Here is a 63,944-nt window from a genome sequence, read left to right as displayed (position 1 = left end):
TTTTTATTTCCTCGAATAACTGCATTTTCCTGAATTTTTGCGATGAGCATGATAGTTTTTAGCTGTGTCGCAAATGGCGGATGTGACGCCATTTTGCCGCGATGAGATTTATATCAATGGCGAACGACATCGTTTGAATCCATGACGTTCAGTGGCTTAACAAGGGCCATGGGCTTAACTATGAGGGGGTGTGGGTGATATATCACCCCCGCCCAAAGTCTCAGAGAAATTTAAAAAAATTTAAAACTATTGACTAGTTTTGACACATAATAATAGGGTGGTTTCCTATTATTTTTTTATTGCCTTAATCGAAAGATTATTACTCCTAGAGTACGTATTTCGCGCTTTTAGATTTTTAAATGACAACATCTATTTTTCGCGATTAAATGGAAAGTGAAAAATTTCAAGCGCGCGAAAACGCGACGGCTAAGTAGGAATGATGGGAAAAGCCCGTGTGACGTATTTCTGATTCCCGCTGCCGCCCTGTGAGGTGACCTAGAGGCGAGGCTTGAGAGCTGGTACGACGCAGGCTGCTAGCAGGTAGCGCTTGGCTTAAATATGGATTATTATGGATTATTGGCTCAGTGGATTTGGATGGATGAGAAATCCAAAAAATGGTGCCGGCTATTGTTTGTAGGGGATCTTTCAAATAGGCTTGCTCGCAAATTCCCCAAAAATAAATTCAATGTCTCTTTTTATAACCCCCACACTCTTGGTAAAGTTTTGTGCCGCAACAAAGACAAAATAGATTCAATCAATCAATCTGGCATTTACAAGGTTAATTGTGAGTCATGCAACATGTGTTACATAGGCCAAACAGGCAGAAGTTTCATTACCAGAATGAAAGAACATAGAAGGTGCTGGAAAAATGGAGATGAAACGTCACTTCTCGCTAAACACCTTCTTCAGACCTTACATTATTGTAATTTTAAACCTGAAATTCTACATTTAGAAAGTAAGGGTACAAGACTGGATGTTTTTGAGCAATTCGAAATTGTACAAAGTGATTTGAATACGCTTATGAATGAGCAAGTGTTTTTCACCCACTCCCCTCTCCTAAAGATACCCTTCACCAAAACAAATGGTGAAATTCTTTCCTCACCCACGCCCACGCCAGTGACCCCTACATCCACGGGGTGTTTCCCGTCCGCCCATCCTCTCTACGCATTTGACCATTTTCTATTGCTGGCAATCTCCTCCCTTGTACCCCCGCTAACTTTCACTCCTTCTCAGCTAACCCAAAGGGACTCCTCACCCCGCCTTTTTTTCCTGCGTCGCTACTTACTCCTCTCACTTTCAAAAGACACGCGGCCTCTTTTTACCCTAAGCCCCCCCTTTTTTTTTTTTTTCACTCTCCTCAACACCCCCTCCTCCTGTTTTGCTATGGTCTTCCGCACGTGTCGTCATTTTACAGTTATGACCAGAACCCTCCCTCCAACGTGGGTTCTCCACATCCCGTAGTTGTATCTTTCCCCATTGTCTATACTCTGTACACCCGTTCCCACCCCCCTTCCCCCCCATCCTCAAAGATGTCAAATCCTCTCCTTCTCCAATACTCTCCTCTCTGAAGGGTATAAAAGGGATCTTCACATGTGTTCAAGCGTCTTGTACCAGATGATGGCTCAGTGAGCCGAAACGCGTTGTACGCATTAAAATTCTTGTGGAAAAGTGCTACGACCTTTCATTTACTTAAATAAACACTACTGGTAATGGGATATTATTTTCCAAAAGATAAAGATTAAAAACATTCCCAATAAATTTAAAAAACACTTCTGACCTCATCCACCCATTGTCACTGCGCCCTAACCCCCATTTTTTAGGAACCTTTTGGACTATTTTATTAGGGATCCTCTGTAGAAGGTAGATGATCATCGGAGGACACGTATTTCCTGAGGATGAAAAGGTACTTATGTCGGTCAGCTTTACCTTCACGTGACGGTGGGGGTAACTTCATATACATTTTTTGATCGAGAGGGGCAAGCACTAACTTCTTTTCAGGGCATGACATGAAATTAGTGTAGTCGCCAATTAACACGCTATTCAGATCAGAGAGGATATCAAGCTTGTTTTGTTCTTTAAGAATATCCTCCACAGGTTTAAACCAGCCTCTGATATATATAGGATATCGCTCACGCATGCACTTGCATCAGTTACTCCTTCAAATGAACGGTAAGAAATTTCAGGGTATCTGCGTAAAAAGCCATGGTACCACTTATTCTAGGGAGTATTGCCCTTAAAAGGATTTCCGCGATTATTTTGCTCGAATTCTTTGACATTATCACTAATCAATTGTTTTGCTTGGAATTCTTTGAAATTATTAATTTAACTATATCCAATTATTGGCACCCATTTTTCTAGTTATTGGCACCCATGCCAAGTACTGGTTGAACTCATTTCTATGAGCCAAAATATAAAATACGCATTTATACATCTACATCTACATAATACCCCGCAAGCCGCCTAAAAGGCGTGTGGCAGGGGGTGTTAGGACACCAGCCGTTTACAGCTATTAAAAAAAAAGAAGAAGTGCTCTAACGAGGTTGGGACAAGCGTTTATTAAAGTCCTTTATTGTTCGGGGGAAAAACGAATTCTTATATCTATCCGTTCGGCTAAAAATCTCTCTTAATTTATCGCTTCTGTCGGACCTGGAAATATAGTGTGGCTCTAAGATTATGTTCTCTGTGTCGCTCTTAAATATATCCATTCTCAATTGCTCAAGCAATCTAAGCCTAGCGCGCAGCCTCCGAGTCTCCAACGGCTCCCAGCCTTATTCGCTTAACATCTGGGTAACACTGTCTGTACGCCCGTAGCGGTTTTTGACGAAACGCGCAGCCTTCCTTTGTATCTTATTCAGCTCGCGGATTAAGTCTTTCTGCACTGGATCCCATACACTCGCTGCATATTCAAGGTGCGGTCGGACGAGAGCGAAATAGCACCTTTCTTTTACTTTCTCATCCGAAAATCTTCCCACTATACGCTTGACGAATCCTAATTTCTTCAGGGCTATGCCGCAAATATTCTTTATATGAGTACCCCACGTGAGGTTCGAGGTTATCGTAACTCCCAGGTACTTCACTTCGTCTGTTGCCTTTATGTTAATGCCATCCACTGCATAAACATTGTTAGTGTTGGACGAATTCCGCAAAAAATGTACCGCCATGCATTTGCTCAGATTAAGTTCGAGTCCCCACTCTTGACTCCACAATTGAACGTTGTTTAAGTCCGATGATAGATTTCCATAGTCAGAGTGATCACTAATTTCGCGGTAGATGACAGCGTCGTCAGCAAATAAACGTATTTTACTGCTAATGCGGGAGCAGAGATCGTTAATGTATATAATGAACAACAGGGGGCCGATTACGCTTCCTTGTGGAACACCTGATGTAACTTTTACAACATCAGAGCTAATTCCGTCAAGAACTACTTTTTGTTTACGATCTCTGAGGAAGTCGCGTATCCAGTTTACAACTGTTTCGTTTAATCCGCATGACTGTAATTTGTATAAAAGTTTGTTGTGAGGTACAGTGTCGAAAGCTTTCTTAAAATCTAGAAATAGTGCGTCAACTTGTCTTTTCGATTCACCAGATTTTATAACGTCGTGAAAAAAGAGCGCGAGCTGTGTTTCGCAGGATCTATTTTTTCGGAATCCGTGCTGACAGTCATGGAGGAAGTTACGTCTGTCCAAGAAAGTCATGATATTACTAACAACGATATGTTCAAGTATCTTGCCTATAATTGATGTTAGGGAAATTGGACGGTAGTTGCCTGGGTCATTTCTGTTTCCCTTTTTGAAAATGGGTGTAACACTTGCAATTTTCCAGTCGGGCGGTAACTTCCCTTCGGAGAGTGACTTCTTGAATATGATCTCTAAGTAAGGCGCGATCTGTGGAGCTAACTCTTTGAGGACACGCGCGGGTATTCCCTCCGGACCCGGAGATTTACTATTCTTAATCGATTGTAGTTGTTTAGTTATCCCATCACGTTTTATAGATATTTCTTCCATCAAATCCTCAGTATATGGGATGTCTACATTGAATTGAGTATCGTCAGTAGTGTATACACTTTCGAAGTGGGCATTTAAAGTGTTAGCTTTGTCAATATTTTCGGTGACAAGTTTACCATCTTTATCAAATAACGAATCTACGGTTGAATGTTTTCCCTGAAGCTCTTTCGCGTACGACCAAAAGGATTTCGGATTTTCTTCGAGTAATTCACCAAGTACTTTTTTCTTAAATTTTCGCATTGCAGTTCGCATTGATTTCTTGGTTATTGAGCGTTGAGCAGCGTAACTTTCTTTAGCTTCAAGTTCCTTCGATTTATTACGAGACGTGATGGACTTTCTGTACAAGTTGTATAGTTTTCTCTGTTTCCTAAGTTCTCTTCTGACATCGTTGTTGTACCAGCGAGGTTCCTTATTATCACATTTCAGTTTTTGCGGAATATGTTCGTTGATTCCTTGGCGCAGAATTTCTAAGAAACGTGTCCATATTTCATCTGTGCTTTGGTCCTTTGATGTAACAACGAATTTTTTGTAGGAGTCATTAAGCATCTCGCCAAATTTAGTGAAGTTACATTTATCGAATAGGTAAATATTGCGTTTTGGTTTTACGGCTGACACCACATCAACTTTTAACGTTGCAAATATTACTCTGTGGTCGCTTATCCCGTCAATAATATCGACTTGTTTTATCAACTTAGGATCGCTTACTGCTAAAAGGTCTAATAGCTTGTTTCCTCTCGTAGGTTTGTCAACTACTTGGGCGAGAGAGTGATTTGCAAGTATGTTGAGTAATACCTCGCTGATTTCTTTATTCCTTGAATTCGGTTTTACAGTGTAAGTATCCCAGTTTATGGACGGAAGATTAAAATCTCCCCCGATTACTATTACACCTTTACTGTCTCTCTTAGTAAATGCGGATATTTGATTTTCTAGAAGGTACATAATATCGACTTCGGAGTTCTATAGCTATACTAGCAGTACAATGCATTTGGCGAACAAAATAAATATATAACTGTAGTTGATGAAATTTCCAATACTTGGCACCCAGTGCCAATCACTGGAATTTAACAATATTTACATACCAGTGATTGGCACCCCATAAAAATCAATTTTAATTACGATAACAGGCTCTAAGTAAAAAATAACCTCATTGAGATATTACTATCATTACAAATATCTAAGTTTCATACTATTTAATGGGTTGAAATTGATAAAAAACGCATCCAAATGAAGTAACATTCTTAATTTTCCGCTAAGAAAACCTCCAATTTCTCCAAAGAAAATGCAGCACTTGGTTATATGGTCCACAGTCACTTCTCAAATGGTGTAAGGTGGACGGAACCGCTGACACATATTAAGTAAACTTCTTTGCTTCAAAATACAGAGGCATCAAAAATGCAATGCATCTCTGTCTCTTAATATCACACAGTTAATTACAGAGTGCCAACAACTGGGGGGGTGCCAACAATAGGGAACTTGCATATATTTCAGATATAATCAATAGCCCCAAAATTATATAAAAATATATGTTTGCATACCTCGGTGAAAGTTTTTTATTATTTTATGACGTGGTTTGCGATATTTAATGCATCAAAGTTCACGAGAATTTTCAAATTCAAGTGAGAAGCGAAAACGCCCGATGATTGGCTGGTAGAAAAGTGACGTCATAGTTCAGTACGAGGAGGCACGGCCATTGTAGAGGTTGCATACTTGAATACATGCGACGGCGTGGTTATGATTCATTTATTGAGGTGCAGACGTATCGGAGTTGTCCATTGTGACTTCAGGGCTATTATTTGATCTATTTCTCCTCCATTGAAAGCGATAAATTGCGTAAATATGAAGGAATATGGTTATTCTTAGGCTGATCCTAGCAAGCTTCCTGTTATTGATTTCATCATGATAGCAGGGTATTTTAGTAGACTTCGTCGGCGCCGAAAGTCGATGCCGAGAAATGGAAAGGTAGCTGATGTGCATCTGAAATGTTTCATAGTTCATAACAAAGTGAGACTTGCGTGTATTATTGGCGAAAGCGTATACTCATGTGAAATGTGTATTCTTTTGGCAGTCCGGTCGAGAGTATTATGGTGAACTTATTTTTCAGCTCGAAGCAGTCAGTGATGCTTTCAACTTAAAAATACCTTGCCTGGGGGGCGACAGGAAGCTCTGAGGAAGCCAGACGATTAATGTTTCAATTTAGTAGCGATAATATAGACGAACTTCCAACACAATCTACCATCTTGTGACTCAAAAACCCCGAAGCCACTTCCTATTCTGCAGAAAGAATCGGTCAATCGCACTTCGATCAATGTAATAAACACAACGTCTTCGGGTGTTAATAAGTTACTTTTGTAATGAAATCCTTCCTAAAGTAGCATTAAAATGTGAATGTTTTCCAAACAGAGTTGATTTAATACATTTTGGGAGCTTTTCTCTCGATATATCTGAAACCTACTCTAAAGGCGAGCTCATCGTCATTGCGATCGGTTGTCAATTAAAAATTCCGTATCGGAAATCCCAGAGGGATGACCTTCGACGATAACCATGATCACCTGCACTCTCACTATCACTGGAACCCGTGGTGAAAATATCATCCCGATCCAATTTCTATTTGGTTTTAACTGGGGAAATAAGAGCAACATAGAACTGCACATTCTTTGGGCAACTTCGGGTTTGACTTTCCCTCAAATACCCCATTTCCCCTGTGGTGCACATCAGTCCTATCTTTATACGATGGCCTGACAACCTTTAAATGGATCCTTGGTTTATCCTGACAACCAACTAAATGGAAATTGCTGATCCACACGTCTTCCTCTATCTCCACAGTTTCCAAATCAAGGGCCGCGGAACATTCCTCTTGTGACTCAACTTTTTCTGAAAAGCAAGCAATGGCGTAGAATAAAATCAAAGAATGCTGCGATTCATTTTTTGTGACCACCTCTGGATTCCATTCTTTTTCCATCTACAACTTCCTTTATCTTTCGGGGTAAACTATGGGACAAGATAATTTTTAAATATATTCATTAATTTATAACAAAATATAAGTTCTAAAAATACCCAAAAGCCATTTTATTAATCCGCACTGATGAGTGTAAATTAATGTGGAAGATGAATGCTGTAGACGTAGTAGTTTTCCTTAGCTTGAGTTGCAAAGTTTATGAAGTTGACAAAACGGCTAATTTTTCGGTGCGCGGAGTCATTCATTGCACTGGCCGTGTCTACATTTTTCAATTTTTTTGTGATAAAATAAATCAGAATTTAGGATAATATTTCCTTTAAAATGACGTATAGTTCATTATTATAGCATGCAGTGAAGCCAGGATATAAATTTGCAAAGTACAGCGGCACATCATTTTGACGCCGACAGTAGAAGAAAACGCTGTCTTCTTGGCTGGCACTCGAATGCATGAGGATCAACGTTGCTCTATATTTTCACATTTCCTCCCTTGATTTTTAACATCATGGAATTTTCTATGTCCTTCCGTAACTGAAATTGAACAAGTGCCATAAATAATTTGAGTCCATCCTAACCATCGAGAAACACCTATCTCGATTTTTGTTGAGAAGTTGTGTTTTTATTCTACGGCGGCCGAATTATCAAAAAATCTCAGTTTCAAGTTATTCAGTCGATGAAATATGGAAACATTATTTATATTAAAGTTATCTTCGCTCACATAGCACACGGGTTTATCATTCCGTTTATTATACTCTTATTTTTCCGTAACGCTCATCCCGACCGACGGCATGCATCGAGGCTTTTCTTCTAATTTCCTCCGTGGGAATGGAGACGAAAATTTTTTCTGGGGTGTTATTGCACAGAGGAACAATGCACCTTTTGTAATTTTTCCTTATTTCAGCCATGTTCTCCTTTAAACGCAACGCGGCTCTTCCAAACCTGCAGTACTGGGCTTGGATCTTGGACTCCTACTGAACTATGACGTCACGCCTAAAGATTAGTGGGGGCGGTATTTTTTAGCCCGCGAAACTCGGGTGACTTTTGGGAGTCATTTTCTAGTGTATAAACTGAATTTTTAGCGGAAAAAAGTATATTGCGGTACTAAGTGTTTACTGTAGTATATCAGCATACTGTTTATAAAAAGTATGCAATTTCCCTATAGGGCATTCTACCCTATGTATCCACAAACCACTGGTTATCCTTAGCAGGCCTTTCCTGTGAAGATTGCCGGTTTTTTGTGGAACAACCCCAACAACACACATTTGGATATACATATGTATATATATTGTATTTTCATGGGTCACATACATATATATTTTTGTTATGTATTACATCTGTAGTACATATGTATTATTGAATGTATTTCCTTTGTATTCATACATATGTAAAAGTGGCACTTGTTACACGATAAATACATTTGTATTTTTTGTGTATTTTGAAATTTGGATACTTATGTAAATGTGGTCAAAAATACACAAAAATACAAATGTATTTATCGTGTAACACGTACCACTTTTACATATGTATGAATACAGAGGAAATACATATGTAAATGTGGTCGAAAATACACAAAATATACATTATGTATATTTCCTGTAATACTTGGGAGGTAGATTTTCGTGGCGTCTTGCGAAACGTTCATAAACATTTTTTTCCAGAAATAATATGTTCACAGCAAACGCCAGATTTCCCTATTTTAATGATCATTCATCCATTCGAATTTATACCCAGAAAGCTTAAAAATAAATCATATACTGGTCGATGTGAGCAAGGGTAGTAAATATGGCGGCTATTTATGTTAATTTGTAAATGCACGCGAAATACAGACGTATTACATATGTAAAATTCAGTTCCTATCCGCGAAATATACACATGGAAAAATGGTTCACAATACATGAAAAATACAAAACATAGTACATGCACAGATCAAAAGTAAAAGCGAAGTTTGATTTTTTAAACAATATTTTAATGTAACTGTTTAGACAAAAAATTAAATTCTCAATTCCGCGGCTCACTGTCGCTAGGGAAGTGAGTGGGAGTGATACAGTTATAATCTCGTTGACAGTAAACCTCGGCCTCGGCATTTCGTTCGAGACTACGAGAATGTGCTGTAGAAGGAACTCCGGCATCTACGCTAATAAACAACCCACACAGCACATCTTTGCCAGAGGACGTCCGCTGCGCGTCCGTCGCGTCCTCTCAGTGTCCGCGGATTTTCAGGACAGCCAGAGGACATCCGCCGGCTGTCCTGGCCATCCGTCCGCACACTGTCCTATCTCGGATGTCCAGTGGACGTCCAGCTAGTGTCCCATTATGCAGGGTTTGGGAGTTTTGGTTTCCTCTTAAAACACTCACCTTCTCAAGGAGGAACTCCGAGAGAAAGTCTCGAGATCCTCCTCCGAGTAGGGAGTATAGGAGAAGGGAGAAAGAAAAAAACTCTCTCGTTTCTGAAGCCAGAATACTTCCTCCCGATCGAGGAAGAGGAAATTTTTCGTGGAGGAAGAGATATTTTGAGGATTATTTTAGGTAACCAAATGTAATCCTCTTGTTGGAGTGTGGACTCTGGGAGGAAATTATAAACTATTTAACGAAAAAAAAATTTGACATTTTTACCGCTTCTATAGTTTAAGAACAACAAATGTACGCTATTTTTAAGTTTTATATTGTTTATAACAATTAATTAAGTTTAAACAAAGTTAGCAACAATTTAAGTAACATTTACGAGCGTTAAAAATTTCTACATGCCTTACGGGTTAAACAACAACAATTGAACGAACTTATGACTCTCTACATTATTTATAACAATTTTTAAAGTTTAAACAAATTTAGCAACAATTTTAGCAACTTTCAAAAAATTAAAAATTTCCGCATGTTGTACGATTGAGAAGCGTTGGATGAACAATAAACCCGTACTCTTTCATGATTATAAAAATTACTTAAATTTAAACAAATTTAGCAACTTTTACAAAAATTAACAACAGGAATAATGGAATTTATCGATTTTTACTGAAATTTTATATTATGTGCCAATGTCCTGCGGACGTCGCGTAGCCGTCTCGGGGACATTCCATTCCTACAGGTTAAATGAACTCTTTCAACTTATTGATTAATTAATATTTACTCTCTAGGGATTAAAAAATCTCAGAGGCGATTGATTGGAAAGTATTTTAATGAAACATATAACGCTTTAAATTTATTTTAATTTTTAATGGTAAGAATTCTCCTAAAATTATCACGGCATCGATGGCCTCATTCCCAGATTAGACATTGTAATTGTCCAATTTAAGGATAGGCAATAGAAGGTAAGTACTGCCGTACCTTTACTTTATATTGAAATTCTAGTTTTTTTGGTGGCGAACGAATTTTGAATCTACCGCTACTCCGCGATACAGGAAGGTTCCCATGGTTCTCCACATTCCTCCGTTCCTCCTTTCCAACAGAGGAACCGGAACGGAATACTGGAGACAGCATGGTGGTTTGGCGGTTACAAAGACGCAGCTGAATTCCAAGTAAGTTTGATGTGACATCTAAATAATTTTTCTTGGCGTTCACTGGCGGCAGTATAGTGTTTCCGCATGCTCCTTATATTTCTTATAACTCAGCCTGTAACATCTCGAGGAAAAATATGGCTCTGCTTGGAACAACATGACCGTCTGGGTAAAACCGTTACTTGGCAACTAAAGGTAGCGTCTTTTTCCGTTGTTCATGGTGAAATTTTCGCTTTTGTTCCTTGTTTACATGATATAATGTAAAGTGGAAGTTCTTGTACTATAGTCTCTGTACGCGAGAACGTATAGGAAATAATGTAAGTGCTAGCGTATAAAATAGAACCTGTTGTTTTGATAACGTAGGCTACGGCTGAATTTGTTTTGAAGTCCAAACGGTCCTTTTGGTTCCGTTCCTAAATCAAATCAAGTAGGGTTCTTGGCAATAAATATAACTAGGAATTGTATTTACGTGTAACCGGGGGATTTTGCAACACGCATGTATGATTAATAGGTTTCACGTAAATTATTAATTCCTTTAAATCGGACTACACCGTGTGATTTCTTTCGATATGTATATTCACGCACGCATCGAAAAAGAACATTAATGTTATGATAGGATAACCACCAATGTTTAGCCTTTTTACAAAAAGTTTTTATACTCTTTATCTGTTTGATGGAACTAGGTTAATAATTAAAAATTTTAGGTCCTAAATAAATAAATGATCTATTATGTCAGTAAAGATAAGGCTTAGGGATTAAAAAATTACAATGCCGACGTAACTTTATTGCGTTTAATATATTTTTTCTGCCAAACTTTGCTAACCTACTAAACTATAAACTAATTTAACTACAAACTAAGTAACTGTGCTATTAGTCATCCATGCATTTAATTTAGTGGAAACTATAGGACGACTGTAAAGGCCTGTTTACACGGTACATTAACACGTACGAGTTAATGTACGTTTGCGTGAATGATTTTTGTGGACCGGAACGGAACATGTACGAATGCATGAACCAAATTAGAACAGGTTCTATTTTCTGTGCATGCATTCGCACAAGTTGGGTGGTTACACGGTGCATTTTGGCGTTCATTCTCGCGTTCATACATTTAGACATTAACCCGTACGGGTTAATGCACCGTGTAAACAGGCCTTAAGAACTCGGGATGAATCTAAACAAGGTCTAATTGTAAGTGATATATTATGTAAACAAACCTTACGGCTATGTTGCATGGTTCATTTATTTGCTCAAACTGCTGCATGAAATCTTATACCCAGAAAATAGAACTTGTGCATCTTTTCGTACAGCCATCGGTACACATTTTGGTGTAGAGTATCGTGAACCTGATATATTTACCTGGAGGCATTTACTGACTACTTATAGCTTTCATGTAGTGGAGTTGAATAAAAATAGCTTATCTGTATTTTTATTTAGTTCCTATCTCTATTTATAAGTTTGTATGTCTCTCTTCTTATAATTGTCTGTATACTTATTTGTCTTCATTCTTTACAGATGTTGCACTGAACCAGGACGATACAGCCACCAATTCTAGTGTGGAAGTTACAGTGAAGAGCTGGCTGGAACATGCTAAAGCAAGGCATGAGAGAGAGGTGTAAGTATTCGTTTGATTATTATATAGGTTTGGGCAAGGAGGAATGATTTTGGTCTGGATACTTTTTTGGCAAGTTGCTCCTGTTAAGGGAGCTCATATAAAGTAAATTTAAATAATTATTAAACATCTTGTAATACAAGGTTCACCCTTCCATGCTAAAGGTAGAGAAAATAGTATTGTTATGTATTATTTTCAGCTGCAGATTCCACTACCAAGTAATTCAAACATTTGAAAAAAAATTTTGTTCTGCATATGGGAGGTATAATTACCAAAAACATGGTTGAAAAGGATCTCATGCTCTATAAAAGTTCGATGTATAACACCTGTAGAACTTAAGAATGGGATAACTTATTCAACAGGGATGGTAGTTGCACAGTACTACAGAAGCTACTATTTTCTAGTAGCTCTAGCTAACTAAGATGTTTTGAAGTAGGTGTTATTGTAGGAGCTATAGAAATTTCAGTAGCTCACAGCAGGCCGTAGCTGCTATTCCCCTGTTATGTCTCTGTCGAAATGTGAATATTGCCAGTGAGCTAGGTTGTCACTTTTGCCTCGATACCAGACTACATTAGAAGATCTATTTTAATTATTAAGATTGGAAGAATTCGGAGATTCGGAGAAGATCGGAATGGCCTTAACTACAGCAAGTTTTTCAAAGTTTCTATTTTTTTAAGTTGCATCTCGGCCAATGCAGCTAAGTGGTTTGTGTGCCAAATCAGTGTGGCTGTTTTCACACTAATCCCAAGAGATCTAGTCCACTTAAACTTCCTCCTTTAAATTTTCTAGTTTCCTTTACTCCTATATCATATTCAGCTCTTCTGCATTAGTCTTCCTTAGCTCCAGCTTTTGTAACACTTTTCTTTACCTCCACAATTCACTCTAGTGTAGTCATAATCTTCAAGCAGAGACCAATTGTTCAGAAATATTATCCTCCATTTGAATGCTTTTTCCAATATCTTTTTCGAGACCTCTACTTAGCTGTCTGGCAAGGATGGATCAAAGAATTTTTTGCTAGATGGTGCACCAGGGTCTAACAGGCAAACAGTCTTCTCATATTTGGGATTAAAATCTAGTGCAACAATTGTTCTATGAAAAATGTTCTTAATCATAATATATACATTACTAACATATTAATATTTTTACTCAAAATCTTTTCTTATTTAAGAACAAGAAAAAGTCAAAGAAAAGTTTGTAAAATGTATTCAGCCTATAATGGACAGGTATTCTAATTTTGAAACCTTAAGAATGTTAAACACGTGACTAATAAGACTGTAGCGTCCTGTCTTATGTAATCTGCTTGTTACGTACAAGATACAATTTCTTGCTACAATGAAATGTTTATATACTTCATTATTACAGGAGCAGTGCAGGAGAGCATGACTGCTGAAAAAGATGTGGTGGTTGCCATCCAAAACTGGCTAAGGCACGCCAAGGAGCGGTTGCAGGGGAAGAAGAAAATTAAATAATATGTATGTAGTTTCTTGCATTGTATTATTTTAAGAAGCCAAATAAATATTGTGCATGGAATTGATGCCTTATTTATTTAAATTCTTGTCTGGACCTATTATTTATTTGTATCGAACAAAATGCAATCCTAACCTAAACGTGTCCTGAAGGTGTCCGGAGCGGACACTTTCAGGTCGTCCGTAGGCCACCTTTTTTACTGACATGCGGACTTGCAGCGGACATACTTTGGCATGAATTCGCACGTCCGTAGGATGTCCATAGGCCACTTGGCGGACAATCACCGGATGTCCGAAAGGTGTCCGTGTGCTGTGTGGGAAAAGGAAATCCGTTATTAACTAGCTACTGATGTATAGTTAATTTTATATTTGTTTGTATTATTATACTTATTGGAAGAATTGACATAGTGTTTTAATCCTCGATAACCGGTGCGTGTGGATGGTGTGCTCAACCCGAAGCTATGTTTTGCTGGAAATGTGCTTCAATCCCACACGTTATTGCGATTCGTGCAAGCCAGCTCCAGCAGTTTCCTGTCACTGGATTATTAAGGTAAGGTATGATTTATCTTTTATTGTATTGTACGCCTGCATAGACTACATTAATTATGTTATTTGAGTATATTTGGATACAACTATTGGCGCAATGTGGTCAACACATTGCGCCAATAGAGGTAATTATTTTGTTTATGTTTGGCTATTGTTTTCCTTTTTTGTTGAGTTATGTATCGAGGAGACTGGTGTCCATTGAAGTTATATGGTAAAACATAGTAATGTCAATCTTGTACGTATAAATTAATAGATTATGCGTCGTATAGTAATTCCGTGCTACGCGGCTGAAGTTAAATTTTTTCTTCTCTTAATTAAGAGCAGAAAAAATTGTTTCAGGAATGTTTTCGTTCACGTGTAAGTTGTTTTATCGCTGTTTATTACCACAACCTACTGTATTGTAGTTCTTGCATTCCTAGTTATCCTATGCTTTAGTCATAACATCTTTGACCGTAGACTTATCAGCGTAGCCTTGTCACTAATAGATTCCTCGAGGTTCCGAGCGGTTTTGCCCTCTACTTCTAATTATTTAACGAACAAGAAGTATTGGTCGTGTAATATCGGTTCCCTTAAAGCAAAATGTAATATTTCTTTCATCTTGAAATACAGTCAATCAAGGTGCATTTCGTCATTATTATTAACACAAGATAAATACGTAATTTTCATGCGAAAGTTTGTCATTATATGTAAGAAAAAGGTGCGTACGGGCCAAATTAATTAATTATAATTTTCTTTTCATGCTCTTTCGCGCATACCGAGCAGGCGACGATGTAAATAGCTTGGCCTGGACAAGAGGAGAATGGATTACGGAAAAGACGACGAAGCAAAGCCAGAAGACCAGGTGGAATTGTTAATACCGAGGTAAGCTTTGAGGGAAATTTTTTTTTACCATAATGGAGAGGTTTCTTAAAGTTAAGCCGGAAATTATCGGTTATGTATGAAATTTATTTGTTTGAAAATAATTGATATCACAAGTTTATATTTTTTCTGTGTGAGTCATCCGCTACTAAATCATGGTAGTAATATATTAGTATCATGTAATAAATAAGCATACCAATGGATTCACGTTTTCCTAGTTAATTTATATTTAAAAGTAGTCATATGATCTTTTCTCATATTTCTCATTCTTCTTAAGAGAAAGGCTATTAATTTTGTAAAATGAAAGCATATCCCCAAAATATATGATTTCTCAAAGGACAAGGTCAAATCTGTGCTAGCTGGGACCTCGACATAATTGGTAAATGAAAAAATTTAAAACTTATGTGCGGAATCTATCAGAGAAGCCAAACTTTCATTTGCATTCAGAATACAGAATTAGTACTAAAATTACAGACTTCACAGAATACTGACTGCCTATATGAATTGATAAAAATAAAATTGAAAGGCCTTGAGCTCCTATTCAGATCTTACAAAAAGATATATTTTTGCATGACTTTTAAACTTGACTTCTTCTTTTCTCCTTTCAGAAAGTGGCTAATTGTGCAGAGTTGGTTTCCTGAATTCAGGTTTCTTCTTGTGCAATGGGTTACAACGCTTGTTCCGTGGTAACATTTTTTTCTATTTTCCAACTCAAACCATTGTTTGTACTTGATTTATCTTTGTTCCATTTTTTTTTAACTAAGTTTCACCTACTGTTTGCTGGCCCTTAATGCTTGTTAGCAATATTCATGGCCACACTTGTTATTTGTGTGTATTATTTTATTTTTCTCTTTGAATAAATGTTTTATTATCTGTACGTTCTGGTTTCCTTATATTTATTCATCCGTTTGATCCATATTGATATTAAGTGGATGTGGGTCAGAAAATCAATATGTATAATTCGTGTACGAGGGCCTGCAGATACGTATGTATATTACATGTAAGGATATTTAGATTTCCAATTTGTAATACGCATGTATACATACATCCTGAGGGACTTTTGAGCCACTTTTACGTGAAATATACAGACGTAATACGATTGTATTCCATTGTATACATATGTATAATTCATGTATGGGTATTCAGATTGCCAATTTGTAATACGCACGAATACATACATCCATAGGGACTTTTGAACCACTTCTACGTGAAATATACCGATGTAATACGATCGTATTCCATCTTATACATATGTATTTGGTCACGTTTTTTTTTTTGTATTATTGATGTAATACAAATGCCGTGTTATCTGGGAATAAGCCTTAGTTGAGGTCCCTGCAGCCCTCACAAAGGATCTTGTTTTGATTGTTTGTTCTGAGTGAATGTGCGTGTGATTTAGGGCTATTCCGGTTGAGAGGCTGGGGTTTGCTCCCAGCGGTGAATCTCTCCCCTTCCCGCACGCCAAAACAGTGACATTTTTTACCTGCAAGTTGGACGAGCTGTGGGAGAATTTTAAACGGCCATTTTGAGTATCTTCCTTTTCTGTATCTTTGAGGCCATAGAGCTCAATCCCCCCCGTTTTGCATAAGGTCCTTGTGTTTCATGTAGGGTTAGATTCATTCTGCTGAGCAGAGCAGTGCCATCAGTGTTCATATTTAATGCATCTTCTGATGAGGATATGTCTTGCTTGGAACATGGTGAAACACATATTGCTAATATTTTATAAGGATTGCAATGGTGAAGAGAGGTGATAGCCAGACTGAAAAAAAATTGTGGAAAGCAATGTTTGAAATATGGTCATTGAAAAGTATATGTTAGGAGTTCCTCAGAATAGATATCAAATGCTTTTACCATATGTTTTGTATCACGCTGTGACCTGGAAAGACATGGTGTTGTACAATACAGTGACTGCCATTGTAAATGTTAGCTAAAAATTAGAGGTAAGTGTCCAGAAATGGGGATCATCCATCCCTGTGGGAGATCCATGCAAGCTGCTGGCAATCGCATAGCCAGAAATTTGATTTGGTGGGGGCTTAGGTGGCATTTGTGCCATTATATTTTGTTGTCAATTTGCAAGAATCAGAAAACCATGAGCTACATTAAATCAGTCATTTGATTAACGCTAAATGTTTAGTTTATCATTGGTTACTACCAGAAAGTATGTATTGTTATCAATGCTTGTAAGTAATCGAGTAAAAGTAATTGGATTCCTTGTAACGAATACTTTTTCAGTAATTTTTACGTGTAATGATTACTTTTACTGAAATTTAATTTTTACTGGTAATGTGAAGGGGAATGGTTACCTTTGTTGTAATCGTTACTTGCTCATAATCAAGGAGTTTTACTGATTTCACTGATATACCTTTGGCAACAGATAACTTTGATTTCCTGAGTACCATAATTTGCTTTTTTAGGTTCAACCACCCTTACGTTGTAGTCTACTAATGATGAGTACAAAATATGACACCCCTTGTGCTGTACAGCAGTCATAATTGTGTGTATCACAAGTGAAATTGCAACTTAATCAATTTCTATGACTCAATTAAGGGGACTCCATTACCATTGTAATATTCGTGGACTCAATTATTCTAGGTATGTCTTTCTCACAGCCCAACAATCTCAAAAGTGATTGTAATTTTACGGATAACATTTTAAAATCAGTAATTAGCACTCATAATTGCTTATTTCTTTATTAAGTGATTGCATTGGAGCCCAGTTACTTGTTCTCAATACTTGTACTCAATACAATACTCACACCGAATGTAGCTATGCCAAAAATGGAGGGTGAGAGGATCGGTCTGCTTGGGCTAGTAGCCTCCTCAGCTGATGTAGCATGGGTATTCACCACAAGGAAGAAAATTTTGGGATGGAGGGGCTGAAGCCTCCTGAGGGTCCCGCTTACCAATGTGCTTCTGGGGAGGAACTTGTGCAGAGGGTAATGGGTACAGGATATTTCCATTTTAATACAAAATTGATTACTTCGGAACCTCTAGAGGACAAATTTTGTATTTTATTAATAAAAACGATTTTTTGTGTAATATGTAATATGAAATGCATTCCGTTAGTGAAGATTATTCTTTTTCTTATTTCTGCCTTAACTGAAAGACGTAGAAGAGGCAGGGAGGAGAGGATTCAAGATATTCAAACCCTCCCACGGTTAGATTGTGTCACGATGGAAACTTACAACAAGAGCATTGGCAGAAATTTGCTCCTGGGAGGGATTTTGTGGTATGCAGGTTGCCCTAAACTGGTTACTTTTTGCAATTCCCATGTATCGGACACCATAAATAAATACATAAATTTCATTTGCTTAGCAGTGAACTTGTGAAGTAGGTACATCATTGGTTTCTACCGAAACAGCCGTGGTTGTTGTAGCTTAAATAGGCGCGGTCTAAATAGGTGCTTGTTTCCTAAATCCACCTGATTTTTCAAAAATATTTATGCACTTAATGTTATCCCACTTAGAGCAAATTTCAGATCTGGCACCGGGGTCTAGGGATTTTTGATGTTGAAAACGTGATTTTTAGGACTCGAAAACAGTAATTTAGTACGTGTGTTTTTGAAAATAAAGTAATTTTTATTTATTGAGACCATATTAATTTCTTTTTGGTGCCTCTTTTAAAGGTTCAAAGGGGAGCTGTAACCCGGAAAATTGCCCTCATGTCTACGCCACTGCCCCTTCATAAGAGCGCCTCACTCCCTTGAATATTTATGGTGTTGTAGGATATTTGGAGGAGGCGACCGAAAGTTGTGGTCATTTGCTCCATAAGCGATTGGAGAGAAAAGAGAATGCAGAGAAATCCATCATTGGCATTCGCCTCGGGGACCACGGCTTAACGTTTCAACCGACAGATGGTGTGCTGTTGTGAGCTGCATGAAGTGCCCTCTGCGAAGCACTCAAGCAGGGATCGGGCAGTCTGTGAAGAATCATCACCACCTCCGGGATTTGAACCCGGACCAGTAGTGTAGCGAGGGTGGGGAGTCCAGGTGGTCCAGACCTCTCTATCCCCCGAAATATAAAAGCACATTTACTTTGCATCATAAAAGAAAACTATATACAGTGGAACCTCGTTAAAGCGAGTACGGGCTACAGCGACACCCCCGCTATTACGAGAGATAGCCGATGCACCGTCAATTGCCCCTATAATAAGCGTGTTAAAAATTCGTTTTTACGAGACCCTTTCGGTGTTGGCTCTCGCCATAGCGAGGGTTTCACCTCCGGAAGACTTTCATCAAGACTCCTTAACCTCTGAAATTGCTAGCGATCTGTTAGAAATGAAGTTAATGGAGTGCTCAGTCTCAAATTTATGTGGTAAACTGTCGTTCGATAAATATAATGATTGACGAAACAATGCTTTGCATGAATTTTATTCAGTGCGGCGCTTCTAAATTGTTTGACTAGTTAGTCGTTATTTGAGTAAAGAAATTTAGTGATGCAAAAAGACATTTCGTCTGGATTTATGCTTACGTTTATCGGATAGATGTTTATCTGTCGCCGCACCACTCCTGTTCCTGTATATCTGTTCGCAACAGGCCTATTGGCTATTATAATCAACAGATTTAGGCGTTACTTGGTGGAACGATGAGATGTTCATGGTTAAATAAAAAACACAGTACTGTTCCACAACCTTATAATTTAGCAGTCTACTAGTTTCAACGTTACAACGTCATTATCAAGACTAACTATTGGCTATTATTTGCTCCACCTCTTGTAAAGCGACAATTCACTATAGCGAGTGTTTATAAGTGCACCGTGGGGTGTCGTTATATCGAGGTTGAACTGTATAGAAAAGAGGTACATAAGGCCTTCGATTTTTCATTGCAAATATCTCGATAATTAGGAGACGGATCGAAGAATGGCAAGAGTTTTGTAATTTGTCTAATTTTATCACAATCAGCAATAAAACTGGTGATTTAGTGAATTCTCTCTATTCCTGGTACACTCTCTATTAGCAATTTAATGTAGGTGGCCATTAACATTAATTCATACCTTTCAGGTAACAGGAGGATGTTATAATAGAACCACACTGTAAAACCTAGTCCGACAGAAAAGATAAAATAAGAGCACTATATATTCGAACGCATATGTACTGGAATGCGTTATTCTCTCAAAAAATAAAGAACTAAGAATTTCCAGGCAAAACTCAGAAAGCTGAGTCTCACGCAAGGGTGCAGCTAGGAATTGAGGCTAGGGTGGGTTTCAGGCGCAACTAATGCAGGGGGGTCTGGGGGTATAGCATATCTACCAGGGTAAGCGGGAGGTGCGAGGGCCCTCCACCAGAAATTTTTAAGATAAATGGTTCTAAATGGTGAGTTTTACGGCCTCCTGGGGGATATTTTATTAATCCTCACACTATTCTATAAGTAATATTAATCCAATTAAATAAAATAGATTAAACTTTTAAAAAATGTCTGAGCTCTGGGGGGGTGGGTTATCCCCCAAAACCCCCCTCGCTGCGCCACTGTCAACATGTACCCTAAAATATTTTAGTATCTTCGTACAGGTCAACAGCCTGGTGTCTTATCATCTCCAGCCATGTATAGACATGTCTAGGCGGTCTACATGTTTGTATGTATGTAGATGCAAATTTTGTTTAAAGGGGGTATTGATCGAAAAGCTGAAAATATCTCATGCTCCTATTGAAGAGACAAAGTACTAGCCCACTTACAGTACACTCCCGATTATCCAGTCTAATGATGGGGAGAGACAGCACGAATGATCGAAAAACACGGATAATACAAACTTTCACTTAAATGTCTTGTAATGTCCATAATTTACGTAAAACAAGCAATCTATTATTATTTGTGCACTTATTCTATTATTTAAGAGTGCTTCCCGGACTAATTGAGAGCTTTCTTCGCCAGTTCGCGATCTTTTTAGTGGCGATAACATGGTTGTATGTATTCGTGTTATTAATGCTCCATGTAAGGCCTGGTTTAAAAAACCACCCATCCGTGGCTGTGTGATCACGGATACAGAAAAGTGGTTTGCACAAATGCTTCAAAACCACTGCTCGACGTCGGAAACTACTTTGTCAGGCACCACACCACGCAGTCGCGTCTCGCACAAGTTGGATTGCAATTGCTGTGCGACGTGTATCCGTGAGCACGGAGCGCGGTCTCTCATTGCGAGGCTTGGAAAACAGGAACACGGAGCTCTCGTGAATGCAGCAAGCGCGTGACCGCTTCCGTTTTACGAAGGGAATTCTAACGGAAATAATAAAACCGGTGTATCCTGGCATTAATGCTGTAATTCCGATGATTTTGCTACCGATTTTTTTATAAAGATCGCGGAAAAAATTGAGCGAGAGTGAAAAATCATGCACGGATAATCCGCAACACGGATAAACCGCAGTCGGATAATCGGGAGTCTGCTGTATTTAGTAAGATTTCAGCTCTCTCACTGTGCAAAAAGTGAAAACTGATCCTCATTAGATTTTTGCCATAATTAGATGCTCCACACACTGTGCCCAGCGACGGGCAAAGAGGGCAGCTGCCCCCCCTTGAAGCAAAAAGCTCAAAAGTCTTTAAGCAAAATCACTACTGAATTGAAAGGAAGGTATTCACCAAATTTTCTTTTAACCCACAAAAAATGATATGTGTTAGTAAAAGATATGTATTTAAAATAAAACTATTTTTTTCAAGGAAATAATCTCATAACTAATAAAGTGCTGTTAAAATTTTCTTGAAATGTTAGTTTCATTCACCTTTTGCATGATAAAATGGCACAAGTTGGCTTGCCATTCCCTCGTTATGATCCTGGGTATGCCCTTGCCTCCACATAGGATAAACCATTCAGGGGCAGATTCAGAATCAAATTTGGGACGGAGGTCATGACCTGCGATTGGGGAGTATGGAAGAGAGAGACGAACTCCCATGTAAAATATTTTGCAGGGAGTGATACGCTCTACGATAAATAAAAACTCAAATTTCTCTCATGTTTGGGACTTGTGGCCATGCACTCTTATGTACACTACCTGCATTCCTTCACAAGGATACAAAAACTATTAAAATAATAAAAATATAAACTTTTTGATAAAATTTGGGCGGTCATATCTCCCCCTGAAACCATTGTCACAAGTACCTACTGCTAGAATAAGTGGAATGAATTTGAAATGCTTTACCTTTTGTTCCTCCTACGAAGAGAACGTTGAAACCAATATGTGTAGCATGCAGCGGCGCAGCAAGGCGGGGTTTTGAGGGATAACCCTCACCCCCCCCCCCCCCCCAGGGATCAGAGAAACTTTTAAGTTTAATCCATTTTGCATTATTGGATTAATATTATTTATAGAATAGTGTAAAGTTTAATGAAATATCCCTCAGAAAGCCATAAAACTCACAATTTTGAACCATTTATCTAAAAAGTTTTCTGGGGGAGGGTCCCCATGCTTACTCTGACAGATATTAGAGACCCACCAGTATTAGTTGTACCTATAACCACCCCTTACCTTAATTCCTAGCTGTGCTCCTGGTAGCATGCACGTATTGGTATACATGTATTAATACCCTACATATACATGATTGCATTTGTTTGAAGCGTAGAGTTGTAATATGCAATCGATCGCTAATGGATGTCCTCGGACATAAGGTGTTAAAACATCAGCGGGTGCATTATATATATTCTAGTGCAATATGCATTTCTCGTGTCACATACCTTGGTGGTGGCTTGCACGGTACCTCGTAAATGACGTTGTATATATTAAAAGTAATTTATTGTCCGTAGACAATGGGGTAATAACGACTGCGCATTTACATTACTTAAAACATATGAATAACATGTGGCATTAGTATCTCCAGGAAATTTTTTACTGCTCGCAGTTGAGTAAATGAGAACATATTAAGTTTACATCATGAATTCCTAAATAAAAAATAGAACATTAGTGAGACTGCTCATATAAATTGCATGTCCTGGATTTCTATTAAGAAGGCTTCACTTTGCACCAGGCTTCCAGTTTAATATGTCCCTTTCCACCTTCAAGTAAGTTTGTGTATGGAAAAGGGTGGTGTCCACCATCTCAGGATATCGGCCCTTGACATCAAATCTCCAATCATTCCCGGGCACGTCATCGGGCATGTTCTTTTCGTCTGTGCGGAAATTCTTCACGAAGTACGCTCCCTGAAAAGGAGTATATGTCGAGTAAAAAGGAGCATTCAATAATCATGTTAGCACATTTTTGCTATTTTTACCCCTTCCCCCAATTTCAGCAATTATAAACATTTGACGAATCGATCCCCATTTAACATGGGTGAGAATTTTTGATATTTTGCATTTAATATGTGCCAGCGTGAAACCAAGCTAATGCTTTACTTGACTCCTATTCCTTTTTTTCACTGAAGAGCCCTGATAAAAATGAATTCCTCCACGGTGGGTAAATGAAGGGTAAAGGAAGGGTAGTACCCTCCATGACTGGTAGTTACCACCCATCTACCCTTCCTCTACACTCAAGGGTAAGAGAAGGGTAGGACTATTCTTCATCTACCCTTCCTTGGAACTCCATTAAGGATTAGGGAAGGGTAGGACTATCCTTCATCTACCATTCCTCTACACTCCAGTAAGGATAAGGGAAGGGCAGGACTATCCTTCATCTACCATTCCTTGGAACTCCTTCCCTTACCATCAGTCCAACATCCTTTAAGGGTAAGGGAAGGGCAGGACTATTCTTCGTCTACCCTTCCTTGGAACTCCTTTCTTTATCATTCATCTACCCTTCCTCTTCACTCCATTAAGGGTAAGGGAAGGGTAGAACTATCCTTCATCTACCATTCCTTGGAACTCCTTCCCTTACCATCTGTGCAACATCCTTTAAGGGTAAGGGAAGGGAAGGACTATTCTTCGTCAACTCTTCCTTGGATCTCCCTCCTTTATCATCCGTCTAACGTTCCTCTACACTCGATAGGTAAGGAAGGGTAGGGTAGAACTATCCTTCGTCTACCCTTCCATAGTACTCCTTCCCTTACCATCCCTCTAACCTCCTACATATAAGGGTAAGGGAAGGGTAGGCTGGCCTTCCTGTGTTATGAGATCAATGCCATCAACACTGCAATACCCCTCCTACCCTCAGCAAAAGTAACCAAACTTGTTATCTCCCAGGAATGCTCACGCATCAGGTGAAGTTTGCCTTGCCATTACATATTTCCATGCTGACTTTTCACTTTATGATAATAAATGCTAATTTTTAAGGAAAGCTGGCTGTGATAATATATACATATATGTATGTTCAAATTTATCCATCAAAACAGTGAGTAAAGGCTTCATCCAACATGTATTTAAATTTTAATGCTTTAATTGTCTTTCCCCAGCCTCTTTAGAAAGAAATTTTGCCCTTCATTTCTCTTTCATAAAATTCTTCACAAATTCATTAAAAATAGCTTTTAAAATCACAGAAACTTTTTACAGAATGCAATTGAATTGTATGAAGTTATTGAAAAAATTGATTCAGTCCAGACTTCTATGTAACTCCTTTTAGAGGAAGACGAGAAAGCAACAATAGCTGAATATGTTAAAACCGTTTCAGCAAGATGCCCCAGGAAACAGAAGAATCCTCACAGGTCTTGAAAGATATTGCTACAAAAAAGGAGTCTTTTGCAGAAACTCTCTACATTTTCAACGATAAGAATTATTATATCTCTTGGAAAAATTGTATAAATGAATTGCTTACCTTCACGATAGGACATTCCATTTTGAAGTTAGTTGTCTCCGTGTCATGGGGGTTCATTATCACAGGTCCAAATTTCTCCAATATTGCACACAATGGTTCCTCTTTCACTTGTATTCCGCTCAACATGTACTGAGTTCCTATTTTCTCATAGCCTTCGACCGAAACCTATGGAAAATATATCCAATTATAAAAATTAATAAGTTTCCATTTTATGCAGAGAGTCCAATATCTCATTTTGATGTATACATTAGAGTAATTTCGTGCGATGTAAATCCAACCAGCCCACATTCAAAGCAGGTTTTCATGGAATTTGAACAATCTCTTCATCAAAATGGTAACAGAAACCAGTTAATTATAGCCAGTGTCATACAAACTAAATTACAGCTGTTCCCTTGCAGGCATGCCGAGAATAATCAGTAAAGGCAGACTCTACGTTCCCTCTATTTTTACAATTATTCATCACTAAAAGTACTTCCCACATAGCATGTTAGCTTATGTCAAGCTTAATTTTTCCTTGCCATGTCAAGGTTGAATGTTTCAAGCCTGAGTCCAGCGTATGTCAAGCTGCCAAACTTGATTTTCCCTTGTCGTGTCAAGGTTGAAATATTTTCTGGTCAGAAAGCTCAGTCACTCACAAAACTCACTTACAACTCACCACTCATATATAACACTAACTCACTCACCTGTGGCTAGCAAGAGCACACAGTGTTATACCACCTTTTATTACCAGCTTGCATTGCTATGTGGGAAGGTGTCATACCCTTGATTCAGGCTTGTTTTTTCAAGCTTGCAACAACCTTGACTGGTGGAGACTAGTTAGCTTGATTCAAGCTTGAATCAATCTAACAGGCTTGTTTTTTCCAGGTTGCTGCAAGCTTGCAGCCTTGATCAGTCAAGCTTGAATCAAGCTTGATTCCAGCTTGCATTGCTATCTGGGGTGTCACCTACTCGGAGTGAAATCAAGCAATAAAATGTGAAGGTTACATTTTTTGAAGTACAATACTAATTACATGCATATAGAGGTGTACGGGAGGAAAAACAAAGGTTGGGAACCACTGAACTAAAATATATCCTCATTTAGGGGCAGTGGCGGATACTGATGGGGGGCGCGCGCCCCCCCCTTGCGGGTCCGCCTGTATTGCCGAACATTGCAAAACCACAATAGTAACTTTTTTATATCATAAGATGGCATTGTATTTTACCTGTTTATAATCACTTTAAATAAAATTTTCATTTACTTTGCCTGTGACTTGATCATCTCTTATTGCAATAAAAGTAAAGACAACTCAAGATATGTTGCGCCCCCCCCCCTTGAGTTTTTTCTGTATCCGCCGCTGTTTAGGGGGAGCTGAGCCACCTGGCTGAAAAGATATGCCCGCTAGTAAGAGGGGAAATTTTCTTATGATAATAATAATACATTTATTTCACGAACTTAAGCCCTTTTACCACATTACGAATGATATTTATTGTAAAATTATCCATTGTGCAACTATAGACATGCTTAACATAGGATACGTTTTAGAGAATACACACAAGAACAATAATACAAATAGGTGTAATTATTTGAAACATAGCTAGTCAAATATCTGGGTGGAAAATTAAACAGGATTTATTTTTTAAATAGTTAAAAGTGAAATATTTACTAATTAATGATAACATGCACTGAAATTTGTATTGTGAAGATATAAAACATAGTAAATCATGTTAGGCACAACAAAAGGTTCGAACGTTTACTGAATTCAGTAAGAAATTTTTGTCACTTGAAAAATATCAACACTTGTGCATGCGTTATTAAAATCTCCAGCAATCCTGTACATGGGCAAATAGTAAAGGTATTTGCAGCAACTGCATGGTAGATAGCAAATGAACGTATTTTACTGCTAATTTGGGAGCAAAGGAAAGTTGCCAGAAAAAATATATTGAAAAGAATTGAGTATGAATACAATAATGAGCGTTTATTGTCGAGGACCCACAAGATCCTAAAGACTTCTCAGAAATGAAAATTTAGCTAAATTTTACAATCAGGAAACAATTAGAATTGATACGCACCGAAGAACTCCAACTGATATATCAGGGGGGTGCAGTGGCATAACTAGGAGTATGCTTTGGGGAATGGGATGGCCTGGGGTTGGGGAGAGTGGGAAGGGTCAGTGGCAAATATGTATTAGAAAAATGACATGCCTAAAAATACATTTTATATCATTTTGGCACTAAAGGTATGTATCACTTTAAGCAGATGGTGTTATTAAATGCACAAAACTAGAAAATAGCTTTAAATATTAAAAAAAAAATTTCTGAGGCTTTTAGTGGGGATCTATCCCCTCAACCCCCCCCCCCCCCCCCCCCCCCCCATAGTTACGCTACTGAGGGGGTGAGATGCCAAGGGTTACTAGTGATTTTTTTCTAAACAGAGTAAGGCATAGAAATTGACAGAATACCTAAATACACAAAACCTTGGTTGCCAAGGGATACAAGTGAGACTCTGTTCTGTGCTGACATTGAGTGTAAAATCAAATGCACCACTAAATATCTAGATAATCTCAATTATTTTCTTTACCTGATTTCTGTTCCTAACTCTGTTCAGAAAGAATATATCACTTGTACCCCTTGGCTTCTAATTCCCCCATATACATGCAACAGAGAATAAACAGTACCTTCCATATCGATACTTTCACTGCACAAATGCTCAACAATCGCACACCGAATCAAATCCACTCATCTAGCAGCCCAAGTAGTAGGTACTAGATGAGCCAATTTGATTCAGTGGGCGTTTGTTGAGCACTTGTGCAGTGGAGGTATCAATATACGTAGCAACAATAACTTCCACTCAATCCACAGCTAGACATGAAACAGTGTTGATTTGGAGCAGAATGGAATTTGAGAACAATAATGGGGAGAGTTTACAAAATATGTACAAAAAACTGACTTATCCGTGATATATAGTAGTACACTCTGGAGATAACATGTCTGTTTGCCATTTAAAGGGATTGCACATTCACCCCTTTATTCTCATTTACACATTTAAACAGATCATGCATAATATTGATAACACAGAATGAAAAAAGCTACATTTAGGATACCTTCTGCTTATTATTATTATAATTATTATCATTATCTACATATTGCTGCAAGTAGGCTATTGCTCGGAGGCAGCAGTTTTACACACATGATATAATCTAATCTACCTATATAATAACAAAGTAAGAAACAGAAAGGACACCGATAGCAAAAAATAATGCATAAATTCTAGTATCATACAACTAGTAATTGAACATTGACCCAAATAACCCAATTCCAAACACTCCATAAAATACATTTATTCTAATATCATACAAATAACTAATGATCATTGACCCAATTAACCTAATTTCAAACACTCCCTAATAAATCACTATGTAATTAACCAATAAATGATGAGCACTTATTCCTAAAAATTTTATCATTTTCAGGGAAAATCTTAAAAATAACTTCAGGTGGGTGGTTCCACGCCTTTATTCCTCTATGTAGGAGGATTTTTTCAAAATGTCTGTTTTCTTTTTTTTTCCTTAATTTTGAATTTATGATCGTTCCTTCCTATTTAGCAGGGCAGGGGTGCCGACTTACAAAAAATATTGGGGGGGCCCAAACCGGGGATCTTGCCCCGGGAAATTATATAAGTAGCGATTTTTAAGTTTTTTAATCATTTTAGGAGAGTCATATGATCAGCATTAGAGCCCTGATAACTCGAATCTCGACATCTGGAAACTTCAGGGAAAATCGACAAGCCTGACACATTTTTTCCTCACATCCATAACGAATTTTTGAGGGGGCTCGGGCCCCCTCAGGCCCCATGGAGTCGGCGCCACTGTAGCAGGGTGATTCCAGCTTTAGACCGATTTCTTTCCACCCCCATTCTTTAGTAAAGGCTTTGTAAACCCTGCATAACCTATTTTTGGTTTTTCTCACTTTTAGAGGTTTTCATCCTAAACACCCTAGCATAGCTTAACTATGCTTAGGAATCTTTTCGTTTTTTTTAATAATTAGTTGTATAATATTATTTTGAAAATGGCCACAGTTATTTTAAAACGAGTCTTACCAAAAGGTCCTCTCGTGGATCCGTGAAGATTTTAAATTCTCCAGAGAGGACGGTCGTGCTACGGTTGAATTTTTCCATTCTTATGTCAGAGAAATCCGCAAAATTTTCATCGTAGCTGACAACCACAAACTTCTCGAAAACGATCTTATAGTTTCTCTGAAAAAAAAATTACTAAAATGAGTGATGCTAATGCTTATAAGAAGTACTGAAAGTGAGTATGATAATTAGAGCAGAAAAATGCAAGTTGCGTGCTACGTATGAACAAGGGCGTATCCAGGATTTTTTCTGGAAAGGGGGGGGGGGGAGGACTAGGGTTTGACTGATCATCTCATATTTGAGGTTAAAAATAAAATGCAGCATTTACTGTAGAAAATATTCTCTTTATTAACATATGAAAGATAGTAATAAATTAAATTAAATTATTGAGGCTTCTTAATACAAAAAATAAAACGAACGTAATTTATAACCGTATTAAAAATCTTGTCTATTTTTTAAGCGTACAGGGGGGACGTGCCCCCCCTAAATTTGCCTATGCTTATGAATAACTACATTTCGTACGCTTTAACTAATTATGTCTTAAAATGATGAAATAGCATTTTTCCGGCATATAACTGGATCAAATCCGGCAGAATGTGTTTATTACAAGACATTTATTTCCCGATTCGGCAGCTAGTTCCTTTGAAAACGTACCTCAATTAAATATTTCTTGTAAAATTGCGCAGTAGATTTTTGAAGTCATTATTTAAGTACTCCACCAATAGGGTAGTTTCCTATTATTTTTTTATTGCCTAAATTGAAAGATTATTACTCCTGGAATACGCATTTCACGATTTTTGATTTTTAAATGACGATACATATTTTTCGCGATTAAATGAAAAGTGAAAATTTTCAAGCGCGCGAAAACACGACGGAATGCTGGGAAAACCCCGTGTGACGTCATTCTGGTTCCCGCTGTCGCCGTGTGAGGTGACCTTGGGGCGAGGGTATGTGCTTCGCTGCGATGCAGGCTGCTAGCAGGTAGCGCTTGGTTTAAATAAGGATTATTCAATTCAATATATTTGTATTATTCAATTCACCGCTTTACACGACGCCACTTTGACTACGCCTTCGTACACACGTCAGATTGTGCACGTACTTGCCCCGTGTAAAACGGCCTGAATCGCGAATAGCAGCGAATGATAAACTTGTATTGTCTATATTTGCATGCTAACAAGATTGCGTGAAGGTCATTTAACAATTCCATCGGGCAGTCCACGATTTCATTGAGTATTGGATCGGAAAGACAGCGTTTAGAAAAATGACACACATGAGCAGGAAATAAGGTGGCTGAAAGAGTATAACGGAGACAATTAGACGAAATCGAGGAGATGCAAGGAGTGTACTGATCGCAAATTGTAACAGAATTTGAAACAATTTTTCTGCATTTTCATAATTCATTTACTTAAACAGTTTCAGTACATTTGTGCGAAAAATCCACAGAGAAAAAATCATTCGCCTTGACCGGGTTCGAATCCCGGTCAAGGCGAATGATTTTTTCTCTGTGGATTTTTCGCACAATTGTCCATTGCGGGTGACTCCCGTAAAAGTTATCACCGTGGCTAGTCCCGGTATACTTAAATTAGTTTCAGTACAGTTCTTTATCATTAGATAAACTTTTGAAAAGGAAATAAGTTACAACAATTAATTTTTATCATTAATATTAACTTGAAAAATATTTGAAATAATTTATGAAATTTTCTTCATGAGTGGCTATGAAGAAAAATAAATATTTTCATCAGCAAAAAGTATCATTTTGTAATTTTATCAACATGGCGTCTTATCTAAATTTTGTATGGAACTTCACGGAATTGTCGACAGCCTAAAGGCCGTTTTACACGGTACACGGAATTGCGCAGGTTAGAGCTGCATTAATTTCTAAAATGGCGTGGAATTGCGCGAATGCATGAACGAAATTAGAATGGGCTGTTTTGCCGTCTCGCATTCACGCATTCTCGCATGTGTTCTAGCAATTCACCGCTTTACACGACGCAATTTTTATTGCGCCTTCACACGTACGTCAGGCTACGCAATTCCGTGTACCGTGTAAAACGGCCTTAAAGGTAGAGCGCAAAAATGTATAATGATTTTGACCTCTTTTATAACATTGATGTGAGCTAAATATTTCACAGTAAATGTGACCTATTCTGGCGTACGAACTTTCTTTAAGGGCAAGTGTCGGCTCAATATGCTCTCGTCATTCACTTACTCCTGCTTCTACGACGATTAGTAATGCGGAACATACGATGTAAGCTATTATCGGGCCCGCTTTTATCCATGAACTCCCTCTGGACCTCATCCAAGGGCCCTGTGAAGAGGCGTTGGATGACATATCTGCACTCTGATAAAATTTTTAATCAGCGGATTTGGAAGCTCAATACGCGACTCTTCCTCTTGATGGCCTGAAATGGAATGCGGAAATATTAAGTCTGATGTACTTTCGAATCATTAATTTAAAATTCATATTACAAAGCATTAATGCAATCATTCGTATCGTACGATTACGAAGTATATATGCGAAATATAATTACGAAATCAAAGAAAATGAAATTATGTCAAAAAGATAATGTAAAAATGATAATCGATTTTTTTAACAAGATATCAGTGGGAAGGAAAATGAAATGGGGAATAATGATGTGGAGTAAAAGTCCATGTTTTAATAGTGAATTAAGTGCGAAAAAAGATAAATACAAATTTAAGACACGAAAATTATCATTTATTTTATAAACGCGATTTCAGTGTGAATAAATAAAAATGTAAGATGATGTTTAAAGTAACAATAAATGATATAATTTCCATAAACGATTTAATATAATAAACATATAAATAAACGATTTAACATCCATTGCGAAGAAAGAAAAACACAAAATGATGATGTGGAAGTGAATATCTACGTGATAAACGTGATATCAGTACGAAAAAAGAAAAATTCATAATTATATTTTAGAATTGAAAATCCATTTTATAAAAGCAATTCCATTGCGAAGAAATAAAAATTCGTATCTTACGTATCACCTAATTACGGGAGAGTTATAAGAATGAAAAACCATTTTTTTACCAACACGAATGGAAGCAAAAATTTGCTGAGATGTAATTTAACCAACGTTACAGTGTAGCTAAACTAATCGTGAATAAATGAACCTTAGAGAAATGTAAAGTTTTTAATTTACCATTAAAAATTTCAATGATAACGACACGTAAATATTGAAAATAAAATTGCACAGAAAATCAGTACGATCGGCAGATCGATCAGTACATATATTTATTTTTATGTATCTTCATCAGTAGTGAAAAAGTAGAATTACTCATGAGGAACCAGGGTTTGACTTATTTTTTAAAATATCTTTGACTTAGTGCAAAGGATGCGAATATGCTGTGGAGAATAGAATATGTGAGTATGCTATATGAATCTGGTCAATTGTTTAACATTAATACCTCATAAGCGCTCTAAACGCAGTAACAATTAATTTTATATTACAGTAAAAATCATATCATTTCTCAATTAATCGTTCTTTGAGCAAAAATCATCACCGTTTTTACGTACGGACAGCAAGGATTTTCGAGGAACGCGGAACATTCAGCCAACAGTCAGTGAAGAGGGGCGCAGCCAGTGGTCCGACTAACCTGAATATGTGAAATTTCGCCGCTTGAGACTTAGTCTGGGATGAGCTTAACCTTCACCCATCCAAACTAACCCTATGGTTAAATTTCTGAGTTAATAAGTCACATCAAATACCACCCTTGTTTACGACGATGCAGCCCGGGATACAAAATACAACTATGGAGTCGAAGACTCCAAAAGCGCGAAGGCGGTCACATTACTTTACAGAGGGCTATGTCCTTATTGCACAAAAATTGAAGCTAACGAGAATTATAGATATTATGCAATAGTAGTTTGGAAAGTATTCATAATTGTAGAAACGCAGCTGTCTCTTAGACCGCATGTCACCGGTTTAGGGTTAAAATTCAACGTTCTCATTATGCATTTCTGTATATTTGCTACTGAATTCGATTAGCGGTCTGTGGGACCTCACGTCACTATATTGGAAAAATCAATGATCGTAATGCTGGTGGAAATGATTCAAAAAGTTGTTAAGAACAATTCGTGGTGATTTATCAAGTATAAGAATTATTAATAACTTGTATGGAAGCATTTTTAGTTGCAAAACGTGGATAATTAAGCACTTAATTTTTCTAAAATTCATTTCGCAAGGATATTTTTGATACTTAATTTTTAAGGTTTTTATATATGTTATAAACAATTACAATAAAACGGTGGTATATTTTTCGTTCCTTTAGCAGGCAATATGATGTACTTTGTAATTTGGAACCAATGGAACCCCAACATTTCGCGCGCCCACGTCTGGAGTACGACACTCATCTTTTGGCACAAGATCTCCCTTTAACTTTGGGGACAGAACATCTATGCATCAAGTTTTTCTGCAAGAAGAAATGAAAAGGGCCTGGGGAACACCGAAAGTAAAACGTCGAAATGTAAGAGCCGTTACGTCGACATTTGTCCAAGGCGTATTTTTGGCTATTTCCGTCAGATATTTTTTCAAAGCAACTAGAAAACCCTAGAGTGCGTAGTTTTTGAGGTAGTGCGAAAATCTACCGTAAAATACAACTGACAATGGAGGAGGGAGCACGGATGACAACAGAAGTGATGTAGTTAAATGGCGAGGCTCAACACATGATAGTCATCAGAGGTTAATTGCTCAATTTTCTCTTGAAATTTAACACAAATAAGGAAGATAGTTATTCCTCTCGAGGGATAAAAGGCTATTGTCTAGGACTTTTACATTGAATGACGTGAAATCGATTTCAAAGGACTCCTAAAATCGATTTTACGTTCAACTCCCGTTTTGAAGTGATTGAAGGATTGTTATCTGTGGCTTAACCAGGAATTTCGTTCGAGGCTTCCCACCCGGTGGACCCGGGTTCAAATCCCGGCAGCGGCAGAGAGTTTTCAGAGACTGCCCGATCCCTGCTTGTGTTGTGTGGAGGACATTTCAAGCGCAACACTCCGTCCGTCGGATGGGACGTTAAGCCGTGGTCCCCTTGGCGCCTTTCGTTAAGAGCAGGCTAATGCCGACGCCGGGTTTCTCTCCACCCTTCCTTACCTACCCCTTCCCTCATGCTGCAAATGACCTAAGTTGTCGGTCGCCTCCTCCAAATACCACACCATACCATCGTTCGAGGGGGGTGGGGTCTTTAACTAGGGGTGAGAATTTTAAAAACAAAGCACTATGTAGAGGGTTTAAAACTATTTTCAACACTTTTCCTAGTCGAAAAAACTTCATTTGTTAAAGAAATATTTTTTTAAATTCATGATTTTTTCAATATTTTCTTTTCTTTTATGGTGGAAAATAATTGTGATTTTATATTTCGGGGGGGGGGGGGGGGGGTCCGAGCCCCCCATGGCTATACCACTAATTGTTTTGATTGTTCTGGTTCATAATAACCCTATCAATTTTTTTTACCAGTTCCCAATTAAAAGCAGATCTGCAATTGGTTAGTTCAAATCTGGATCACCAATGGGACTGAAGTTTCCGATCTGGAACACGCTTGGAACAACATTTTCACTCTTGGAACGTAGTATATACATCTTCACTTTCTGATATGGAACTTCTGAGCTAAAGATTAAACTGATATTATATTCCAAACCATTTAGCGATTGTTTACAGGGAAAAAATGTTCTATATTGTACCTACAATTTACGATATGAAATCTATTTCAAATAGGGAATTCACGTTGTGCCAAGTTGAGTTGTTGTGCTAACTTACCAACTGCTTTGGAGTACGCTGTTACCTCGGCCACGGCTTCAGGATGCATCGCGAGGCTAATCGACTCGCCAGATATAAATGTGCCGAATGGCGGAAGTATTCGATACTCGGCTGCACATACGATTACCTCTGCCGTGTTGGTCACATGTAATTATCGTGTTTATTCAGGAGCAAGGATGGAGAGAATGGGTAGGATATAAAGGACAGTTGCATTCGCTGACTAGAATGGCACAGTTTTAACAGTATCATTTACGAAGGCCTCTATTCTCATGGGATAATATGTCAATGAGAACAAAGGAAGAAATTAAAATGACCGCATATTGAGGAAATGAGGGGATGGAAGCAATTTTTTATTTCGTCGAATAATTGCATTTTCCTGAATTTTTGCGATGAGCATTATAGTTTTCAGCTGTGTCGCAAATGGCGGATGTGACGCCATTTTGTTGCTATGAGATTTATATCAATGGCGGACGACATCGTTTCAATCTGTGACGTTCAGTGGCGTAACTATGAGGGGGTGTGAGGGATATATCCCCCCGCCCAAAGTCTCAGAGAAATTTAAAAAAAATTAAAACTATTGTCTAGTTTTGACACATAATAATTGCATCTGTTTTAAGTTAAATTTTTAGTGCCAAAATGTTGTAAAATGTATTTTCAGGCATGTCATTTTTCAAACATTTAACCAGATTTTGCCTGGGGGGAGGGGTCGTCATCCCATCCCCCCAAAGGCATATTCTATAGTTACGCCACTGGTGACTTCAATGGGCTTGTTCAACAGTTTCACGTGACTGTCGAATGTGCTAGAGTTATATAAATAAAGAGACCCATAATTCTCCACAATGCCAACCGTCGCACAGTGGGTTGAAATCGAAAAAAGCTGGCCAAATAATGCGTATCTTATAAATCTTATTTTTATTACGTAACCTGAAACTTTGCTCAATAGGGTAGTTTCCTTCATCTAAGAAAACGAAAGTCATTGATTGCGATTCGTTACCCACCATTACTGCATTCATAATATACAAATTATTTCGTTTGAGAAATACCGGTTTATACGAATGGCAATGGTCCATTTTTATCCTCATTTGAAAAGGGCCAGATTGGCGCCCATGCGATGCCACTCCACGTGACGTCACAGGTACCTAGTTTCTATAGGAGAAGATAGGAGTTATACATCGTCTGAGGTTACCAATGCATGCATGAGGCGCTGAGCTCAAGGAAACATGTCTTAATAATCACTTATTAAAACTGGCTAAGGTCGGAAAGTTTTCTTCATTTGATAAGGTATTAATAATCCTTATTTAAGCCAAGCGCTACCAGCCAGCAGGGTACTCAGCTACCCGCTAGCAGCCTGCGTCGTATCAGCGCTCTACTCGCCTCAAGGTCACCTCACAAGGCGGCAGCGGGAACCAGAAATACATCACACGGAGAGATTTCCCGACATTCATACTTACGCGTCGCGTTTTCGCGCGCTAGAAACTTTTCACTTTTCATTTAATCGCGAAAAATAGATATCGTCATTTAAAAATCTAAAAGCGTGAAATACGTACTCCATGAGTAATAATCTTTCGAGTTAGGTAATAAAAAATAATAGGAAACCACCCTAATGCTGTCAATATATTAGTGCATGTTTTGACGCACTGTTTTTAATAGGTTACTTCATGAAATAAAATACATGGCCTCAAAGCTGAATAAATTTCGCAAAAACTGCCCGTATTTATTTTTTATTTAGCATATTAAAATTAATGGTACACCCTTTGCAGTCATTCTATGCAACAAAATATTCACTATTTTACGGAACGATATGTTATATTTAATTTTAATCTATTTTTGAACTGAGTAGCTGTATTTTTAACCGATAAGACGCGTCGCTTACTTATAGAGCTATGGAAAAAAATCGACTGTCTTGACCCTCTGGTACATGAGTTGATGACGTCACGGACACATGTCGCAAGTGTCGCCAATTCTCCGCTACTCCTCGGCCTCGCGTGGCTTATTGTTGCCAACGCTATTACGAGCTATTACTTCCCTCGAAGAAATGTTTTCTCGTCAGCCAATAAATGAGCCAGATGCCTTATAACGTCACCAACTAATAAAAAGTAGGCGGAAACGTTTGCGTTTTCTTATTTTACAAGCGACATATTTCTATTCTTTTATTATTGAGCGAATTTAATAATAGAGAATATCGTTTATTTCGCTGCGAATTATATTTTCCATCCATCATACCGATTATTTTAATAAAATGTGTGCCTGATTGAGCACCCCATTCTGCTATGAATTGATTCTGAGGAGAAGATGAAAGTGAAGCTTTGAGACAAGCATGCAGAAAATTTGGGGAGACCGTAACAGTAATGGCTTAAAATCTTAGAGATTTTTTTTTATTGAATTACCAATCTGAAACAGCTATGTTCATTCTAGCGAATTTTTTACGAGGGCAAATAGAAACCAGAGATCAATACAAGTGGCTTTAGTATTGCTCGAAAATTTAGATAACAAGAAGGATAGGTAAATACTTCCCAAATTCTGAGGTGAAAAGATCGAAGTAATTTCAGAGTAAGGGAGATTTTAGTCCATCAAAGATGACTTATTAATGGATATTAAGGCATTTAAAAGACCAAAAAATGATCCTTACCTTATTCCATAGCCGGGTAGTGATGATATAGCGCAGCAAACAACAGTTCATAATTTAATAAAGATAAAAATATAATTTTTACCTTCTTCATATTAGCCATGATTCCGTGATACATTTTCAGGCGCTAGGCACCGAAAGAGTTCTCCTTTTTCCCGTCTGGTCCGTAAGTGTGAGCCTATTTTACCAATAAATCTCAGGAAAATCCCGTTCAAAACCCGGGAGCTCAACGCTGATGGGATCACTTAAATAGGACCCCTTACTCCCGAAGAGGTCCTGTGGCTGACTGTCCCCCCAAACCCCCAATGTCAGCCCAGTCAGTAATTTTATCTTTATATCTGGGAAAATATGAACCACCCAACCTCGGAAATACAAAATTTAAGTGCCTTATGTCTGAAGACTATGAATCATAAAGGCTAACAAGACTGAATTTTTGATTCTGGCCTAAATTTTAACGATTTTCGCTAGCTATGTTTATATCTTAAGCCTAAATCACACGATCATTTTTTTTCGTCGCGAAAGTAATCACTATCGCGATCACTTTTCCCGTCGCGAAAAGCAATCGCTCTTGTGATCATTTTTCTGAATCACACGGTCACTCCCGCCGTCGCTTTTCGCATCATTTCCAATATCACAGCTTGTTGTCATATGCCGGGTCTACACTAGTAACTTAAGTGACTACTTAAGTTGGCTCTGTATTTAAGTTGGTAGTGTAGGTGTCGCCAGCTTCATTTAAGTACACCTCCACTTAAGTCATCTTAGAACCCAACTTAAATTGCGTAGGCAACTGTTTCCGCACGGTTGAAGCTCTTCATGTGTTGTAAATGGCACATAATACCCATCTCACACTATCCCGTTGATTATGTTCTAAGTTGTGCTGTATTGTATGATGTGGTTATTGAGCGTTCTATTTCGTTAGTTAATTTCTAGTGTTGGGGATATTAATTCGACTAATTTATTTTGTAGTGTTTCTCATATAATTGTTGGTTTTATTTCCGTGAAAACTAATTGCTATGCCTGTTGCTCACGGCGAAACTCGATTTATAAAACTTAGAAACGTTTTAAGGAATTTTAAGACTGACAATGAGACGACGGCAGAGGATCCGGTAAAACAGTTTATTTTCCATGGTGTCATAATCGAAAATAACGTAAACGAATGCACTCAGTAACTTCCCACACACTGTTATTGAAACTATTACATAGGGCTTTAATGTTAGTCCTAGGGATGCCGAGGGAGATAAGATGTGGCGATTTCATTGGACGTGGGAGGAATTAATGGTTGAAATTTAACATCAATGGTTTTAATAAAGCAGTGGAATTTGACTATAGCAATAAGTGTTTTTGTTTACGTTGTGAATATGTCATTCCACGAAGTCACGCTTAGTAATTCTAAATTCCTCTGACTCCATCACCTCTCGCCATATAGCGTTCCCTCAGGAACTGAAATCGGTCTTTCCTTTTAACCTTCTGAATCAAAAATGGTTAATTCACGGAGTTTGGAAGTTTATTTCAAATAACAGTCGCTTTGGGTCAAATAATCACTAGTTGCTCTCCTAGACCTTCATCTGTCAACATAACTGTTTCCCGATATAGACAATCACGGTGCTGAAGTCGACTTAAAGCTCAAGTGTAGCTACCGCACCACATTTAAGATTATATTTAAGTGAAGTCACTTAAGTTAAGTGTGTAGTGTAGACAAGGCAATAGGACCCACATAACAAAATTATATAGCGTGTTTGTTTATTTATGTCGTTCCCACAATTGTCAAACATTGCGCTGCAATCGCTCCATAGGGGAATGCGTTCCGATTGGCTGATATGGGGTTTTAGTGACGGTTTTAGCGACGGAAAAAGCGACCGGACGAGTGATGAAAAATAGCGATGGGAATCCACATCGCGATCGCGAAAAACAATTGCCGCCGACGATCATTTTGCGCAGTGCTCGCGATAGTGATCACTTTCGCGACGAAAAAAAATGATCGTGTGATTCAGGCTTTAGTTACACATTTTGTATTCAAAAAACTTTGAGTGGTAGCATGTTTATTATGAATCACTAAATATGCATTTCATACATTTGTTGTTAAATGTAAATAAGACTGTAAATCAACGGTTGGAAGTCGATTGCTGTAATATATGGTTATAATTCGATAACAAAAAATATTATTAGCTAAATTTTCCATAAAATAATATAATTTTTATAATTCTTATTCAGTTTAACATACGGTTGATTCCTATAATTCTAACTTATGACGATTTTAATAAAAGATATAATTCGTGAACATGCCAATGGTCAATAAAAATGACCCTTTGAAGAAAAGGTCATTATAATTTTATAAAATAGAGCTAAATTAATAAAGATAACAGTCTTTGGAAGAGTTCCCCACATAAATGTTTAAAAAAATGAAATTCGAGTACAGTACACACGTCTTTCCTTTATGCAGTTTCATAATTTCCGCCGAGAGGCGTATTAATTTCGATAGTGTTTTGTTTAAATAGCTATACTTTTGGCCACCTTCAGAAATGTGGCGCTTTTAAATTCGCGCCGTTTTCATGTTGTGATGTCTGCTTGTCGGTATATGTGAGACGTGTGACAAGAAGTCTCGAAAGGCAATTTGAAATGGAAACTAAGTGCAGTTCGGTTGAGGAGATTGACAAAATTTTGCCTAGATTCGTCCGTCTTAAAGACGAATACGATGGAATTGGTAATTGTCTCTCACTTCAACTTTGATGTCGTCGTGAAATGGAATGTTTACTGATAAGAAGTTGATCAAAACATTCACATTGCTTTCAGTGGCAAGAAACCTCCAGAAGTTGTCATTGCTGGGCCTGTCCATTAGTAGTCTACCTAAGGATATTCGAGAATCTCTTGAAATATCGGCTAAATTTGCTCAGGTACCCTCCTTACTTTGTTATCATATCTTTGTTTAGCGTTAAAATATGTTAACTTAAATGATGATAATCTGAAGCAAAAATGCATGTAATAATCTCAATTTTACAAGGCAAATCAAGTGGCATTACATAAAAACTGGACTTACAAATGTTAGTGCCAAGACTTAAAAATCTCCCAGTCAACACAACAATTATGGCCACAGTGTGGCCGAACTGTGGTTTACCTGTGGCAACTATGGCTATGGCTAGCCACAGCTTGCCATACAATGGCCAGACTGTGGTTGCCATGTGGCAAGCCATAGTGTGGCTTGCCAAACACATATGCAACTATGGCCACACTTTGGAAAGCCACAGCTGCCACAGATGATAAAGTTTGTTTACGGTTGCTCTAGATGCAGACTTGTTGATGAGTTATCAAAATGAGAGTTGGTTGATATCATTGATATAAAGAAAGTGTGTTAAAGAAAGAATAATATGTATTAAGGGCTTCCACATTATTTATTTAATCTATTTCGGCGTCTTTCCGTGAGTACTGTGATGTTGAAATGTGGGGAAGATTAGATACCCTACCGTAAATGTTGTAATGACTAAATATGTGATTTTACCTGTTACAGATTGGTCCATAAGCCTAGCTAAAATAACTTAAGGTGGATGTGTAACATGTTACTGTCTCAAATCCAAGGCAATATTGTAATACTAGCTTATCTGCAATGTTGTTATGTTTTTTTAGTGGCTAACCTAGGCGATCATTAATGGTTATATTATATTATTAATGGTGAATTTACTGCAATAATAAAGTGCTTACAAACATCATTTACTAAGTAGGAACTTTTATTTGCATTTACCTTTCTGATACTCTATATCACAAAGTGCTACTTGGGGTATGGGGTGCCAACCAGAGGGCATTTTACCGTATTTATTATTTAAATTGATGGTAAATTAAAATTTTTGGTTCACATCTAATTTTCCAAAATATCATTATTTTTGTGTTGATGGGCATAGCTAGGATTGAAGGAGGCATAATAATACTAGTAAAAAGGAATTATTATATGTATAAATATTAATATATTAGTGGTGGAGCATTGTGGCTAGCCAAAATGTGGTCATAGTGTGGCTATCCACACTAAAGCCACATTATGGCTAGCCACACTTTGGCCACAGTGTGGCCGGGGGTCAAAACCATTATGGCGCCATAATGGCAACCCACTATGGCCATAATGCCTTGCCACAGTACGGCCACATTGTGGCCATAATTGTTGTGTTGACTGGGATGCTCATACTCTTCATCATATAATGTAAATTAACGTATGTCAATGGCGATTACATTTAATGAATAGCATGCTTTTTAAAAATTGTATTTGTTTTAACATAGAATTTTTTGTGGAATATACGTTTAAGTTATTTGTACACTAAGTTTGGTAATAATGACTACTTAGGGCATGTAGGTATGACTGTATTTTTTCACAAATACAAGTCTATTAAGTATTAAATACAAGGAAATGTTAGCATTTTATCTCCAATGAAATAATAGTCACATGATTCATCAGGTTTTAGGTCAAATAAGACCCTTACCGCTTTTTTCTTAACCCTAAACAAATAATCTTTCTGTCTGTACAATTGGGCCTTGTCCCCAGAACATGACACCATATTGTGGTAGGCTGTATGCATTAGCATAATGCATTGCCATAGCTCTTCATAGGGCATGATTGCATTTTAATCCTGATACAATAAAAATGCTTAAGGTTGATCCTTTAGTTGTAGGAGTGTGAAAGTTCTTGCTTTGCGTGCATGTATTTTTTGTTATTTCCTTATCAATTCATAAATGCTAGCAATACTAATTTTCACCTCCTTCATACCTGCAGTGTTGCATGCTGATTTTGTGGGCAATGATTTTTGCCTCTTTATACAAGACACTGACATTATTCGTAAACTTAAGTGGCATATATTTGGGTTTCAGTGTTGAAAGAAAGTATTTTAATTACCTTGAAATAGCTGTAATTATGTGCCCTGTGCGTTGAAAAAAATGCAAACACGCTCCTGTAATAGTCTCCGCTGTGGCTCTCCTTTGAAATGTGAGGGTGGCATATGCTTGAAATTCTATTTATGGGACATCAAAACTGTTCCAATACTGCCAGGTTCAAGAGAGTGCAATGCAGTTTGTAGCAAGTTTTAGGCAGTTAGAAGCATTATGTATTTGAATCAAAACAGGTGCAAAATGCCTCACTGGAGATTATTTTATTTCTGTTGCCTTTTATGCTTAGCAAAACGTAAGAAAGTAACCTATTTTATTTATTTTGTAGATTCTTGGCTTGGAGTATCTCAATAAAAATTCGTTGATGATAAGAAACAGTGAATTGTTGTTGGCTGAACATGAAGTTCATGAAAAGCAGTTTGAAAAGAAGTTAAATGCAATCAAAGTTAAAAAGGTCCTAAAGGATTTAGAAGAACTAACAGCTCTAATCAAAAGGTATGACTTGAAATTGTATTCCCATATTAGAGTATGCACGTCTGTGCTATTTTCATATCTCAATCACCTTGGTGGATTTTAGTCTATGCAGCTTCAATTTTGTTGGTTCTTGAAGTTTTAACCAGGGGTGATGTCGCCAGGTTGGTTGGTTGCAATCGCCGAGGGCTCCGAGCTTAATGTCAAGAGTTGAAATCATTTTATGAAGTGGTTTCATCATCATGCCAGGGTATGGGTTTGATGCAACAGTCTCATATTAGCTATTTTTTATTCTTGCCTGTATCATCTCTTTCATATCCTTGATTACTTTCCCTCTATGTCAAATGCGAGGTCTCCTTTCACTTTTCACTTGTCCTTTGCGGATTGACTTCATCTGGTCATTTTTGTCTATTATGTGGGCAGTGGCATAGCCAGGAATTTTGTTCGGGGTGATCCAAAACCAGGGGAAAATTTTTTGAAGAACAGGGTACAAAAATAATAAGTTTTAAACTAATTTTTAACACTTTTCATAATTGAAAAAACTTCATTTGTTAAAGAAATGTTTTGTAAATTCATGGTTTTTCAATATTTAAGAAAATAATTGTGTTTTTATATTTTGGGGGAGAAAGGGGTCCGAAACTACTCTGCCTTTTGGTGATAAATTCTGAAAATATGAGGTAATGTTTTTGAGCTAAAAAAATCGGTTAATTGACAATTGTTGACATTATTTTGGCTAACATAGCAATGCAAGAGGGAATAAAAGACATTACTATGGAAACTATGTACTTGGATTGACAAAGGGTGAAAATTTCATTGAAATATATGATGTGGTTTCTTAGCTAATAATTTTCACCTTAAGCCCTGCACTCTGGAATTTGAATCCCACTACTGCCACTTCTGAGGAAACATCTCTAACTTCGAACCCTCATATCGTGCAAAGTATGAGAGTGAGAGAAGAAATATTTTTACAGGTCATTAAATAGGTGATACATAGTAGCTGGTGACTAAAATTTCATTAAAATCCAAGTCGGTGGGTGCCATGTCTGGGTGAACTGACATGGAATGACCCTGCAGTCTTTCAGAAAGCTTTGACACAGTAGAAATAGATTTTAGGATGAGAAGAGTCTGTTATGTAAAATATAATTGTGTAATCTATATCTTATGTAATGTATTCTTCTTCAGAATCAGTGTGTTTATTTTGTTTTATTTATCAATAGGATGTGTGAAAGATCTTTGGATGACTTTGAAGCCTTTTTAGAGAATGAAAGAGAGAAAAGTTCATCAGTGGCTTTTCTCGAGGAGAAAATGAAGCACTACTCTCAAACGCTCAAAACATTGGACGTGAGTAATCATAATCATAACCTGATTGAATATTTTGTTTCTGTTTGTATATTATTACATTGTAACTTTTTTATTGCAATTATTAGGAAACCATATGTGAAGCAGATCCAAAAGTTAATTTAAAGGAGGTTATGGAGTGCCATGAAAATATTAAATCAATGGATGAAGAAATAAGAACTCTGAAATTAAAGTTAGATAGATACAAAGATTTGCCCCCTAATGTGATTCTGGCCAAGGAAAAATTGACGGAAGAAAAGCTTGCATTGCAAAAATTGGAGGAAGAAGTGGAAAGTGCAATTGAAGATCATGTTCGAAGACTTCAGTGAGTTTTAATCAATGTTGATCTAAACAGTGTGCTCAAGTGTGGTATAGAAATTTAATTGGGTTCTTTCAAAAGGAATTGGTTTTGGCTGTACAGTAGACCTCTGCTTTATGATTTTTTTGACTTACAAATGATTGAGCGTACAGTCTGCGCTGATTTTGCTGTTTCTTTTATAAATTTCTAATGTTGCAGATTTTTTTTCCACTCTCACAATGTCATCAATTATTTATTTCTGCTCTGTATTTGTTAAGGATATGCATATTAAAACAAAGCAACATTTACTGGTGATGATGGTCTTCAAACTAATTTCTCATCTGAAAATACTGCTGATTTAAGTCTTCCGAAACAGATGAATATCATAAAACAATGGTCTAATGTATTTGTATTCATGTGCATACTAGAATGTTGATAGAAAAAGTATATGGAGTGGGAGTTCATATTGAGGGGTACGCCAAAGAATGAATATCCTAAATATTTCAAATGGTTTAGTATTTTTTAGGACAGAAACGATTTTAAGGTGATTTGATTACTTATGGTATTAGTATTTATAACTCCTACCATACAAGACAGGTAATGGATTGACTTATTACACGAACTCAAGTGTTTCGTAGTGTTAACCTTAGGTTTTGTATTGTTTATGATGGATCCGAATCTTATGAATACCAATCAAGGAAGGGTATGTATTTCCTGCTACACCTTCCCTTTTCTCAGCAATCCCTTAATGGCAAGCACCATGCTAGATGTACAGTTGATGCAGAACCCACATGATGAATAATACTGTTGAACTCTTCTTTATTTGCTAGAAAATATTTTTTCCCTGTATTTAAAGCACTCCTTCTATATTTTTTTGAAGGTTATTCAAAAAATAATTAAGTTTTGGTCCCTGGGATGCTAGAGTAATTTTCTACCAAGTGTGGTTGTATTGTACAAAGAGGGGAACCTTCTGAAAGAAGTATACACGGTAGCCTGAGCTCAAAGCATAGGTACCGCTGTACATCATGGGGCTGCTATTGTATTAATAGCACTGTCACAGCAAGTTGCTGAAGTGGAGTCCTTGAAGTCGTGTCCTGGCATATCAGTGCCTGTTCCATCTTGAGTGGCTGTGCGTGAAGTGATGCATTGTCTTCGTGCACATGGTTTCAGATTGGTTAAAGTCCATCTAAAGCTTGTCTCCGTGTATGGACCTGCCTGGGTTTGTTAATAGTCATCAGATCATTGTCTCACCTGAAGTGGACACAAAATCAAGCTAACTTGCCACTTTCAAAAAACACTCTTAGTTGCTTCCTACTGTTTGCTGATTGGATATGTGAGGGTTTAACCTGTTGGTTCTAGGGACATCTTTGGTTCATATTCTAGATTCAGGCAGTCCTTTGATTGCTTTAGCTTTGTTCAGCCATGAGTGGTGGAGTTAGGCCTAATTATATTCTAAAGCTCTGCATGAAAGAAGTACCCTATTTCTCTGAATATAGTCCCCCTCTGATTATAGTCCCCCCCCCCTAATTTTGAGGCTTCATTTTCGGGAAAAGTTAAAAAAAATGCATTTGATTATTGTCCCCACCTTTACTTTTACCACGGGCATTTTTGGAAAAAAAGGGGGGACTATATTCAGACATATAGGGTAACTTTGTTCACAGTTATGCGTACCAATGCAAAGTTATATTCACCATGGACCATTAGTCTTAAAAAAAACATTAAGCTTAGCCAGGATTCGAATCCATATCTTCTGATTGCCAGTCAGGTGCTCCATCACTTAGCCATCACCACTAAGCCATCTTATTCCAAGATTAATCTCAGCATGGGTCTAACCAAACCAGGTGTTGGCGTCTCTAGCCCACACTATTGTACTGGAGATGGAGATAATTCTTACTGTGCCATTGTCAGGGAAATAAATCCTACTTTTTCACTATTCTGTGACAAAAGTTTTCCAAGCCATTGGACGAAACATGAAATCACATTGCCCCTAATAGTCAGCAGTCCTTAAAGAGCCTTCTACAATCAGAATAGTAGTGTTCATGGCTACCCTTCTTCCTTAATTCACTGATTGAACTCGTATAGTTTAAATGCTTTGTTTATTTTAGGTGCCACCTTTCCTTGGAATATTTTTATATCCACTTTTTAGTTTTTCTTTCATGATTAAGTAAGCAGGAAGGTCATGAAAAGAGACAGGTGTGGCATACGCAGGATATTGAGGAGTATAACAACTTCAATCGAGTCACTTCATCCATCTTGTTTTGTGGCAACTGTGTAATTAGTTTTCGAGTAAGCAGGGTGCAATGGTGCATACTACATATGTTTAAGGAACCTCTCTAGTTTACTTATTGACATGGCTTAACTTACGACTATTAGATTTAGAAAGCAACTTAATAACTAATGGTAACATATTTATTTGTAATTTGTACATCACAAGACACTTCATAAAGAATAGACATATTTGACATGATGGAAGTTTCTCTGGGTGCTAACCTAAGTTTTGGATAGTTAGCCGTGAATCAGATGTCCCTTGGTATAATCCCAAGGGTAGGTACTTGCTACCTCAAGTCCCCATCCCTATTGTACCTATGCTCTTGCCTACATAGGCCTGCTCCTGGTAAATATTTCTTATTGAACTAGGAGAAGGTGTCAAGAATGAGCAGAGGAGAGCATAGTGAGGGACATAGAGCCTAGAAAGGACCTAGTAAGGCCTAAGCACAATATTTTGTTGGCAAAGAGAGAAGTAGAATCCCATCAAATAGAAGCGGAGGTATGTAGTTCACTTGAGGTGTTTTTAAAGTATTGAAACTTTGAATATATTTGCAAGATTAAAGGTGAGTGAGGGGTTTGAGCAGTCCTCAAAGCAGGAATCTAATTTAAAAGCAGCATGTGATTAACTCAAACTAAATGAGAATTTTTTTTTCAGTATTAAAAAATTAAATTAGAGTAGGTATTTTATCCATGCTGACATTTAGAAAGTTTTTACCATTGCCATTTCGTTTTGTGATTGTTTTGGTAAGTGGCCACTTGTATTTTTTTAAACAGGACTGAATCAAGCACAGATTTTGTGTATAAACTCAATACACTTCCTATAAATTTGCTTATTAATATGTTGAATCAGGTGATATGTAGGTGTTAAATATTGTATATAAACTGGAATAGCTCCTAAAATTATGATAATTTATTGAACAGCCTAGAGTTTGTTTTTCATATTGTGGAGTTAAAGGCCTTAGAGCTCAAGTTCTCCATTCATTTCAAGATGATTAATGCTTAAAACCTTGAAAGGACATATAATATCTGGTATTGACACAATGACTGATGGTATGCTGCTAAATTATGGTTTTATTTCCAGTGGTTACTATGATAGCATTTAAATTGCTAAAATTCAAGAATTTTAATTACAAGGATAAAGTGGAGTTATTCTGTCCATTTTTGCATGTGTTGAGAATGGCTTCCATTGTGGAGTAAAGAGATGTAAAGTAGCAAGGTGGTGTCAGTGGGCACTTTTAATAATTTATGTATAGAAGATAGCTATCTGTTTGACAAAGTAGAACAGATTCTCACGTCATTTTATATATTAGACAAAATAAAGTATTATAATTTGCATAGAATATATTTCTAATACTGCTATTATCCATTCATGATTTGAACTCCTTTAGGCTGGTAGATAGATATTCTCATCAAGGGATGGTATCTGCATACAAGGTTTCGATTTTTAGGAAATATTTACAACGGAATTTGGTATCACATAATTATGTGGAAAATTAGAAGACGCGCTATGCTAACTTGTGTTTAATTTTTTTAACCCCAAGAATAACCCCAAAAATAAAATATATGTGCGTAAAGAAGTTCTTTCTGCTGGCATTAATGAAAAAGTTTCCCATCGTAGGAACGGTCTAAATGATTGAGGTAGAAAAATATTTTTTCTGATCTAAATATTTTTTGCTCTTAAAGAGACAGGATGTGGGAAATGATATGTCCTCACTTTCCTCATAGCTTTGACACTGATATAATCTCTGCTTTTGACTAGTACTGGATGTATAATCACCAATCTATGCATCATTTGTTCGTTTCAATAGTTTTTGGCTTGATTTTAAATGGTATAGAACATCCTGTGGATGTGAGATTTTTTTTTAGAGCGAGCGTATGAAATGTTTTGATATAAATTAATTTAGGTATATTGTTCTTCATAGCTTCACCATAGCTGGACATAAATATTCCAGTTTTAAACGGTTTCGCGATTCTCACATTCATTGAAGGATGATATGTGGATGTGTCATGCATTCTAGTATTGGTTTACATTCAACCTCTTACTTAAAGTTTTCCACATCATCACATTTAACATTTTCTCCCAGGTTTATTCATGGCACATATTTGGGCATTCGCTTTGTATTCAGTTGCGTCACTGATTACAGGGAACTTCTTCTTTCAGGCATTCGATTCTTTAGATCTATCTTCTGGTCTTATCCACCCATTTCTCATCTTACGGCTTTTAAATGTTGACCGTAGTGGTATGGAATATGGTGCTGTTGAATGGGTTCTCAAGTAATAATTTCCTCGTGCCCTGCAAGAGTGGAAGAAAAAAAAATGAGATGGAGAAACTATTATATAACAAGGTGTGATACTTTATTAATTATTCATCACTGATGAGTCCATTTCAAATATTTACTAATTTTGATTACCTAATGTTAAAATTAAATCTTAGTCATATTTCTCGTAAATAACTTTAATTTGACTATGTTTCAGCATTGTCCAATGGATTAAGAGAATTATACGTGATGTTTAACAAATTTTTATTGCAGGTGAAACAATTTCTAAGAAATGCAAACCATCACTTTTTATGGTCTCATTTGAATTTTTTCTCCACCAATTACAAGGCTGATACCACAAGAAATAATTGTTAGTCCAATCCTGCAGAATCAGTACAAATAAAGAATCAACAACTGAAGCAATCACTTTCTACTGGAATTAATAATTTATATCCAGGCAAATTACAAATAAAAGATCAATATTAGAACTGTGTATTGAATGCTAAAAGGATTGGTTTAGCTTTGTAGAGCAACATTTCTGTTAGAAAGTTATTATTTCCATACTTCTAGGTTATTTGAAAGTATAATTCATAAGTTGGAGTACCAGTTATTATTTTGTAAAAGAAACAGGAATGTAATCAAAGCATCATAGGATTAGTTACAGGAATATGAATCAGTTTATCATTTTCTGCTATACTTAATTCGAATTCTTGAGCTAGAACCTAAAAACGGAGTTAGTCCGTCACATTATTCGTGTCCACTAATTTGCAGGAGTGCCATCGATTGATGCAGATATCACAATAGGAACAAGTGCGAAACAAATTATGCGGATATGGGTTAGAAATATGTACATATATTATGTAGAAGTAGTCCATTATGAGAAAACCATCCTTCCTGCCAGGACTTAGTTTGTTATTGAAATGTATACATCTGAATAAGCACAATGACACTGGGTTACTGCTAAAGAAAGGAGATGTGGGTAAATGATATGTTACATATTATAATTAAGAAATGAAGGTGTTTTTGACTTTACCTTGTTAATGTCTGGAGTTTATAATATATAGTTATTGTCACCAAGGTTTAAAATTTTAATCTTACAATCTGGGTTTCATCACAGTGCAGCAGGATCATTTTTCTCATTTTGGTCATTTTAAATATCATATAGGATAGCAAAGAAGGAGAGGAAGATATTTTTTCATTGTGTTTCCAACCAAGGCCAAGTTATCAAATCATACAGCTGGGGGAGGCTGCTTTATGGAGGTTTAGTGTAAGTAAGCAAAGCAATCATGCTATGATACTTATTAGATAAGCAATAGGTATGGGTATGTAGGGGATGATTTAAATTTTCAGTATTTTTTGGAGTTGGGCATGTCAGAGTGTCTTACGTGCGTCTTGTCCCCAGACCCATGTAAACAGGCTCCTCCCAGTTCCTCCTTGACTTCTTTTTGGTGCAGAGACCTGCCTCAAACTCTTTCCAGCTGCCACAGCGGACAGCCTCGAATGACTTCTCATTTAGCATGGATTCCGCAAAGAATGCCCAAGCTCGCCAATGGCTGCACACATCTGTGGATAAGGGAAAATGGAAATAAAAATATGGTAGAAAACCTTTTGTTCTCAAAACACCAGGAATATACTGAAATCCATGTGAATGTGGTGAAGTGCATATTGGTGAGACTGAGAGAACCATAGAGACCAGGGTGAAGGAGCACCGATGCCAACTCCAACTCAATCAACTTGAGAAATGGCCGTGGCAGAGTACGGTGTCCTTGAAAATCATAGAATCTATTGGTTAGAAACCACCCAACTTGGAGGGCCGTAGTTTCACAATCAGGGGTAAAAAACACGAACGAGCATTCAGGAAAGGGGATGGCCGATCAAGGGTGGCCAAACATCTTTTGGAAACAGGTCATTATTGTAACTTCGATTTAGAAATACTCCACACTGAAACACCATGAAGTGTTAAAAGCCTTTCGCAGCCGGCTCCCCTCTCTCAACACATCTGAGTTTGGACCCTAGATTTCCAACCGTCCCAGTTGACTCCGAAAAAATTCGTTAGTATCCAAAGGTTTTTTAAATTTTGTACAAACCATTTCTACCCCCCATTCACACCATAGAAGAGCAATAAAAGGACACGGGGTCAACTACCCAGGAGAAGAAGATCATCTGGACGAGGACTCCATCCGGACGACCACAACGCGAAAGAAGACGGTGAAGGCGTGCGTGGTACCCTCACCCATCCTGGAACCTTTCTTTCCTCCCCCCCCCCAACCCTGCTCCTCTTCGAGACCCTAAAATACGACCTATCTCCCCCACAGCCTTCAATATCCTCACTTCTCGTCACCCAAACCCCATCCCCCACCGTACCCCCTCTTTTCAGGCGGGAAAGTCAACAAAAATACGAACCAATCAGGGACCACCTTGGTGAAGGAGGAGACATATAAGTACCGGAACACTACTAACGTCGGCATCGTCACCCCTGAAGATGTTGGGAAGGTCTCCCTGCGAAACGTTGGCCTACAATATGCACACCCTAACCCGGTTGAAAACCCAGGAAGAATTTAATGAGGGACAGTATTGCGAGATCATGATTTGGGTGATGCTCTATTTGCCTCGACTCTTACCCCCATTGATGCGCGCCCCTGATTTCATGGAGGCAAGAATGGAGGGCCAATCGCTGCCGTTACTTTTTTTAGCGTTACGCTTTCAGATGGACGAGCAGGGTAGCCGTGTTTTAACTATGTAGAATAACTCACACTTGGCGAGGACGTTGGTGCATCCTGGCTGGATGGCCTTCCCACCGTTCGGGTAGAAGTCGACGTGTCCCACTGGTCCCGGCGTCCCGTAGCGTCCGCTGCACGTGTGGATGACGTCGACGAACTCGGCGTCCGTCGGATCCAGACGCTCGGTGTTCGGCGCCAGAAGATCGATCATGGGCAACGCAGGTTCGATCCCTTTGGCCGAAGAGAGAAAAAGAAAACTTAAGGTTGGTTTCCTCCAGTAAAAAATGGTAGGTTTTCCACAGCCTTCAAGTTGATCTCCATTTGTCGCAGCCCGAAATTCTGAGATGCCATTAGGATTCAAGTCAATTTTTCGGGTTGTGAATGATAACACGACTTATGATACGTTGTTTCACGCGTATTGCTGACGTTACCACCGAGCAAATGTACACAAGACCCCTCATGATGGCCGTTTAGTAACAAGAAATTGCGGCCAACATGGAAAAGCCAATAGGGTGGTTTCCTATTATTTTTTTATTGCCTAAATCGAAAGATTATTACTCCTGGAGTACGTATTTCACGCTTTTAGATTTTTAAATGACGATAACTATTTTTAGCGAAAACGCCACGCGTAAGTAGGAATGAAGGGAAAAAGTCCGTGCGACGAATTTCTGGTTCCCCCTCCCGCCTGGTAGGTGACCTTGATCGAGGCTCTGAGCGCTGATAGGACGCAGGAAGCTAACGGGTAGCTGAGTACCTTCCTGTCTGGTAGCGCATGGCTTAAAAAAGGTTTATTAATACCTTATCAAGCGAAGAAAACTTTCCGACCTTAGCCAGTTTTAATAGGTGATTATTAAGACATGTTTCCCTGAGCTCTGTGCCTCATGCATGCATTGGTAGCCTCTGACGATGCATAACTCCTATCCTCTCGTGTTGAAACTAGGTCCCTGTGACGTCACGTGGAGTGGAATCGCATGGGCGCCAATCTGGCCTTTTTCAAATGAGGTTAAAATTTGACCCTTGCCATTCGTCTAAACCGGTATTTCAAAAACCAAATAATTTGTGTATTATGAATACACTAATGGTGGGTAACGAATCGCCATCAATGCCTTTTGTTTTCTTTGATGAAGGAAACTACCCTATTGATGAAGTCTTCACGGGAAATAAGCCGGGTCAAGATTGACATTGCTGCCAACGTTCCAATGGCCTCCTCTGCCATCGTCTTCGCCCTGAAGACGATGGCGGAGAAGGCCATTGAAACGTTGTCAGCGATGTCTATCTTGACCCGGCTTATTTCCCGTGAAGACTTCATCAACAAGATTCGCTGGGAAAGTACCAGATCCTTCATGGAAACGCCAACTTTGGTGCTATTATGGGAAAGTGAAAAAGTTAGGAAATGGAATACTTATTTTATTAGCATCATGGGCGTACCCAGCGGGGGGCAGCTGCCCCCCTTAGAAGCAAAAATCGCATAAGTCTTTAAGCAAAATCATTACTGAATTGAAACGAAAGCATTCAACAAATTTTATTTTAATGTAATTAAAATAAAACTATTTTTTCAAGGAGATAATCTCATAGACAAATGTCACAATGTGGTTTGTCCCCCCTAGACCACGCCTCCCCCCCACCTAGACCATGACTTGTCCCCCCTCCCCTAGTTATGATCCTGGGTACGCCCATGATTAGGAATCTGTTACTTCGTTATCTTGAGCATTAAATTTCTTACAAATAAAATCTCCGTATTGTTTGTTGTCATTCACAGAATTTGTGGAGGTTTTATTTGCATTTAATCCTCAGGATGAAAGCAAACACTTATCGTCTGTAAGATCCCATCAAATCTGAGTTAAGGCCGGGACACACATGACCGCACCGAGCCCGCGCCGACACACGGCCGAGTGTTGGACGTGCTACGGCGAGAAAGGAAAACAATGCATTCAAACGCGTAGGGACACACACCACCGCACCGTGCCCGCACCGTCATCGTGCTTGGAGACCGCGCCGAGTCCGCACCGTCACCGACTAGTTCAGTTTACTTTTTGACGGTGACGGTGCGGGCTCATGCAATATGGAGAGCGAGAAACTTATTGAAGAAGTGCGGAAATTCCCAGTTCTTGATTGATTTTCTCTGAATGTAACCATGGACTACAAAATAATCATTGTTACCATAAACAAACATTACGTTGAACTCCTGTGTTTCCCTTTTCTCAATTACTTAATACTGAATTTGTCGTTTTATTTTATTATAAACTAAAAACAGTATTGTAAATTTATATATTAATGCTTCCAAATTCTACTATCATATTATATTTAATTCATCCATATGTTTATCTCATTTTCTTTTTCATAACCAAGCCCTTTAGAAGATATACAATTATATAGAAGCGTTGGCTAAATTTGTTTTTTATTTATTTGGACTTAAACCCCAAGAACTCACAAAAATATAAATAAATAAGTTTAAGAAGAGGTTAAGAAAGAATAAAAATTTAATAATAATAATTAACGCACTAACACAGTTGAATTTTCCACAGTTGAAAGTTGAAGTTCAAAATATTATCTCTACGCATTTTCAGAAATCCTCCTAGCTCGGCTTAGACGGTAGTTAAATATCCTTTTGTCATCTGTCAAACCTTTTCCAGGATAAGGTCTCATCATATACAGGGTTTGTCCGGAAAGTAATAGGACTGAGTCGATTTTTAAAAAATTATTAAGCCAATCGTTACAATTCTTTAAAAAATTTCAAAATAGGCTCCTTCTGCGTCGATGCATCGCTGCCAGTGCGATTTCCAAGCATTGAAGGCGTCACAGAAGACATTCTCCGAAATAGCCTCGAGAGCCGAGGTGCATGCTGATTGGATCCCCTCTGTCGTCTCAAAATTCTTGCCTTTCATCGGCCATTTCACGCAAGGAAACAAAAAAAAAGTCTGGGGGGCACATCTGGGCTATAGGGCGGCTGCGGAAGCGTTGGGATGCCGGCATTGGTTAATTAGCTGTTCACATGAAAGGCGATGGAGCCGCAATTTCTAGTCGTCAGTGAGCACTTTTGAGACCATCTTCGCGCACACATCTTGCGCATGTTCAAATGTTCCGTCACAATATCATGAACCAAATATTTTGATAAATGTAACATCTGGGCAATTAAACGAATGCTTAGTCGACGGTCTGAGTTCAAAACTTTGTGCACACGAGTCAAAATGTCGGTGTTTGCCGAAGTCACAGGTCTTCCAGCATCGTCTTCATCAGCAACCTCTTCCCGGCCCTGCAAAAAGGCCCAGTGCTACCGAAACGCACCACTTCTTGCTAAAGCAACATCTGGGTAAGCCTACTTGATTATAACAAACGTCTCTGTCGCATATTTACCGAGGTTCACTCAGAATTCAATCGCGTACCTCTGCTGTAACTAACGCTGCATTTTCGGCTTGCACCACTCACAGAAACACGTCGTGCAAAAACGTCTGTCCTGACTCTCCAGGTGCTCGCAGACAACTGACCAGCCGCTCGTTCTTTAGCTAGGAACACCCTCTACCAAATTCAGTCGGTGCAAACACGCTCCGAAGAACAGTCGCGGTGGAAGAAAATCAGTCCTATTACTTTCCGGACAAACCCTGTACCTTTTAAGAGGAAAGGCTTCATCACCTACAATGACCATTGGCAGTTAGAAATTTGTTCCAGGTAGTGCTCCACCCCTTGGAACATTGAGCTGGCCATGCTCCAGAGCTCTTCCAAAATTCGAGTTTTAAAAAAATACCTCCATCCGAGTTTTTCCCGTAAGCTCCGACGTCTACCACAATGAAGTTGTAGCATGGGTTAACTAAGGCTAGAAGTACAATGGAGCATGAGTGTTTGTAATTCCAGTATAGACTGCCTGATAACTTCGGAGCTTGAATTGTAACATGCTTCCCATCCAAGGCTCCAATACAGTTGGGGAACTGCCACTTTTCCCAAAACTCAGATGCCACAGTGTTCCATTTTGCTTCATCTGGCACAGGCATGACCTCGTTTTGAATAACGTCCACTATTGCTTTACATGTACTGTGAATGATAGCAGCTACAGTCGATCTGCCCAGCCTATAGCTTAATGAAATTGTCTTGAAAGTATCCCCAGTTGCAAGAAACCTGAAAAAAGATATTTTGATAGGTTTTAACATAAAATTATTATTCTAAAAGAATATTTTTTAGGAGGGCCGGAAGAGTGCAGGAAAAGGTGGGCCTCGTTTCGATATCAGCTCCGTTGAACTCTACAGAAGAGGAAGACAAAATCAGGACAAGCTGCAGCCAAAAAACAAAAGTACAAGTACGAAGACATTTTGGAATTTTTGCTCCATCATATTGTGGAGAGAGAAACCCTCTCAAATGTGCCATCAATAGAATACCAAAGGGATGATTCCGAATTTGACCCAAGAGCGAAAGAGCCTGAACATGATCCCGAAAGTGAGCTTGAAAGCCAAAACGATGATTCTCAATATTCTGTACAAGTTCACAGATTACAGTTCAGCCTACCTCTCTAGTTCATCCAGCTGAGTCCACGCAAGCCATTTCTGGGAAAAGAAACCACTTTATTAGGCCATTGAATGCTACACGAAGGGGATCAAATTATGAAAAACCGGCGCAAGAGTCTCCTTCGAGCCAACTTATGGCGTACATATTTGCCGAAAAAGAGGCAGAAAAAAACAGAGTTAATCCAACCAATCCTGAACAGTACCCTATCGATAATTTTCTTGCTAGCCTGGCTCCAGTTCTGAAATATTTGGACCCCGTATTATTAAACCAGGCAAAAACTTCAATTTTCACCACTGTGCAAGACTTTGAGTTGAAGCAGTTATCAAAAAATGAAATCGTCGCAGGCAGCAATGATTCCTCCTCACGTTCATCATTCACCAATGAATCACCTCATTACAGTTCCCTTAACGAAAGCAACCAACAAATAACGAATCCACTTTCCGTGCATACGATGAACCACGCCTCGTTTTTTAAATTGTAAAAAGAATAATATTAACTTGTTCAGTATTAAAAATTTGGCAATTAAAGTATTGATTTTTTGAAATTGTGTTTCTATTACCACTGGTGACTCTCTTATACAATTATGCAAAACTACAGAAATTAGAAAGGAAGAATATTTGGTCATGTGTGTGTGATATATATATATATACGCACACACATATATGTACACCTCCTAAAAACGCACAAATATGAGAACATACCTTAAGCACACAGCCAGACGTTCTCTTGGTGGAATACATCTCCTCCAAAAAGTATCGTTCTTCTTCAGATGTTCTTGGAGCTTGTCGAGGAGAAGATGGAGAAGAAGGTATTTTTTGTCATTCGAAAATATCCGTAGAACTTGATTTCATCATACATGAGACGATGAAACAGGGTATTAAATTCTCCCTCAATGGTTCTTGATTTCCATGCACTGTCAACCCAAGTTCTCTTTCTTCGCCTCCTCAAAGTTTCCTCTTTATCCTCTTCATCTAGAGCCAAGGCAATCACCGCTAGATCACTGTCCCGAAAGTTTGAAAACATGATCGAGATCCGAAAAACACACCACGCTAGGAACAGAAATGAGACAATGCTGACGGCCGTCGCACGGGGCAGTGACGGGCCAGTGTGTTCTCCTACCACCGTCACCAACAGTCGTCCGTGCCGCGGCCGTGTGTCGGCGCGGGCTCGGTGCGGTTATGTGTGTCCCGGCCTTTAGCCGCGTATGCAGTGGCTCAAAATCGCTGTATCGAATCGCGAAACTCCGCCCATACAACATCGTCATTAGTCAACAATCCTAAGATTGATTTGATGAAGCTCTCCATATCTCTCTCCTATCCGCTAACCTTTTTATAGCGACGAATTTCTTCTCTTTTAGGTACATTCTCTATAACCTGTCCTATATAACTCATTCGGGGCCGTCCCTTGCCCTTCTTCCCTTCCACTTCTCCTTCAACGATTGTCTAATATAGATGAGAATGAAGCATAAAAATATTCGTATCCATTTTTAATCCATCCAATTTCAGCCATCATGCCTCAAAATATGGCCAACTAAGTTGTCCCGTCTTCTACTTAAGGTTTTTAGGAGGCTTCTCTTATTCTCCCGCTCTTCTTATCTGTAGTACATTCGACAATATTTTAATGCTGTAGTGCTGTAAACCTGTGTTCCCATCTCGATTTTTTTCGAACTTGTGCAAATTTTTCTCCGTTAAGGGCTTGCAAAGACGATGACGTGGCAATTCCCTTGTTTACCTTTCGAATTAATTTTGGTGTATCGGCAGTTAACCAGTAATGGAAATCCGAGCATTACGTCAATTTTAGTCCATTATATGAAGTGTATGTCATTTTCATTAAAGTTTCATAATGTGATCTTTTAATTATTCCTCATCGACTGACGTCAACAAAAATAAGGTTTCCCTGTTGCATTTTCTTGAAATGCAATTTTAAAATTGTAATTTGACGCGGGTTTCTATGACATTACATATTCAAAGCATACGGAACAATTTGGTTAATGGTAGAACTTGTATTTCGTTTTCGTAAAAAAAGCTGATATGATCCTCATGGTGTCTTTAAAAATTTTAAAATAAAAATTTAGGCTCGTCATCGGACCAGTGGCGTAACTAGTAGTATGCTTGGGTGGGGATGCAACGACCTGGGGTAGCGATCCCTCTCTCCGCCAGGCAACGGGGGGTCGGGAAACTTTTTGAAAAGTGACATGCCTGGAATTACTCATTTTGGCAAAAATGATTTAACCCTTTTACAACCAGAGAGGGCCGATATATCGGCCCTCGCTGGTTCAGCGAAAACTGCCAGGGGCCGATGTATCGGCCGAAATTATTTCACTTTTTTTTCCTGATTGTGGCCTCTTCAACGGCTGTAAATTAAGTAAATCCCCATAATCTATCTTAGGTTATAATATATAAACATATCTTAATGATTGGGAAAAAAATCTAGACGTATTAAATAAAATTAACTAGCTGAAAAATTTTAAAATCTGAAATGTTGCAAATTCCTGAAAATAGTCTTGGCAGTCTTCGCACCTCCCACCCGAAATGGGCCGGCAGTAAAAGGGTTAAATTTAAGCAGAGGCAGTTATTAAAAGTCAAAAGAAGACAATAGTTTTAAATATTTTTTTCATTTCTCTGATGCTTTGGGGGTGTCTATCCCCCCCCCCCCCATAGTTACGCCACTGCATCGGATTACTTCTACTTCGGAGTTATTGGAAAATGAATTCTGCTATTGAAGTCTTGTAGGTTACTTGAAAATGACCCTACGGTTGACGAAAATATCTTGAAAATTATTAACTTATAGTTTGGATGTAAAGATTGAATCATCCTCATTTTGTCAATGCTAATTTTGTTTTTTAAACTCGATGGATGTCGTCCATGATGCCATGCGACACTTTTTTAATTGTGCAGCCGTGGACTTAATTCCTTGAACAATTCTCCATTTATCGACGTACCTGTGATCCGTCCAATTCGGCCCATCGTGGCCAAATGGCCTGCGATTCCGGCAACGTGAGCACCCAAGCTGAATCCGACGAGATGCAAGTTCTTGAAGAAAGTGTCCGACGGCTGTGGCAGTCCTTGGCCCCTGGGGAAGTAATTGTGCTCCTCGTTGATCATCCTGGCCATTGTGTCGAGGAAGATAGAGAGCAGTTTTCCGACCGATCGGACGTTCACCACGGCCCAGGGGTACCAGGGTCCGGCCGCTAGGGCGTGCCAGTCCACCAGTAAGATGTTCCAGCGATTCGTCTCCTTTAGCTCTGAAGAAATACAGTTGTATGTGGGCCTCATTTGAGCCTCATTAGACTAAAAGTGATTAAGTGCATGCGTTTTAACCCATTAGAGACAAATGTTTCTCCTATTTAGCATCAAAAATGCATACATTTTCAGCTCTATCCAGGAAACATTTAAACTCTTTAGTCTTTTGTGCTGTAAAGTTTAATAACGAGCTATGTAGCTTCCAAAACAATTACAATTGAGTAGAAAATTTTCACATTAAAAAAATTATAAGTCTTAAAATTTAATTTATCCCAGAATGAACTCTGGGTTAGTAAGGGTTAATTGAGAACACTAGAATATTATGTAAATCAGTGAAAATAGTTTCACGGATTTGGTTCCTCATTCCCGCCCAACGTAGACATTCTACATCCTACCATTAGACATCTACATCCTACAATAGACATCTCCATCCTATCGTAGACATCTAAATCCTACCATTAGACATCTACATCATACTGTAGACCATGGGCGTACCCAACGGTGGGCAGAAGAGGGCAGTTGCCCCCCTGGAAGTAAAGGTAAATTTAGTTCAAAACGAAATTTTTGAACATATTTTCTTCAAATCCAAGAAAAGTGTTATCAGTATAAAACATGTAATTGAAATAAAAACATTTTTTTCGGAACAATTTTAAAAACTAATGCAGCGCTGTTATAGTTTTCTTGAAATTTTGGATTCATTATCTTTCCTGTGTTATAACTTTAACGACCGCGGCTTGCCACCTTCTAGTTTTGATCCTGGGTACGCCCTTGCCGTAGACATCTACATCGTAGACATCGAACCATTCCGAGCCCGAAGAAAACCTTGAAGAAATATTACTCTTGGAAAACCCGCACTCATTTTTGTTGTCAAATCGTCAAAAATGTGTTGCTGAAGCGTACAATAACTTGATCCATTATTTTTTTTTATTTTTGAAGCCGGTCGAAACAAGACCACTGACGGAAAAATACGGGTGCGAAACGAGTATTCAATATGGACGCCACTGTCTGTAAATTACTTACCTGCTATTAACATAAAAGTTACCAGAACGTTGCATTATGTAGATTATTTTAGCTTTTTTCATTTAAAAAAATGTTAGCCCGGAAGATTAATTCTTTATATCACGATTAGACTCTTAGAAATTGATCAACATTAGATTCTTACCTTTGTTACCACCCAGTATGGCTACTGTTATTCTGCAGAAACAAGTTGATGCATCACCAGAATATTTTACTGGACGACCATCGAATCAACGTGCCTAAATATCTTTACAACCACAAGCAGAAAGTTTTCTCGGCGGAAATGGGATAGATTAAACTAGTTGTAGACGTGAAGTATCTCTGCTTAGCTAACATCGAATTAATTTTTAAGGCAAAATAAAAGATCTAGTGAACTCACCAGAAATAAGATCTGTGATCACGTTGGGCTTTTCCGTCTCCTTATACCCATGAATGAACACAATCGTTGGAAGGCTGATGTTCATGTTGCGAGCGAATTCGAACATGTTCTTTGCATCCAATTGACTGTATTCTTCTTTGCTGAGTCCGGGTGATCTTCGATACTGGCTCGATTTGCTGGTGACTTTCCTGTAAAATTGTGAAGCAACGGTGAGGTAAACCGCTGTATTCATGGTTTATCAATAGATTTTATGTGTAATTACATCATGTGACATATGAGATGTGTTCAGGGTGTCACAAAGATTTCCAATGAAAGATGGCCATTTAAGTTGGTACGTGTGGTCTTAGTAGCCATTTTAGTTTGTGGTAAAAATACCTACAACTTTTGCCCCCACCAACAAGAACAATGGGAATTGGATGGGATTGGAAAAATAATTATAGTTCAAAGAAAAATGTGTTTTGCTCTGATATGCCTCAAATTTCTCTTTTCCAAGTTGGTATATAATTAATCTTTTGAGGATTAATGGGCTTGTTCAACATTTTCTTATTTATCGATTGGGTTAGAGTTTAATGTAAATAAGGGACTCTTATACCATTTCTCGGGTAGTTAGCGTCGAAGAATCGACTTTGATAGGTTCATGAACTCATGCTGAGCGGGTCGCCGCTTTCCCGTTTCGCGGCCCGGCCTCGCGCATCTAGCTCACGTGGTTCGTTGTTGTTTTCAGTCTTGTGAGTGATTAGTTGTTCTCTCCAAACGAGTTAGCGAGGTAATAAACTGGTGACCTCACCAACTAATGAAAACTGGAGTGCAACTTTCTCGTTCCATTGATTTAAATTTACCGGAGAGTGGCTATTTTTTTCGTCGTAACTGAATCCTGCTGATGAATTTTGAGTATGAGTTAACTTTGAGACTATTTGAGACTTTGAGCTATTTATATGTGTATGGTATAATGTGCCAACAGGCTGGAAGGTCCAAGAGACACAAATGTTCTTTTAAACAAAGAATTGTTGGGTTTGGTATACGTCAAAAAATGTTCATCTCTTATACTGTGTAATCTTTTACGATAAGTCGTGCCTGACTTCTTGATATTTTGCGAGTGAATGGTGTTTGCTTAGTGCCTTCAATGGGTGCTTAATGGTCCGTGTATTTACCTATTGCCAACTTATTATGTTGACAAAAGCGTCATTGGACGTGTTCAAATCGCTCAGAAAAAATTTCGGGCCGCCTTTTCACCCCCTTAACCACGTCATGATATATGGGCGTAATTACCGCTAAACTTAGTTTGGTCGTAGTAATATCCGCCACTCGGGCGTGTGGACTAGCGTGGGATCTCGCGCCAGTGTTTTTGGAAGTGGGTGGGTGTTTTGAACGATGGTGTGTAAGGGAGTTATTTTTGCATCGTTTCCGAGTCTTTCAAAATCTAACCTGTTCTTTACTCTGTCAGAAATAGTTCTAATCCGTCGTTTGCTAGCTTTTCACAGGAAAGTAAAGTAACTGCTAAAAATTTGTAAATAATCATAAGATTAACTTTTCGTTTTATGCATTGGTTGAACGGTCAAACAATATTCTTTTTCAATTTAAGTAGCAGACCGAGGAAATTTCAAAATTACAAACGTGGTTGTTTATGCAGTTAGAACTATTTCTTATATGACGAATACTATTTGAAGAATAATAGAGGAAGTATTGATACCGTAAAGTGAGTTTTTTCATTTAATGTTTTTCTCTATTTTTCTCCAAATAGGATTCTTCGTATTAGCAAGAATTCTGGCAGATTAAACAACCATATGTTTTCAATTTTGAAATTCCCTCAGTCTTTAACTTAAATTGAAATATGTATGTACATTCATGCAAGTAAGACGATTCGAATATTTTGAGGTGACTTATCTCAAGTTCGTAACTTTTATTCTAATTTTTGGGTGGATTCGAAACGGAATAATGTTTGTTGCGGGCTCGACTTACTTGTTGTGCATATAGAAGTGTATCCTCTTGTTATCCAATTCCACTTGGTTGGGATGCTCGAACTCCGGCCAAAGTCTGTAGAACAGTCCATTCACGATGAAGCTGCCCGTCCGAGATCTCCGAAGCGCCCATCCTTAGAAAGCGAAGGAGAAGAGAGAAGGTCATTTTACAGCGTCATTTATCTAGGCAAATAAAATAACATGCTATTTTGAGGGGAGATAGAATTTATGTATAAAAAAAGATTACTTGTACTCTCCGACTTAAGATCGTCCGAAGTTACGACCGAAACTACTTTGAAAAATGAGTTTTTTTTAATCCCTTAAATTTCTCTCTAAACCCACGAAAATTATATGCACATTTTGACGTGATCATATCATAAAATTATCTAGCTGCGGTTTTATTTCAATTTAGTTTAAATACTATTGTAATAATATTTTTGTAATATTTAGGATCGTGCGTGAAAAGTGTACTTCACTGAGCGAATATGCGGCAGATGGAGCAGCAACGTTTTAGGCTGCCTTTTGGCATGTAGATTGGGTGAAATACACAGGTGGTGATGGCTGACATAACCTATGTATGTCATTTCTGACTTACAACCGAGTAGTCGGAACGTATTCCGTACGTTATGCGTAGAATCGTATTTAGCGTTAGGTTTGGAAGTTTCTCATTTCTTGAAAATGACATTTATGTGATATCCATATTTTTCACATTCGACTCTAAGCGGCTGTATTTGGAAGGGAAAATTCAAATTTTTGTGCAACGAAGATTAAATCTATCACTTCAATATTGGTCTATAATAATTTTTAATGTCATCATCTAATGCACGCAGAAGTGTTGTACCATTTTCCTTGAGGAGCAAGATTAAAAAATAACATTTTGAGGCTTGCTTTTCTCAAAGTTTATCTAAATTAAGGTTTTTTAACATCGTGTAAATGATTAGTGGTCGAGGACCAATCCCATACTCGTGCCCAAATTTTAATAAAAATTGAAATCAATAATTGCAGCAAATTTTGAAGAAAATCGTAGATTATTATTAATACAAATTACAGGAGTTCTTGCAGAATGTCCGTAGCATTGGCATATGGTTTTAGTTTAATAATCTAAAGGGAAAATATTGATACTAACAAGAATATTACTCTTTTAATTTTTGATAGCTGGCAGAGGTGCTTCTCTTATTCATTTATGTTTATCGATGCCCATCAAGGGCTTTTGGCGATATGTTTACACCCACGCAGGTGGTATGATTCTATGGTGTTAATTCTAACCATCGGAGTGATTACACCAATCCAATAGGAGTAATTACAATCGTTTATACCCACGCTCAATTCTAGTAGTGTCAAATAATGTTTTGTTGCTACTGCCCTCTCTATTAATCTTTTGTGAGCATCTAACGCTACGTGATGTGTGTTCTGGCCCACCATTCAGTTCCCACTGAAATACTATTTCATGTTCACGTCATCCACTTCGAAGAGGGTGAGCGAAATATTCTAATGGAGCAGGTTCGTTGAGATTTCGGTGGTAGTAGAGAGCTATT

The 63,944-nt window shown here is 38.1% G+C and overlaps 3 protein-coding genes and 1 long non-coding RNA gene across 4 annotated transcripts; 1 reads left to right on the top strand and 3 right to left on the bottom strand.

Moving 5' to 3' along the window:
* Positions 1-22,708: 22,708 nt before the first annotated feature.
* On the bottom strand, positions 22,709-34,574 carry LOC124155022. The gene is made up of 5 exons (XM_046528765.1): positions 34,481-34,574; positions 30,904-31,096; positions 28,659-28,814; positions 24,584-24,748; positions 22,709-23,040 (listed from the first exon to the last, which is right to left on the bottom strand). Exons 2-5 carry the CDS (start codon positions 31,024-31,026, stop codon positions 22,855-22,857), a joined length of 630 nt encoding a protein of 209 aa, XP_046384721.1. The 5' UTR covers positions 31,027-31,096; positions 34,481-34,574; the 3' UTR covers positions 22,709-22,854.
* Positions 34,575-39,640: 5,066 nt separating this feature from the next.
* On the top strand, positions 39,641-44,388 carry LOC124155868. The gene is made up of 5 exons (XM_046530024.1): positions 39,641-39,807; positions 39,897-39,997; positions 42,295-42,461; positions 43,655-43,778; positions 43,865-44,388. The coding sequence occupies exons 1-5, from the start codon at positions 39,723-39,725 to the stop codon at positions 44,102-44,104; spliced, it is 717 nt and encodes a 238-aa protein (XP_046385980.1). The 5' UTR covers positions 39,641-39,722; the 3' UTR covers positions 44,105-44,388.
* Positions 44,389-46,468: 2,080 nt separating this feature from the next.
* On the bottom strand, positions 46,469-50,235 carry LOC124155867. Its single transcript, XR_006864239.1, has 2 exons — positions 49,985-50,235; positions 46,469-48,634 (listed from the first exon to the last, which is right to left on the bottom strand). It is a non-coding gene; the product is annotated as an uncharacterized LOC124155867 (long non-coding RNA).
* A 1,053-nt stretch (positions 50,236-51,288) lies between these two features.
* LOC124155191 (lipase member H-like) lies at positions 51,289-60,683 on the bottom strand. Its single transcript, XM_046528909.1, has 3 exons — positions 60,452-60,683; positions 58,755-59,057; positions 51,289-51,550 (listed from the first exon to the last, which is right to left on the bottom strand). Exons 1-3 carry the CDS (start codon positions 60,681-60,683, stop codon positions 51,303-51,305), a joined length of 783 nt encoding a protein of 260 aa, XP_046384865.1. The 3' UTR covers positions 51,289-51,302.
* Between the last annotated feature and the right edge of the window lie 3,261 nt (positions 60,684-63,944).

This window comes from Ischnura elegans, chromosome 3, assembly GCF_921293095.1.
Source record: "Ischnura elegans chromosome 3, ioIscEleg1.1, whole genome shotgun sequence".
Lineage (NCBI taxonomy): Eukaryota > Metazoa > Arthropoda > Insecta > Odonata > Coenagrionidae > Ischnura > Ischnura elegans.
Note: the sequence above shows the minus strand (reverse complement) of the source record. Positions and strands in the feature narration are given on the sequence as shown.

What these genes read in the sequence shown, in the direction of transcription:
- LOC124155022 (XM_046528765.1), bottom strand. Translation starts at nt 31,026, where the DNA reads ATGTCATCCAACGCCTCTTCACAGGGCCCTTGGATGAGGTCCAGAGGG. An exon ending in TAATCGTCGTAGAAGCAGGA is followed by an intron (nt 28,815 to 30,903) that starts GTAAGTGAATGA and finishes TTTTTTTTTCAG; the next exon opens with AGAAACTATAAGATCGTTTT. An exon ending in TGGAATGTCCTATCGTGAAG is followed by an intron (nt 23,041 to 24,583) that starts GTAAGCAATTCA and finishes ACTCCTTTTCAG; the next exon opens with GGAGCGTACTTCGTGAAGAA.
- LOC124155868 (XM_046530024.1), top strand. Translation starts at nt 39,723, where the DNA reads ATGGAAACTAAGTGCAGTTCGGTTGAGGAGATTGACAAAATTTTGCCT. An exon ending in AGACGAATACGATGGAATTG is followed by an intron (nt 39,808 to 39,896) that starts GTAATTGTCTCT and finishes CATTGCTTTCAG; the next exon opens with TGGCAAGAAACCTCCAGAAG. An exon ending in AAACGCTCAAAACATTGGAC is followed by an intron (nt 43,779 to 43,864) that starts GTGAGTAATCAT and finishes TGCAATTATTAG; the next exon opens with GAAACCATATGTGAAGCAGA.
- LOC124155191 (XM_046528909.1), bottom strand. Translation starts at nt 60,683, where the DNA reads ATGAATACAGCGGTTTACCTCACCGTTGCTTCACAATTTTACAGGAAA. An exon ending in GATCACAGATCTTATTTCTG is followed by an intron (nt 59,058 to 60,451) that starts GTGAGTTCACTA and finishes GTATTTCTTCAG; the next exon opens with AGCTAAAGGAGACGAATCGC. An exon ending in CCGAATTGGACGGATCACAG is followed by an intron (nt 51,551 to 58,754) that starts GTACGTCGATAA and finishes CTTCGGCCAAAG; the next exon opens with GGATCGAACCTGCGTTGCCC.